This window comes from Vicugna pacos, unplaced genomic scaffold (genome assembly GCF_048564905.1).
Source record: "Vicugna pacos unplaced genomic scaffold, VicPac4 scaffold_123, whole genome shotgun sequence".
Taxonomy (NCBI): domain Eukaryota; kingdom Metazoa; phylum Chordata; class Mammalia; order Artiodactyla; family Camelidae; genus Vicugna; species Vicugna pacos.
Window position 1 is genome coordinate 187658 of NW_027328803.1, and position 72089 is coordinate 259746.

The 72089-nt window shown below is 41.5% G+C and overlaps 1 long non-coding RNA gene across 1 annotated transcript; it reads right to left on the minus strand.

Moving 5' to 3' along the window:
* Positions 1-31110: 31110 nt before the first annotated feature.
* LOC140695024 (uncharacterized) lies at positions 31111-59520 on the minus strand. The gene is made up of 5 exons (XR_012070714.1): positions 59362-59520; positions 51155-51230; positions 44634-44731; positions 37929-38052; positions 31111-31341 (listed from the first exon to the last, which is right to left on the minus strand). It is a non-coding gene; the product is annotated as an uncharacterized lncRNA (long non-coding RNA).
* Positions 59521-72089: the final 12569 nt, after the last annotated feature.

A 72089-nucleotide genomic window follows, 5' to 3' on the forward strand; every position in this document is an offset into this window, starting at 1 on the left:
TTTCAGTTGCCAACTCCAATCCATACATATATATGGGGAGGTACAAGCTCCAACTCGGTTTTACAGTGACAACGGCAGGCACTTCAAACCGGCACTAGGAAACAGACTGAGAAACCAGAGTAAGGGTTTCTCCTGCAACCAGTTCCCTTTGTGCTGGATGAACGAACGTCTCTCCACATGCTCAGTTCTGAGAGATAAGTGTGTGTGAAAGCCGTCCTTCACCTTACTTGAAGGAACACATAGTTTCTTTTCAGTTGCCAACTCCACTCCATACATATATATGGGGAGGTACAAGCTCCAACTCGGTTTTACAGTGAAAACGGCAGGCACTTCAAACCGGCACTAGGAAACAGACTGAGAAACCAGAGTAAAGGTTTCTCCTGCAACCCGTTCCCTTTGTGCTGGATGAACGAACGTCTCTCCACATGCTCAGTTCTGAGAGATAAGTGTGTGTGAAAGCCGTCCTTCACCTAGGTTGAAGGGAACACAAAGTTTCTTTTCAGTTGCCAACTCCACTCCATACATATATATGGGGAGGTACAAGCTCCAACTCGGTTTTACAGTGAAAACGGCAGGCACTTCAAACCGGCACTAGGAAACAGACTGAGAAACCAGAGTAAGGGTTTCTCCTGCAACCCCTTCCCTTTGTGCTGGATGAACGAACGTCTCTCCACATGCTCAGTTCTGAGAGATAGGTGTGTTTGAAAGCCGTCCTTCACCTAGCTTGAAGGGAACACAAAGTTTCTTTTCAGTTGCCAATTCCATTCCATACATATATTAGGGAGATACAAGCTCCAACTTGGTTTTACAGTGAAAACGGCAGGCACTTAAAATCGGCACTAGGAAACAGACTGAGAAACCAGAGTAAGTGTTACTCCTGCAACCAGTTCCCTTTGTGCTGGATGAACGAACGTCTCTCCACATGCTCAGTTCTGAGAGATAAGTGTGTGTGAAAGCCGTCCTTCACCTAGCTTGAAGGGAACACAAAGTTTCTTTTCAGTTGCCATCTCCACTCCATACATATATATGGGGAGGTACAAGCTCCAACTCGGCTTTACAGTGAAAACGGCAGGCACTTCAAACCGGCACTAGGAAACAGACTGAGAAACCAGAGTAACGGTTTCTCCTGCAACCCGTTCCCTTTGTGCTGGATGAACGAACGTCTCTACACATGCTCAGTTCTGAGAGATAGTTGTGTGTGAAAGCCGTCCTTCACCTAGCCTGAAGGGAACACAAAGTTTCTTTTCAGTTGTCAACTCCACTCCATACATATATATGGGGAGGTACAAGCTCCAATTCGGTTTTACAGTGAAAACGGCAGGCACTTCAAACCGGTACTAGGAAACAGACTGAGAAACCAGAGTAAGGGTTTCTCCTGCAACCCGTTCCCTTTGTGCTGGATGAACGAACGTCTCTTCACATGCTCAGTTCTCACAGATAAGTGTGTGTGAAAGCCGTCCTTCACCTAGCTTGAAGGGAACACAAAGTTTCTTTTCAGTTGCCAACTCCACTCCATACATATATATGGGGAGGTACAAGCTCCAACTCGGTTTTACAGTGAAAACGACAGGCACTTCAAACAGGCACTAGGAAACAGACTGAGAAACCAGAGTAAGGGTTTCTCCTGCAACCCGTTCCCTTTGTGCTGGATGAACGAACGTCTCTCCACATGCTCAGTTCTGAGAGATAAGTGTGTGTGAAAGTCGTCCTTCACCTTACTTGAAGGAACACATAGTTTCTTTTCAGTTGCCAACTCCACTCCATACATATATATGGGGAGGTACAAGCTCCAACTCGGTTTTACAGTGAAAACGGCAGGCACTTCAAACCGGCACTAGGAAACAGACTGAGAAACCAGAATAAAGGTTTCTCCTGCAACCCGTTCCCTTTGTGCTGGATGAACGAACGTCTCTCCACATGCTCAGTTCTGAGAGATAAGTGTGTGTGAAAGCCGTCCTTCACCTAGGTTGAAGGGAACACAAAGTTTCTTTTCAGTTGCCAACTCCACTCCATACATATATATGGGGAGGTACAAGCTCCAACTCGGTTTTACAGTGAAAACGGCAGGCACTTCAAACCGGCACTAGGAAACAGACTGAGAAACCAGAGTAAGGGTTTCTCCTGCAACCCCTTCCCTTTGTGCTGGATGAACGAACGTCTCTCCACATGCTCAGTTCTGAGAGATAAGTGTGTTTGAAAGCCGTCCTTCACCTAGCTTGAAGGGAACACAAAGTTTCTTTTCAGTTGCCAATTCCATTCCATACATTTATTAGGGAGATACAAGCTCCAACTTGGTTTTACAGTGAAAACGGCAGGCACTTAAAATCGGCACTAGGAAACAGACTGAGAAACCAGAGTAAGTGTTTCTCCTGCAAACCGTTCCCTTTGTGCTGGATGAACGAACGTCTCTCCACATGCTCAGTTCTGAGACATAATTGTGTGTGAAAACCGTCCTTCACCTAGCTTGAAGGGAACACAAAGTTTCTTTTCAGTTGCCAACTCCACTCCATACATATATATGGGGAGGTACAAGCTCCAACTCGGCTTTACAGTGAAAACGGCAGGCACTTCAAACCGGCACTAGGAAACAGACTGAGAAACCAGAGTAAGGGTTTCTCCTGCAACCCGTTCCCTTTGTGCTGGATGAACGAACGTCTCTACACATGCTCAGTTCTGAGAGATAGTTGTGTGTGAAAGCCGTCCTTCACCTAGCCTGAAGGGAACACAAAGTTTCTTTTCAGTTGTCAACTCCACTCCATACATATATATGGGGAGGTACAAGCTCCAATTCGGTTTTACAGTGAAAACGGCAGGCACTTCAAAACGGTACTAGGAAACAGACTGAGAAACCAGAGTAAGGGTTTCTCCTGCAACCCGTTCCCTTTGTGCTGGATGAACGAACGTCTCTCCACTTGCTCAGTTCTCACAGATAAGTGTGTGTGAAAGCCGTCCTTCACCTAGCTTGAAGGGAACACAAAGTTTCTTTTCAGTTGCCAACTCCATTCCATACATATATTAGGGAGATACAAGCTCCAACTTGGTTTTACAGTGAAAACGGCAGGTACTTCAAACCGGCACCAGGAAACAGACTGAGAAACCAGAGTAAGTGTTTCTCCTGCAACCCGTTCCCTTTGTGCTGGATGAAAGAACGTCTCTCCACATGCTCAGTTCTCACACATAAGTGTGTGTGAAAACCGTCCTTCACCTAGCTTGAAGAGAACACAAAGTTTATTTTCAGTTGCCAACACCACTCCACACATATATATGGGGAGGAACAAGCTCCAACTCGGCTTTACAGTAAAAACGGCAGGCACTTCAAACCGGCACTAGGAAACAGATTGAGAAACCAGAGTAAGGGTTTCCCCTGCAAACCGTTCCCTTTGTGCTGGATGAACGAACGTCTCTCCACATGCTCAGTTCTGAGAGATAGTTGTGTGTGAAAGCCGTCCTTCACCTAGCCTGAAGGAAACACAAAGTTTCTTTTCAGTTGTCAACTCCACTCCATACATATATATAGGGAGGTACAAGCTCCAACTCGGTTTTACAGTGAAAACGGCAGGAACTTTAAACCGGCACTAGGAAACAGACTGAGAAACCAGAGTAAGGGTTTCACCTGCAACCCGTTCCCTTTGTGCTGGATGAACGAACGTCTCTCCACATGCTCAGTTCTGAGAGATAAGTGTGTGTGAAAGCCGTCCTTAACCTAGCTTGAAGGGAACACAAAGTTTCTTTTCAGTTGCCAACTCCACTCCATAAATATATATGGGGAGGTACAAACTCCAAACCGGTTTTACAGTGAAAACGGCAGGCACTTCAAACCGGCACTAGGAATCAGACTGAGAAACCAGAGTAAGGGTTTCTCCTGCAACCAGTTCCCTTTGTGCTGGATGAACGAACGTCTCTCCACATACTCAGTTCTGAGAGATAAGTGTGTGTGAAAGCCGCACTTCACCTAGCTTGAAGGGAACACAAAGTTTCTTTTCAGTTGCCAACTCCACTCCATACATATATATGGGGAGGTACAAGCTCCAACTCGGTTTTACAGTGAAAACGGCAGGCACTTCAAACCGGCACTAGGAAACAGACTGAGAAACCAGAGTAAGGTTTTCTCCTGCAAACCGTTCCCTTTGTGCTGGATGAACGAACGTCTCTCCACACGCTCAGTTCTGAGAGATAAGTGTGTGTGAAAGCCGTCCTTCACCTTACTTGAAAGAACACATAGTTTCTTTTCAGTTGCCAACTCCACTCCATACATATATATGGGGAGGTACAAGCTCCAACTCGGTTTTACAGTGAAAACGGCAGGCACTTCAAACCGGCACTAGGAAACAGACTGAGAAACCAGAGTAAAGGTTTCTCCTGCAAACCGTTCCCTTTGTGCTGGATGAACGAAAGTCTCTCCACATGCTCAGTTCTGAGAGATAAGTGTGTGTGAAAGCCGTCCATCATCTAGGTTGAAGGGAACACAAAGTTTCTTTTCAGTTGCCAACTACACTCCATACATATATATGGGGAGGTACAAGCTCCAACTCGGTTTTACAGTGAAAACGGCAGGCACTTCAAACCGGCACTAGGAAACAGACTGAGAAACCAGAGTAAGGGTTTCTCCTGCAACCCCTTCCCTTTGTGCTGGATGAACGAACGTCTCTCCACATGCTCAGTTCTGAGTGATAAGTGTGTTTGAAAGCCGTCCTTCACCTAGCTTGAAGGGAACACAAAGTTTCTTTTCAGTTGCCAATTCCATTCCATACATTTATTAGGGAGATACAAGCTCCAACTTGGTTTTACAGTGAAAACGGCAGGCACTTCAAATCGGCACTAGGAAACAGACTGAGAAACCAGAGTAAGTGTTTCTCCTGCAACCCGTTCCCTTTGTGCTGGATGAACGAACGTCTCTCCACATGCTCAGTTCTGAGAGATAATTGTGTGTGAAAACCGTCCTTCACCTAGCTTGAAGGGAACACAAAGTTTCTTTTCAGTTGCCAACTCCACTCCATACATATATATGGGGAGGTACAAGCTCCAACTCGGTTTTACAGTGAAAACGGCTGGCACTTCAAACCGGCACTAGGAAACAGACTGAGAAACCAGAGTAAGGGTTTCTCCTGCAACCCGTTCCCTTTGTGCTGGATGAACAAACGCCTCTCCACATGCTCAGTTCTGAGAGATAAGTGTGTGTGAAAGCCGTCCTTCACCTAGCTTGAAGGGAAAACAAAGTTTCTTTTCAGTTGCCAACTCCACTCCATACATATATATGGGGAGGTACAAACTCCAACTCGGCTTTACAGTGAAAACGGCAGGCACTTCAAACCGGCACTAGGAAACAGACTGAGAAACCAGAGTATGGGTTTCTCCTGCAACCCCTTCCCTTTGTGCTGGATGAACGAACGTCTCTCCACATGCTCAGTTCTGAGAGATAAGTGTGTGTGAATGCCGTCCTTCACCTAGCTTGAAGGGAACACAAAGTTTCTTTTCAGTTGCCAACTCCACTCCATACATATATATGGGGAGGTACAAGCTCCAACTCGGCTTTACAGTGAAAACGGCAGGCACTTCAAACCGGCACTAGGAAACAGACTGAGAAACCAGAGTAAGGGTTTCTCCTGCAACCCGTTCCCTTTGTGCTGGATGAACGAACGTCTCTCCACATGCTCAGTTCTGAGAGATACGTGTGTGTGAAAACCGTCCTTCACCTAGCTTGAAGGGAACACAAAGTTTCTTTTCAGTTGCCAAATCCACTCCATACATATATATGGGGAGGTACAAGCTCCAACTCGGTTTTACAGTGAAAACGCCAGGCACTTCAAACCGGCACTAGGAAACAGACTGAGAAACCAGAGTAAGGGTTTCTCCTGCAACCCGTTCCCTTTGTGCTGGATGAACGAACGTCTCTCCACATGCTCAGTTCTGAGAGATAAGTTTGTGTGAAAGCCGTCCTTCACCTAGCTTGAAGGGAACACAAAGTTTCTTTTCAGTTGCCAACTCCACTCCATACATATATATGGGGAGGTACAAGCTCCAACTCGGTTTTACAGTGAAAACGGCAGGCACTTCAAACCGGCACTAGGAATCAGACTGAGGAACCAGAGTAAGGGTTTCTCCTGCAACCCGTTCCCTTTGTGCTGGATGAACGAACGTCTCTCCACATGCTCAGTTCTCACAGATAAGTGTGTGTGAAAGCTGTCCTTCACCTAGCTTGAAGGGAACACAAAGTTTCTTTTCAGTTGCCAACTCCACTCCATACATATATATGGGGAGGTACAAGCTCCAACTCGGTTTTTCAGTGAAAACGGCAGGCACTTCACACCGGCACTAGGAAACAGACTGAGAAACCAGAGTAAGGGTTTCTCCTGCAACCCGTTCCCTTTGTGCTGGATGAACGAACGTCTCTCCACATGCTCAGTTCTGAGAGATAAGTGTGTGTGAAATCCGTCCTTCACCTAGCCTGAAGGGAACACAAAGTTTCTTTTCAGTTGCAAACTCCACTCCATACATATATATGGGGTGGTACAAACTCCAACTCGATTTTACAGTGAAAACTGCAGGCACTTCAAACCGGCACTAGGAAACAGACTGAGAAACCACAGTAAGGGTTACTCCTTCAACCCATTCCCTTTGTGCTGGATGAACGAACGTCTCTCCACATGCTCAGTTCTGAGAGATAAGTGTGTGTGAAAGCAGTCCTTCACCAAGCTTGAAGGGAAAACAAAGTTTCTTTTCAGTTGCCAACTCCAATCCATACATATATATGGGGAGTTACAAGCTCCAACACGGTTTTACACTGAAAACGGCAGGCACTTCAAACCGGCACTAGGAAACAGACTGAGAAACCAGAGTAAGGGTTTCTCCTGCAACCCGTTCCATTTGTGCTGGATGAACGAACGTCTCTCCACATGCTCAGTTCTGAGAGATAAGTGTGTGTGAAAACCGTCCTTCAACTAGCTTGAAGGGAACACATAGTTTCTTTTCAGTTGCCAACTCCACTCCATACATATATATGGGGAGGTACAAGCTCCAACTCGGTTTTACAGTGAAAGCGGCAGGCACTTCAAACCGGCACTAGGAAAGAAACTGAGAAACCAGAGTAAGGGTTTCTCCTGCAAACCTTTCCCTTTGTGATGGATGAACGAACGTCTCTCCACATGCTCAGTTCTGAGAGATAAGTGTGTGTGAAAGCCGTCCTTCACCTAGCTTGAAGGGAACACAAAGTTTCTTTTCAGTTGCCAACTCCACTCCATACATATATATGGGGAGGTACAAGCTCCAACTCGGTTTTACAGTGACAACGGCAGGCACTTCAAACCGGCACTAGGAAACAGACTGAGAAACCAGAGTAAGGGTTTCTCCTGCAACCCGTTCCCTTTGTGCTGGATGAACGAACGTCTCTCCACATGCTCAGTTCTGAGAGATAAGTGTGTGTGAAAGCCGTCCTTCACCTTACTTGAAGGAACACATAGTTTCTTTTCAGTTGCCAACTCCACTCCATACATATATATGGGGAGGTACAAGCTCCAACTCGGTTTTACAGTGAAAACGGCAGGCACTTCAAACCGGCACTAGGAAACAGACTGAGAAACCAGAGTAAAGGTTTCTCCTGCAACCCGTTCCCGTTGTGCTGGATGAACGAACGTCTCTCCACATGCTCAGTTCTGAGAGATAAGTGTGTGTGAAAGCCGTCCTTCACCTAGCTTGAAGGGAACACAAAGTTTCTTTTCAGTTGCCAACTCCACTCCATACATATATATGGGGAGGTACAAGCTCCAACTCGGTTTTACAGTGAAAACGGCAGGCACTTCAAACCGGCACTAGGAAACAGACTGAGAAACCAGAGTAAGGGTTTCTCCTGCAACCCCTTCCCTTTGTGCTGGATGAACGAACGTCTCTCCACATGCTCAGTTCTGAGAGATAAGTGTGTTTGAAAGCCGTCCTTCACCTAGCTTGAAGGGAACACAAAGTTTCTTTTCAGTTGCCAATTCCATTCCATACATATATTAGGGAGATACAAGCTCCAACTTGGTTTTACAGTGAAAACGGCAGGCACTTCAAATCGGCACTAGGAAACAGACTGAGAAACCAGAGTAAGTGTTTCTCCTGCAACCCGTTCCCTTTGTGCTGGATGAACGAACGTCTCTCCACATGCTCAGTTCTGAGAGATAATTGTGTGTGAAAACCGTCCTTCACCTAGCTTGAAGGGAACACAAAGTTTCTTTTCAGTTGCCAACTCCACTCCATACATATATATGGGGAGGTACAAGCTCCAACTCGGTTTTACAGTGAAAACGACAGGCACTTCAAACAGGCACTAGGAAACAGACTGAGAAACCAGAGTAAGGGTTTCTCCTGCAACCCGTTCCCTTTGTGCTGGATGAACGAACGTCTCTCCACATGCTCAGTTCTGAGAGATAAGTGTGTGTGAAAGTCGTCCTTCACCTTACTTGAAGGAACACATAGTTTCTTTTCAGTTGCCAACTCCACTCCATACATATATATGGGGAGGTACAAGCTCCAACTCGGTTTTACAGTGAAAACGGCAGGCACTTCAAACCGGCACTAGGAAACAGACTGAGAAACCAGAGTAAAGGTTTCTCCTGCAACCCGTTCCCTTTGTGCTGGATGAACGAACGTCTCTCCACATGCTCAGTTCTGAGAGATAAGTGTGTGTGAAAGCCGTCCTTCACCTAGGTTGAAGGGAACACAAAGTTTCTTTTCAGTTGCCAACTCCACTCCATACATATATATGGGGAGGTACAAGCTCCAACTCGGTTTTACAGTGAAAACGGCAGGCACTTCAAACCGGCACTAGGAAACAGACTGAGAAACCAGAGTAAGGGTTTCTCCTGCAACCCCTTCCCTTTGTGCTGGATGAACGAACGTCTCTCCACATGCTCAGTTCTGAGAGATAAGTGTGTTTGAAAGCCGTCCTTCACCTAGCTTGAAGGGAACACAAAGTTTCTTTTCAGTTGCCAATTCCATTCCATACATTTATTAGGGAGATACAAGCTCCAACTTGGTTTTACAGTGAAAACGGCAGGCACTTCAAATCGGCACTAGGAAACAGACTGAGAAACCAGAGTAAGTGTTTCTCCTGCAACCCGTTCCCTTTGTGCTGGATGAACGAACGTCTCTCCACATGCTCAGTTCTGAGACATAATTGTGTGTGAAAACCGTCCTTCACCTAGCTTGAAGGGAACACAAAGTTTCTTTTCAGTTGCCAACTCCACTCCATACATATATATGGGGAGGTACAAGCTCCAACTCGGCTTTACAGTGAAAACGGCAGGCACTTCAAACCGGCACTAGGAAACAGACTGAGAAACCAGAGTAAGGGTTTCTCCTGCAACCCGTTCCCTTTGTGCTGGATGAACGAACGTCTCTACACATGCTCAGTTCTGAGAGATAGTTGTGTGTGAAAGCCGTCCTTCACCTAGCCTGAAGGGAACACAAAGTTTCTTTTCAGTTGTCAACTCCACTCCATACATATATATGGGGAGGTACAAGCTCCAATTCGGTTTTACAGTGAAAACGGCAGGCACTTCAAACCGGTACTAGGAAACAGACTGAGAAAGCAGAGTAAGGGTTTCTCCTGCAACCCGTTCCCTTTGTGCTGGATGAACGAACGTCTCTCCACTTGCTCAGTTCTCACAGATAAGTGTGTGTGAAAGCCGTCCTTCACCTAGCTTGAAGGGAACACAAAGTTTCTTTTCAGTTGCCAACTCCATTCCATACATATATTAGGGAGATACAAGCTCCAACTTGGTTTTACAGTGAAAACGGCAGGTACTTCAAACCGGCACCAGGAAACAGACTGAGAAACCAGAGTAAGTGTTTCTCCTGCAACCCGTTCCCTTTGTGCTGGATGAAAGAACGTCTCTCCACATGCTCAGTTCTCACACATAAGTGTGTGTGAAAACCGTCCTTCACCTAGCTTGAAGAGAACACAAAGTTTATTTTCAGTTGCCAACACCACTCCACACATATATATGGGGAGGAACAAGCTCCAACTCGGCTTTACAGTAAAAACGGCAGGCACTTCAAACCGGCACTAGGAAACAGACTGAGAAACCAGAGTAAGGGTTTCTCCTGCAACCCGTTCCCTTTGTGCTGGATGAACGAACGTCTCTCCACATGCTCAGTTCTGAGAGATAGTTGTGTGTGAAAGCCGTCCTTCACCTAGCCTGAAGGAAACACAAAGTTTCTTTTCAGTTGTCAACTCCACTCCATACATATATATAGGGAGGTACAAGCTCCAACTCGGTTTTACAGTGAAAACGGCAGGAACTTTAAACCGGCACTAGGAAACAGACTGAGAAACCAGAGTAATGGTTTCACCTGCAACCCGTTCCCTTTGTGCTGGATGAACGAACGTCTCTCCACATGCTCAGTTCTGAGAGATATGTGTGTGTGAAAGCCGTCCTTAACCTAGCTTGAAGGGAACACAAAGTTTCTTTTCAGTTGCCAACTACACTCCATACATATATATGGGGAGGTACAAGCTCCAACCCGGTTTTACAGTGAAAACTGCAGGCACTTCAAACCGGCACTAGGAATCAGACTGAGAAACCAGAGTAAGGGTTTCTCCTGCAACCCGTTCCCTTTGTGCTGGATGAACGAACTTCTCTCCACATACTCAGTTCTGAGAGATAAGTGTGTGTGAAAGCCGCACTTCACCTAGCTTGAAGGGAACACAAAGTTTCTTTTCAGTTGCAAAATCCACTCCATATATATATATGGGGAGGTACAAGCTCCAACTCGGTTTTACAGTGAAAACGGCAGGCACTTCAAACCGGCACTAGGAAACAGACTGAGAAACCAGAGTAAGGGTTTCTCCTGCAAACCGTTCCCTTTGTGCTGGATGAACGAACGTCTCTCCACACGCTCAGTTCTGAGAGATAAGTGTGTGTGAATGCCGTCCTTCACCTTACTTGAAGGAACACATAGTTTCTTTTCAGTTGCCAACTCCACTCCATACATATATATGGGGAGGTACAAGCTCCAACTCGGTTTTACAGTGAAAACGGCTGGCACTTCAAACCGGCACTAGGAAACAGACTGAGAAACCAGAGTAAGGGTTTCTCCTGCAACCCGTTCCCTTTGTGCTGGATGAACAAACGCCTCTCCACATGCTCAGTTCTGAGAGATAAGTGTGTGTGAAAGCCGTCCTTCACCTAGCTTGAAGGGAAAACAAAGTTTCTTTTCAGTTGCCAACTCCACTCCATACATATATATGGGGAGGTACAAACTCCAACTCGGCTTTACAGTGAAAACGGCAGGCACTTCAAACCGGCACTAGGAAACAGACTGAGAAACCAGAGTAAGGGTTTCTCCTGCAACCCGTTCCCTTTGTGCTGGATGAACGAACGTCTCTCCACATGCTCAGTTCTGAGAGATAAGTGTGTGTGAAAGCCGTCCTTCACCTAGCTTGAAGGGAACACAAAGTTTCTTTTCAGTTGCCAACTCCACTCCATACATATATATGGGGAGGTACAAGCTCCAACTCGGTTTTACAGTGAAAACGGCAGGCACTTCAAACCGGCACTAGGAAACAGACTGAGAAACCAGAGTAAGGGTTTCTCCTGCAACCCCTTCCCTTTGTGCTGGATGAACGAACGTCTCTCCACATGCTCAGTTCTGAGTGATAAGTGTGTTTGAAAGCCGTCCTTCACCTAGCTTGAAGGGAACACAAAGTTTCTTTTCAGTTGCCAATTCCATTCCATACATTTATTAGGGAGATACAAGCTCCAACTTGGTTTTACAGTGAAAACGGCAGGCACTTCAAATCGGCACTAGGAAACAGACTGAGAAACCAGAGTAAGTGTTTCTCCTGCAACCCGTTCCCTTTGTGCTGGATGAACGAACGTCTCTCCACATGCTCAGTTCTGAGAGATAATTGTGTGTGAAAACCGTCCTTCACCTAGCTTGAAGGGAACACAAAGTTTCTTTTCAGTTGCCAACTCCACTCCATACATATATATGGGGAGGTACAAGCTCCAACTCGGTTTTACAGTGAAAACGGCTGGCACTTCAAACCGGCACTAGGAAACAGACTGAGAAACCAGAGTAAGGGTTTCTCCTGCAACCCGTTCCCTTTGTGCTGGATGAACAAACGCCTCTCCACATGCTCAGTTCTGAGAGATAAGTGTGTGTGAAAGCCTTCCTTCACCTAGCTTGAAGGGAAAACAAAGTTTCTTTTCAGTTGCCAACTCCACTCCATACATATATATGGGGAGGTACAAACTCCAACTCGGCTTTACAGTGAAAACGGCAGGCACTTCAAACCGGCACTAGGAAACAGACTGAGAAACCAGAGTAAGGGTTTCTCCTGCAACCCGTTCCCTTTGTGCTGGATGAACGAACGTCTCTCCACATGCTCAGTTCTGAGAGATAAGTGTGTGTGAATGCCGTCCTTCACCTAGCTTGAAGGGAACACAAAGTTTCTTTTCAGTTGCCAACTCCACTCCATACATATATATGGGGAGGTACAAGCTCCAACTCGGCTTTACAGTGAAAACGGCAGGCACTTCAAACCGGCACTAGGAAACAGACTGAGAAACCAGAGTAAGGGTTTCTCCTGCAACCCGTTCCCTTTGTGCTGGATGAACGAACGTCTTTCCACATGCTCAGTTCTGAGAGATAAGTGTGTGTGAAAGCCGTCCTTCACCTAGCTTGAAGGGAACACAAAGTTTCTTTTCAGTTGCCAACTCCACTCCATACATATATATGGGGAGGTACAAGCTCCAACTCGGTTTTACAGTGAAAACGGCAGGCACTTCAAACCGGCACTAGGAAACAGACTGAGAAACCAGAGTATGGGTTTCTCCTGCAACCCGTTCCCTTTGTGCTGGATGAACGAACGTCTCTCCACATGCTCAGTTCTGAGAGATACGTGTGTGTGAAAACCGTCCTTCACCTAGCTTGAAGGGAACACAAAGTTTCTTTTCAGTTGCCAAATCCACTCCATACATATATATGGGGAGGTACAAGCTCCAACTCGGTTTTACAGTGAAAACGCCAGGCACTTCAAACCGGCACTAGGAAACAGACTGAGAAACCAGAGTAAGGGTTTCTCCTGCAACCCGTTCCCTTTGTGCTGGATGAACGAACGTCTCTCCACATGCTCAGTTCTGAGAGATAAGTTTGTGTGAAAGCCGTCCTTCACCTAGCTTGAAGGGAACACAAAGTTTCTTTTCAGTTGCCAACTCCACTCCATACATATATATGGGGAGGTACAAGCTCCAACTCGGTTTTACAGTGAAAACGGCAGGCACTTCAAACCGGCACTAGGAATCAGACTGAGGAACCAGAGTAAGGGTTTCTCCTGCAACCCGTTCCCTTTGTGCTGGATGAACGAACGTCTCTCCTCATGCTCAGTTCTCACAGATAAGTGTGTGTGAAAGCTGTCCTTCACCTAGCTTGAAGGGAACACAAAGTTTCTTTTCAGTTGCCAACTCCACTCCATACATATATATGGGGAGGTTAAAGCTCCAACTCGGTTTTTCAGTGAAAACGGCAGGCACTTCAAACCGGCACTAGGAAACAGACTGAGAAACCAGAGTAAGGGTTTCTCCTGCAACCCGTTCCCTTTGTGCTGGATGAACGAACGCCTCTCCACATGCTCAGTTCTGAGAGATAAGTGTGTGTGAAAGCCGTACTTCACCTTGCTTGAAGGGAACACAAAGTTTCTTTTCAGTTGCCGACTCCACTCCATACATATATATGGGGAGGTACAAGCTCCAACTCGGTTTTACAGTGAAAACGGCAGGCACTTCAAACCGGCACTAGGAAACAGACTGAGAAACCAGAGTAAGGGTTTCTGCTGCATCCCGTTCCTTTTGTGCTGGATGAACGAACGTCTCCCCACATGCTCAGTTCTGAGAGATAAGTGTGTGTGAAAGCCGTCCTTCACCTAGCTTGAAGGGAACACAAAGTTTCTTTTCAGTTGCCAACTCCACTCCATACATATATATGGGGAGGTACAAGCTCCAACTCGTTTTTACAGTGAAAACGGCAGGCACTTCAAACCGGCACTAGGAAACAGACTGAGAAACCAGAGTAAGGGTTTCTCCTACAACCCGTTCCCTTTGTGCTGTATGAACGAACGTCTCTCCACATGCTCAGTTCTGAGAGATAAGTGTGTGTGAAAGCCGTCCTTCACCTAGCTTGAAGGGAACACAAAGTTTCTTTTCAGTTGCCAACTCCAATCCATACATATATATGGGGAGGTACAAGCTCCAACTCGGTTTTACAGTGAAAACGGCAGGCACCTCAAACCGGCACTAGGAAACAGACTGAAAAACCAGAGTAAGGGTTTCTCCTGCAACCCGTTCCCTTTGTGCTGGATGAACGAACGCCTCTCCACATGCTCAGTTCTGAGAGATAAGTGTGTGTGAAAGCCGTCCTTCACCTAGCTTGAAGGGAACACAAAGTTTCTTTTCAGTTGCAAACCCCAATCCATACATATATATGGGGAGGTACAAGCTCCAACTCGGTTTTACAGTGAAAACGGCAGGCACTTCAAACCGGCACTAGGAAACAGACTGAGAAACCAGAGTAAGGGTTTCTCCTGCAAACCGTTCCCTTTGTGCTGGATGAAAGAACGTCTCTCCACATGCTCAGTTCTGAGAGATAAGTGTGTGTGAAAGCCGTCCTTAACGTAGCTTGACGGGAACACAAAGTTTCTTTTCAGTTGCCAACTCCACTCCATATATATATATATGGGGTGGTACAAGCTCCAACTCGGTTTTACAGTGAAAACGGCATGCACTTCATACCGGCACTACGAAACAGACTGAGAAACCAGAGTAAGGGTTTCTCCTGCAACCCGTTCCCTTTGTGCTGGATGAACGAACGTCTCTCCTCATGCTCAGTTCTGAGAGATAATTGTGTGTGAAAGCCGTCCTTCAACTAGCTTGAAGGGAATACAAAGTTTCTTTTCAGTTGCCAACTCCACTCCATACATATATATGGGGAGGTACAAGCTCAAACTCGGTTTTACAGTGAAAACGGCAGGCACTTCAAACCGGCACTAGGAAACAGACTGAGGAACCAGAGTAAGGGTTTCTCCTGCAACCCGTTCCCTTTGTGCTGGATGAACGAACGTCTCTCCACATGCTCAATTTTGAGAGATAAGTGAGTGTGAAAGCCGTCCTTCACCTAGCTTGAAGGGAACACAAAGTTTCTTTTCAGTTGCCAACTCCACTCCATACATATATATGGGGAGGTACAAGCTCCAACTCGGTTTTACAGTGAAAACGGCAGGCACTTCAAACCGGCACTAGGAAACAGACTGAGAAACCAGCGTAAGGGTTTCTCCTGCCACCCGTTCCCTTTGTGCTGGATGAACGAACGTCTCTCCACATGCTCAGTTCTGAGAGATAAGTGTGTGTGAAAGCCGTCCTTCACCTAGCTTGAAGGGAACACAAAGTTTCTTTTCAGTTGCAAACTGCACTCCAAACATATATATGGGGAAGTACAGGATCCAACACGGTTTTACAGTGAAAACGGCAGGCACTTCAAACCGGCACTAGGAAACAGACTGAGAAACCAGAGTCAGTGTTTCTCCTGCAACCCGTTCCCTTTGTGCTGGATGAACGAACGTCTCTCCACATGCTCAGTTCTGAGAGATATGTGTGTGTGAAAGCCGTCCTTCACCTAGCTTGAAGGGAACACAAAGTTTCTTTTCAGTTGCAAACTCCACTCCATACATATATATGGGGAGGTACAAGCTCCAACTCGGTTTTACAGTGAAAACGGCAGGCACTTCAGAACGGCACTAGGAAACAGACTGAGAAACCAGAGTAAGTGTTTCCTCTGCAACCCGTTTTCTTTGTGCTGGATGAACGAACTTCTCTCCACATGTTCAGTTCTGAGAGATAAGTGTGTGTGAAAGCCGTCCTTCACCTAGCTTAAAGGGAACAAAAAAGTTTCTTTACAATTGCAAACTCCACTCCATACATATATATGGGGAGGTACAAGCTCCAACTCTGTTTTACAGTGAAAACGGCAGGCACTTCAAAGCGGCACTAGGAAACAGACTGAGAAACCAGACTAAGGGTTTCTCCTGCAAACCGTTCCCTTTGTGCTGGATGAACGAACGTCTCTCCACATGCTCAGTTCTGAGAGATAAGTGTGTGTGAAAGCCGTCCTTCAACTAGCTTGAAGGGAACACAAAGTTTCTTTTCAGTTGCAAACTCCACTCCATACATATATATGGGGAGGTACAAGCTCCAACTCGGTTTTACAGTGAAATCGGCAGGCACTTCAAACCGGCACTACGAAAAAGACTGAGAAACCAGAGTAAGGGTTTCTCCTGCAACCCGTTCCCTTTGTGCTGGATGAACCAACGTCTCTCCACAAGCTCAGTTCTGAGAGATAAGTGTGTGTGAAAGCCGTCCTTTACGTAGCTTGACGGGAACACAAAGTTTCTTTTCAGTTGCCAACTCCACTCCATACATATATATGGGGTGGTACAAGCTCCAACTCGGTTTTACAGTTAAAACGGCAGGCACTTCAAACCGGCACTAAGAAACAGACTGAGAAACCAGAGTAAGGGTTTCTCCTGCAACCCGTTCCCTTTGTGCTGGATGAACGAACGTCTCTCCACATGCTCAGTTCTGAGAGATAAGTGTGTGTGAAAGCCGTCCTTCACTTAGCTTGAAGGGAACACAAAGTTTCTTTTCAGTTGCAAACTGCACTCCAAACATATATATGGGGAAGTACAGGCTCCAACTCGGTTTTACAGTGAAAACGGCAGGCACTTCAAACCGGCATTAGGAAATAGACTGAGAAACCAGAGTCAGTGTTTCTCCTGCAACCCGTTCCCTTTGTGCTGGATGAACGAACGTCTCTCCACATGCTCAGTTCTGAGAGATATGTGTGTGTGAAAGCCGTCCTTCACCTAGCTTGAAGGGAACACAAAGTTTCTTTTCAGTTGCAAACTCCACTCCATACATATATATGGGGAGGTACAAGCTCCAACTCGGTTTTACAGTGAAAACGGCAGGCACTTCAAACCGGCACTATGAAACAGACTGAGAAACCAGAGTAAGTGTTTCCTGTGCAACCCGTTTTCTTTGTGCTGGATGAACGAACTTCTCTCCACATGTTCAGTTCTGAGAGATAAGTGTGTGTGAAAGCCGTCCTTCACCTAGCTTAATGGGAACCAAAAATTTTCTTTTCAATTGCAAACTCCACTCCATACATATATATGGGGAGGTACAAGCTCCAACTCTGTTTTACAGTGAAAACGGCAGGCACTTCAAAGCGGCACTAGGAAACAGACTGAGAAACCAGACTAAGGGTTTCTCCTGCAAACCGTTCCCTTTGTGCTGGATGAACGAACGTCTCTCCACATGCTCAGTTCTGAGAGATTAGTGTGTGTGAAAGCCGTCCTTCAACTAGCTTGAAGGGAACACAAAGTTTCATTTCAGTTGCAAACTCCACTCCATACATATATATGGGTAGGTACAAGCTCCAACTCGGTTTTACAGTGAAAACGGCAGGCACTTCAAACCGGCACTACGAAAAAGACTGAGAAACCAGAGTTAGGGTTTCTCCTGCAACCCGTTCCCTTTGTGCTGGATGAACGAACGTCTCTCCACATGCTCAGTTCTGAGAGATAAGTGTGTGTGAAAGCCGTCCTTCACGTAGCTTGACGGGAACACAAAGTTTCTTTTCAGTTGCCAACTCCACTCCATACATATATATGGGGTGGTACAAGCTCCAACTCGGTTTTACAGTTAAAACGGCAGGCACTTCAAACCGGCACTAGGAAACAGACTGAGAAACCAGAGTAAGGGTTTCTCCTGCAACCCGTTCCCTTTGTGCTGGATGAACGAACGTCTCTCCACATGCTCAGTTCTGAGAGATAAGTGTGTGTGAAAGCCGTCCTTCACCTAGCTTGAAGGGAACACAAAGTTTCTTTTCAGTTGCCAACTCCACTCCATACATATATATGGGGAGGTACAAGCTCCAACTCGGTTTTACAGTGAAAACGGCAGGCACTTCAAACCGGCACTAGGAAACAGACTGAGAAACCAGAGTAAGGGTTTCTCCTGCAACCCGTTCCCTTTGTGCTGTATGAACGAACGTCTCTCCACATGCTCAGTTCTGAGAGATAAGTGTGTGTGAAAGCCGTCCTTCACCTAGCTTGAAGGGAACACAAAGTTTCTTTTCAGTTGCCAACTCCAATCCATACATATATATGGGGAGGTACAAGCTCCAACTCGGTTTTACAGTGAAAACGGCAGGCACCTCAAACCGGCACTAGGAAACAGACTGAAAAACCAGAGTAAGGGTTTCTCCTGCAACCCGTTCCCTTTGTGCTGGATGAACGAACGCCTCTCCACATGCTCAGTTCTGAGAGATAAGTGTGTGTGAAAGCCGTCCTTCACCTAGCTTGAAGGGAACACAAAGTTTCTTTTCAGTTGCAAACTCCACTCCATACATATATATGGGGAGGTACAAGCTCCAACTCGGTTTTACAGTGAAAACGGCAGGCACTTCAAACCGGCACTACGAAAAAGACTGAGAAACCAGAGTTAGGGTTTCTCCTGCAACCCGTTCCCTTTGTGCTGGATGAACGAACGTCTCTCCACATGCTCAGTTCTGAGAGATAAGTGTGTGTGAAAGCCGTCCTTCACGTAGCTTGACGGGAACACAAAGTTTCTTTTCAGTTGTCAACTCCACTCCATACATATATATGGGGTGGTACAAGCTCCAACTCGGTTTTACAGTTAAAACGGCAGGCACTTCAAACCGGCACTAGGAAACAGACTGAGAAACCAGAGTAAGGGTTTCTCCTGCAACCCGTTCCCTTTGTGCTGGATGAACGAACGTCTCTCCACATGCTCAGTTCTGAGAGATAAGTGTGTGTGAAAGCCGTCCTTCACCTAGCTTGAAGGGAACACAAAGTTTCTTTTCAGTTGCCAACTCCACTCCATACATATATATGGGGAGGTACAAGCTCCAACTCGGTTTTACAGTGAAAACGGCAGGCACTTCAAACCGGCACTAGGAAACAGACTGAGAAACCAGAGTAAGGGTTTCTCCTGCAACCCGTTCCCTTTGTGCTGTATGAACGAACGTCTCTCCACATGCTCAGTTCTGAGAGATAAGTGTGTGTGAAAGCCGTCCTTCACCTAGCTTGAAGGGAACACAAAGTTTCTTTTCAGTTGCCAACTCCAATCCATACATATATATGGGGAGGTACAAGCTCCAACTCGGTTTTACAGTGAAAACGGCAGGCACCTCAAACCGGCACTAGGAAACAGACTGAAAAACCAGAGTAAGGGTTTCTCCTGCAACCCGTTCCCTTTGTGCTGGATGAACGAACGCCTCTCCACATGCTCAGTTCTGAGAGATAAGTGTGTGTGAAAGCCTTCCTTCACCTAGCTTGAAGGGAACACAAAGTTTCTTTTCAGTTGCAAACTCCACTCCATACATATATATGGGGAGGTACAAGCTCCAACTCGGTTTTACAGTGAAAACGGCAGGCACTTCAAACCGGCACTACGAAAAAGACTGAGAAACCAGAGTTAGGGTTTCTCCTGCAACCCGTTCCCTTTGTGCTGGATGAACGAACGTCTCTCCACATGCTCAGTTCTGAGAGATAAGTGTGTGTGAAAGCCGTCCTTCACCTAGCTTGACGGGAACACAAAGTTTCTTTTCAGTTGCCAACTCCAATCCATACATATATATGGGGAGGTACAAGCTCCAACTCGGTTTTACAGTGAAAACGGCAGGCACCTCAAACCGGCACTAGGAAACAGACTGAAAAACCAGAGTAAGGGTTTCTCCTGCAACCCGTTCCCTTTGTGCTGGATGAACGAACGCCTCTCCACATGCTCAGTTCTGAGAGATAAGTGTGTGTGAAAGCCGTCCTTCACCTAGCTTGAAGGGAACACAAAGTTTCTTTTCAGTTGCAAACCCCACTCCATACATATATATGGGGAGGTACAAGCTCCAACTCGGTTTTACAGTGAAAACGGCAGGCACTTCAAACCGGCACTAGGAAACAGACTGAGAAACCAGAGTAAGGGTTTCTCCTGCAACCCGTTCCCTTTGTGCTGGATGAACGAACGTCTCTCCACATGCTCAGTTCTGAGAGATAAGTGTGTGTGAAAGCCGTCCTTCACGTAGCTTGACGGGAACACAAAGTTTCTTTTCAGTTGCCAACTCCACTCCATACATATATATGGGGAGGTACAAGCTCCAACTCGGTTTTACAGTTAAAACGGCATGCACTTCAAACCGGCACTAGGAAACAGACTGAGAAACCAGAGTAAGGGTTTCTCCTGCAACCCGTTCCATTTGTGCTGGATGAACGAACGTCTCTCCTCATGCTCAGTTCTGAGAGATAATTGTGTGTGAAAGCCGTCCTTCAACTAGCTTGAAGGGAATACAAAGTTTCTTTTCAGTTGCCAACTCCACTCCATACATATATATGGGGAGGTACAAGCTCCAACTCGGTTTTACAGTGAAAACGGCAGGCACTTCAAACCGGCACTAGGAAACAGACTGAGGAACCAGAGTAAGGGTTTCTCCTGCAACCCGTTCCCTTTGTGCTGGATGAACCAACGTCTCTCCACATGCTCTGTTTTGAGAGATAAGTGAGTGTGAAAGCCGTCCTTCACCTAGCTTGAAGGGAACACACAGTTTCTTTTCAGTTGCCAACTCCACTCCATACATATATATGGGGAGGTACAAGCTCCAACTCGGTTTTACTGTGAAAACGGCAGGCACTTCAAACCGGCACTAGGAAACAGACTGAGATACCAGAGAAAGGGTTTCTCCTGCCACCCGTTCCCTTTGTGCTGGATGAACGAACGTCTCTCCACATGCTCAGTTCTGAGAGATAAGTGTGTGTGAAAGCCGTCCTTCACCTAGCTTGAAGGGAACACAAAGTTTCTTTTCAGTTGCCAACTCCACTCCATACATATATATGGGGAGGTACAAGCTCCAACTCGGTTTTACAGTGAAAAAGGCAGGCACTTCAAACCGGCACTAGGAAACAGACTGAGAAACCAGAGTAAGGGTTTCTCCTGCAACCCGTTCCCTTTGTGCTGGATGAACGAACGTCTCTCCACATGCTCAGCTCTGAGAGATTAGTGTGTGTGAATGCCGTCCTTCACCTAGCTTGAAGGGAACACAAGGTTTCTTGTCAGTTACAAACTCCTCTCCATTCGTATATATGGGGAGGAACAAGCTCCAACCCGGTTTTACAGTGAAAACGGCAGGCACTTCAAACCGGCACTAGGAAACAGACTGAGAAACCAGAGTAAGGTTTTCTCCTGCAACCCGTTCCGTTTGTGCTGGATGAACGAACGTCTCTCCACATACTTAGTTCTGAAATTTAAGTATTTATGAAACCCGTCCTTCAACTTGCTTTTTGGGAACACAAACTTTCTTTTCAGTTTAAAGCTACACATTTGGAGTGACTTTCGTACATCTAGCACAGTTGAAACTTGTTTCTGGTGGAACCCTCACCCTGCTTTCTCAGACTTTTTCTTAGTGCCGATTTTAAATTCCTGCGATTTTCAATATTAAACAGAGTTGGAGCTTTTACCTCCCCTTATATATGTTTGTAGTCTAGTTTCCATATGAAAAGCATCTTTTTTCCCACAAAGCTTGGTGTTTTTTTTTTTTTTCACACACACTTCTCTGTAATAATTTAGCATGTTTATTTTCATTCGTCTATCTAGCATTAAGTGAATTTTTGTCAATTTTAACACTTTCTCTTTTTCTGATTATGTTTCCAAAACTGCTTAGACGTTCATGCAATTTTCACTGTTAAATCGATTTCGAGTTATTACCTCCCAATACATATCTATATAGTTTTTTTCAGTAGAAAAAACTATGTGTTCACAACATGCTTTGTGATTCACCGATTTCACACAAACTTTATTCTCAGAGTTCAGCATTTGAGCAGACGTCCTTTCATCTAACCTAAAGTGACTGGGTTGCAGTTGATTCACTTACTCTGATTTCTCAGTATGTTTTTTGTGTCAATTTGAAGTTCATGCAATTTTCACTGTAAAACAGGGTTGAGCTATTTCCCCCATATATATGTATGTAGATTGTTTTCCCAGTGAATTAAACTCTGTGTTCCCTTCAAGCTAGTTTATTGATGGCTTCCACACAGTCTGAACTCTCAGTACTGAGCAAATTGAGTTACGTTTGTTCATATAGGATAAAAAGAATAGGTACCACTAGAAACTCATACTCTGTTGTCGCAGTATATTTAATATTTTTGGTTTGAATTTCATGATGTTTTCACTGTATAACCTAGTTGAAAACTGTACCTGCCAATGTATATTTATGTAGTGTGTTCCTCACTGTAAACAAACTATTTGATCCCGAGAAGATTTGTGATTTTCGGCTTTCACACACATTCAATTTTTGAAACTGAGTATATGAGGTGGGATTCGTTCATCTAAACTAAACAGAATGGATTCCTGTAAATACACTTACTGTGGGGTCTGAATATGTTTCCTAATTCTGGTTTGAAATTGATGCATTTTTCACTTTAAAACCAATTTGGAGCTAGTACCATCCCGTATATATATATATACAGTGTAGTTTCCTGCTGAATAAAACTTTGTTTTCCCAAAAAACTAGCTAATTGATGACTTTTACACTGACCTAAATCTCAGAATTAACATGTGGAGAGATATTCGTTCATCTAACCTTAAGGGAATGTCTTGCAGTAGAAACGCTAACTTGGTTTCTCAGTATGTTTCCTAGTGCCGGTTTTAATTTCATGCAGTTTTCACTGTAAAACCGAGTTGGAAATATTACCTTCCCATATGTATTTATATAGTGTAGTTTTCCAGTGTAAAGAAAGTGTGTGTTCCAAACAAGCTAGTTGGTTGACGGCTTTCACACACACTTAACTCTCAGAATTGAGCATGAGGTGTGAATTTTTTCATCTAACATGAAGGGAATGTGTTGCAGTTGAAACATTTACTCTGGTTTCTCAGTATGTTTCCTATTGCCGTTTTGAAGTTCATACACTTTTCACTTTAGACACGAGTTGGAGCTTGTATCTCCCTATATATTTAGAGAGAGAGATTAGTTTCCCACTGGATAGAATCTGAGTATTCCCAAGTTGCTTGATGATTGACGGCTTTCACACACAATTAATTCTCAGAATTGAGCATGTAGAGAGACGTTCATTCTTTTAGCAAAAAATAATGGTTTGCAGTAGAAAGAATTACCCTGGTTTCTCAGGATGTTTCCTAGTGTCCTTTTAAAGTTCATATATTTTTCAGTGTAAACCCGAGTTGGAGGTAGTACGCCAATATATATGTATATATGTAGTGTCGTTCTTCACTCTTTAGAAACTATGTTTTCCCTTCAAGCTAAGTGATGTTTTACATTTGCACACATTCATCCCTCATAACTGAGCATGTGTAGACGCTTTCGTTCAATTACGATAAAGGGAATTCTTTGCAATTGAAACACTTACACGGGTTTCTCAGTCTGTTTCCTCATGCCGGTTTGAAGTTCATGCAGTTTTCACTGTAAAACCGTGTTGGGGCTAGTACCTCCCCATATAAAATCATGTCATGTATTTTCCCCATGAAAAAGATTGTGTTTCCCCAACAAGCTAGGTGTTTGACGGCTTTCACACTCACTTACTCTCAGAATTGAGCATGTTAAGATACGTTCTTTCATCTTGCATAAAGAGAAGAGGTAGCACTTGAAATATTTACTCTGTTTTCTCAGTATGTTTCCTAGTGGCGGTTTGAAATTCATGCAGTTTTCAGTGTAAAAACGACTTGGAGCTATTACCTTCCAATATAGATATATGTAGTGTATTTCCCCACTCAAAGGAAACTATGTTTTCCCTACAAGCTAAGTTATAGTTTACATTCACCCTTATTCAACACTCAGAACTGAGCATGTGGAGAGGTATTCTTTCAACTAGCTTAAAGGGAATGATTTGCAGTAGAAACACTTACTTTGTTTTCTCAGTATGTTTCCTAATTCGAGTTTACAGTTCATGCAGTTTTAACTGTAAAACCATTTTGGAACTAGTACCTCCCCATATATAGGTATTTAGTGTTGTTTCCCACTGAAAAGAATTTGTGTATTCCCAAAAGTTAGCTTCCTAACGGGTCTCACACTCATTTAACTCTCAGAATTGAGCATGTGTAGAGACGTTCATTCATATAGCATAAAGGGGATAGTTAGTAATAGAAACACTTACTCTGGTTTCTTAGTATATTAACTAGTGCTGGTCTGAACTTCATGCATTTTGCACTTTTGAACCGACTTGGAACTAGTACCTCCTCATTTATATGTATGTAGTGTATTTCCCCAATCAAAAGTAACTGTGTGTTCCCTACAAGCTAAGTGATAGATGGCTTTCGCACAGAGTCTGCTCTCAGAACTGAGCATGGGGTGAAGCGTTAGTTCATCTAGGATGAAGGGAATGGGTTGCAGTTGAACCACTTATCTGGATTCTCAGTTGTTTCCTAGTGCCAGTTTGAAGTTCATTCAGTTTTCATTGTAAAATCGACTTCGGGCTAGTACCTCCCCGTATATATGTATGTAGTTAGTTCGGCACTCAAAAGACACTGTGTTCCCTACAAGCTAAGTGATAGATGGTATTCGCTAGCATTAAACTCAAAACAGAGCATGTGGACAGGCTATCGTTCATCTAGTATAAAGGGAATGGGTTGCACTAGAAATAATTACTCTTGTTTCTTAGTATGTTTCCTAGTGTCGGTAAATTTGCTGCAGGTTTCACGGTGAAACACTTGGACCTAGTACCTCTCCATATATATGAATATATTGTAGTTTTCCACTCAAAAGAATATGTTTGTTTCCAACAAGCTAGGTGACTGTCGGCTTTCACACACACTTAACTCTCAGAATTGAGCATGTGGAGTCTGGTTCGTTCATCTAGCATAAAGGGAATGGGTAGCATAAGAAACACTTACTCTGATTTCTCAGTATGTTTCCTATTGCCGGTTTGAAGTTCATGCAGTTTTCACTGTAAAATCGACTTGGAGCTAGTACCTCCCCATATATATATGTAGTGTAGTTCCCCAGTCAAAAGAAACTGTGTGTTCCCTACAAGACTAGTGATAGATGATTTTGCACACATTCAACCCTCAGAACTGAGCCTGTGGAGAGACGTTCGTTCATCTATGATGAAGGGAATGATTTGCTGTAGAAGCACTTACTGTGGTTTCTCAGTATATTTCCTCGTGCCGGTTTGAATTTCATGCATTTTTAACTGTAAAACAGAGTTGGAGCTAGTACCTCCCCATATATATTTATATAGTGTCATTCCCAACTCAAAAGAAACTGTGTGTTCCCAAAAAGTTAGGTGATTGACGGCATTCACGCACACTTAAGTCTCAGAATAGAGCATTTTAAGATACGTTCATTCATCTACCATAAAGGGAATGGGTTGCATTAGAAAGACTTACTCTGGTTTCTCAGTTTCGTTCCTAGTGCTGGTTTGAATTTCATGCAGTTTTCACTGTAAAGTTGACTTGGAAATATTACCTCCCATATATATGTGTATATTGTTTTTCTCCACTCAAAAGGATCTGTGTGTTCCCTACAAGCTAACCGATAGATGGCTTTTGAACACATTCATCTCTCAGAACTGAGCATGGAGAGAGGCGTTCATTCATCTAGGATGAGGGCAATGGGTTGCAGTAGAATCACTTAGTCTGGTTTCTCATTATTTTTCCTAGGTCCGGTTTGAATTTCATGCAATTTCCACTGTAAAACCAAGTTGGTGCTAGTATCTCACCATATAGATATTGTGTAGTTTCCAATAGAAAAGAAACTGTGTTTTCCCAACAAGCTAGTTGTTTGATGGCTTTCACACATATTCAACTCTCAGAATTGAACATGTGTAGAGGCATTCGTTCATGTAGCATAAATGGATTTTGTAACTTTAGAAACACTGCGATTTGTACGTATGTTTTCTAGTGCTGGTTTGAAGTTCATGCAGTTTTCAGTGTAAAATCGTGTTGGAGCTACTAGCTATCCATATATATATATATATATATATATATATATATATATATATATTTAGTTTAGTTCCACACTCTAAAGAAACTGTGTGTTCACAACAAGATAGGTCATTGACCGATTACACGCACATTCAACTCTCAGAATTGAGCATGTGGAGACGCGTTCGTTAATGTCGCATAAAGGGATTGAGGAGCCATAGAAACACTTAATGTGATTTCTCAGTATGCTTCTTAGTGTGAGTTTCAAGTTCATGCACTTTTCTCTGTTAAACCGAGTTGGAGCTAGTACCTCCCCATATATATTTATGTCGTGTATTTTCCCACTGAAAAGAAACTGTGTGTTCCCAACTAGCTAGGTGATTGACGGCTTTCACACACACTCAGCTGTCAGAATTGAGCATGTGGAGAGGCGTTCGTTCATCTAGCATAAATGGAATTTGAAAGCGATTATAATGACCTATGTTGGTATTAAAACAGTAAAGGGAGGATTAATTTAGAGCCTGTATAGTTATGATCAGCATACATGACAGAATTTCATTTTCAGCATAAATTTCTTTTTTTAACGTTCAGAAAACTTAATTCTTTCCTGTAACTGGATATAGATAGTGAATGTTTTAAAGTCTTTGAGCAACTGCTTTAAACTAGAATTGTTATTTTGCTTCTGGTCTTTAACCTAAGGGAATATCCAGAATTCCAGTGGCAGTTCAAAGCAAGGGCCTGAAACTTGCCTATTACTTGTTTTAAGTACAGTAAGAATAACTGTATACTAGGGTAATGTGGATAACTGAAGGGCTGCTTGGATATGTTATATGTAAGTTATATTTTCAAAAATTATTAATATCATGAAAATCAATCAACCTTGGTGATCTATTTGGTATAATTTAATCTTTAATAATGTAAATTTTGATAGCCCTTTTATTTATGTAACTTATGAAAAATAAGTTGGCTTTATATAACTACTTTTTAAATAAATGATTAAATTTTGGGTTTTTTATCATTTGCTTATTAAAAATAGGATATTAATTACACAATATGTATTTTCCTTCAAGTTCATACACTTTTCCCAAAACTATCTTGACTTGTTTAGATAAGTTAACCCATAGTCTGATTTATTTTAAACACTCAGAATGTTCTTATGTATGTTGCTTTATTAGAGAGCAAGAATTCCTTATTATTTTTAATAAAATATACTTGCAGGAAACTATACTGGGATTCTTTCATTCACAGAGTCAAGCAATGATTCCTGTTTTGTTAGATCAGGTGTCTAGGTCTCTCAACTTCCAAAAGATTACATGGACAAAGTTAAAAACGCCATTAATGATCTACTAAGAAAGTTTATTGTGTTCCTTGATTAAAAGTATAAATATGGGTCAGCCTTAAATTCGGATGTAAAACTGTTATGAATTACATGAGTCTTCTCCAAAATTCTTTTTTTAAACATTTTTTATTGATTTATAATCATTTTACAATGTTGCGTCTAATTCCAGTGTTCAGCACAATTTTTCAGTCATTCATGGACAATAACACACTCATTATCACATTTTTTCTCTGTGAGTTATCATAACATTTTGTGTATATTTCCCTGAAAAATTCTTTAATTTGGGCTTTAAACCCTCCAGTAAAATACTGGTTTGAAGGAAGAAGAAAGTTGAGAAATGATTCAATCCAAATTCTATGGGAATAAACAAAGCTAAATGTTTCAGTCATTATTTGAAGCAGAACAGATATGTTTTCTGCACCATATGATTTTAATATTATTCATCTGAACATACGGTATAGACACCATGAGACCACAAGCCAACAAACAAGATGTCAGGTAAAGCAAGAAAAACAACTGAGGGGATTTTCTACTGCAAAATTTCCCCTAACTCGAACTGTAATAGAGAACAAATCTGACGCCACATTGGATCTGTTCCTTTAGTTTGAAGCACTGTGCCCTGTTTTCCAGGCTTAATCTTGCTGGCTCTGCACCTTTTGTAAAACAACGTTGCCTTTAGCCTAATACCTACAGGAAAGCCTATTCTTGGGGCTCTGACCTTTAATGATGTTAGCACTTCTGCACTTATGCAGGGATGACAAGTTTCAAAATAGAGAATAACCTTTGTTTTGTTGGAGATTTACAGGGACACCACAGCCTGACACACATGGATGACTGCAAGAACAAAGAATGCCTGCAGCAAGAAGTTTGCACAGCCAACCACACTCCCTCCCCTTTTTAGCTTAAAAGGGGCCTGAATTCTGACTTGGGCAAGATGATTCTCCAGGACATTAGTCCCCCATCTTCTTGGTCTGCAAGCTTTCTGAATAAAGTTACTATACCTTGCTCCAAAACCTTGTCTCCTGATTTATTTTTTTATCGCTGTTGTGTAGCGAGCAGAACAAGTTTGGCCTCGGTAACAGAACCAGCTTTGTCATTTCGTCTGATGTGAAATCTCTCTGGGTGTACACGTGCTTGCCTGGTGGTGGTGGTGGTAGTAGGCAAAAATATTTCACTTCTCCTGATTTCAATAGGCTAAAATTTCCTGCTATTTAAGTCAACTCTAGACTTTTACAGAATCACCTGCAGATGTGCTTCTGGAAGCTAGAAAAATTCCAACAATGAAAATAATTGTATTGTCTCCAGACAAGATACTTTTCCTCAAAACTGAGTAGCTGTGAGACACAATTCAGGAGTACAGATAGATGCAGTGTGCTTCATTTCCCATGTTGTTCCAACACAATTTTCCAGTTATATCAAAGTAAATTAAAATCAGTCTTCAATAGCAGATGCTCTGGCATGATACAACAATGTCAATTCCACATATTGAGCCAGAGCAGCTTTAGAGTAAATAATTTTATACCAAATCCTGCTTGATGTCCTGTCTTCTCCCTGGTGGCTAATTCCTTCTTCTGTCTTCCTAAAAGTTCTCCTGTTATGGGAAGTTAGCCTTTACTGTGCACATTCAATTGAGAAGACACAAATTAAATATAGGAGGGGATGACATGCATATTTAATTCTTACTTATACATAAATACAAACACACAGGACCTGTGTCTTGGAAGACGTCACTTCCTAATATGGGCAAGAGGATGGTCTATAGTTCAATCAATGATCTAAAAGCAGTTTTCTAGGATATAATAAAGCAATGCCTGAGTTATAAGACAGAACAACCCCTGGATATGAAACAGTGGCACCAATCAGTGGGGGCACATGTGTGCACACACACGCCCATGCACACAGAGCAGCCTTGGAGACACTCCATCTGTGCTGATGGAGCAAAGTCATGCTGGGGAGATGAGGAAAAAGTGCCTAATACAATCAAACCAGGACACCTGAGGAATGGGTCATAGGAGTCAATTAAATTTTCTGGTTAGCTGTAGGTCAAACAAAAACACTTTTAGTTTCAAACGTCATTATTAAAAATTTTGTTAAAGCACAGGAGCCTGTTTTCCTGCCTTGCTTAGTGTCATATGCCATATTAAACATGACAGATTCATGCTTCTCTGACTGTGGAATGGGAAAGGCCTTGCTGTCCTATTCTGAATATTAGTCTATGTTTTGCAGCACAGTGGATACTGAAAATGGGGCAATTTGAGTGAATGGGAATGGACATAACCTAGCAGTCATTGACTGTGTGTGATCTGCCAACTTTCTCCAAAAAGAAGGGGTAGCAAGCAAATCAGATTAATTCAGGGATCTTGGGGTGGGGAGTCGGGTGGGCTGACAGCTGGGTGGTCTCATGTAGCTGTTTTACTGTGTAAAATAGTGACTATGAGCCACAGTGACACATTGTCAAATTCTTGTGCCTGTAGCTGTGATACCTGGCCAAGTCTGTGCAGCCAATTTTATCGATGGTGCATAATGAAAATAACTAACCTTCCCTGAGGACCATCTTGTGTGAAATCCATTCATTGTCTCACTGAATTCCCTAAGCACACTTTTTGGTACATAACAGTCTTAAAATATGAAGCAGGGATAAAATGAAGCTCTGAAGTGTTGAAGCCTTGCCCGAAATCATGCAGTTGGGAAGACGCGGTGCTGGGAGCTAAGCTCGAGCCAGACTACAGAACCTGAAGGGCCCAGCAAGTCCCCTCACCCAGGAACCTGGCCCACAGCCACTGCCAGGTCCTGTTCTGTTTCTATGAGTGCTCATGGGAAAGTGCCAGGGACTTAGCGTAAATATGACTTGATTAAGAAATTCAAACTGGGATAGCCTTTTGTTTGGGACTGCAACCTGGGAGTGAAACTGGCAGTGAAGTAAGGGAGGAAACAGCCCTGGTTGTAAGAACATTTCTAGGGAAGAAGGCTCCCTGATGGGCTGGCATGGGAATCGCTGTGGTTGTGAGTCCCCTGTTGCCCTGTGGGGGTGTGGGCAGGGAAGGAGAGAGACTGTTCAAACTGGTCATAGTCACTACAGTTTGTAAACAGCTGAGTTCTGTTCCCTCACAGCTCAGACACATGCAGGACATGAGGCTGCTTAGCTAATGACCAACAGTGGGTAGCAAAGGCCAAGAGTGGGGTGGGGAGGAGAGATGGGACCACCTTCTAGAAGAACCTCTGCCCCAGGGGTCCAGGAATGTAATGAATGATTGGGGATTCACAAAGGGTTTATATGACCTCATCAGGTAGTTCCTACTTTAAACTGAGAGTCTGGAATATATGGTAAAATACGGTGGAATGACTGCTCTTATTTTAGGTTCTGCAAAAACTTAAACAGATGGATTTCTATCTCCATTATACAAGCACTGCTGGGTAACCTTTAGAGCCATGTGAGGATCAAACGAGTGAGTACTTATTAATACTATTACCATGCTTCTACTGAATTAACATTTCTGCAACAGTATAATGGCCACGCTTCTTAACAACTGCCTCTGTAAGAGCTCTTGTAAGTCATAAATAATATTTATAAAGAAAATATATTAAAATAATAACAATTACAGTTACAACAAATATGTTGTTTATAGCGATGTCAGTGTTAGCATCTGCCTCTCATATTAAACAATGCCCAACACTGGATTCCTTAGGAAGTAATGCCAATGCATGTTTGGACTTTTCAAAGTCTTCAGCCCATGAAGACTTTTTACTCACATTGGTCCACCACAGCCAGAATTGCTGTTCCTTGCATGGTGGGCTGCCATGCTGCGATGTCCTGGGCTTTTTCTGGTACCATGCGTCTATACAGGGTAGTCAAGTTTCCACATACCCACTCTGATTTGCAATATATTGTTCTCCAGAGCCAACAGATTGGCCACTGGAAAGAGGCCACAGATAAGGTGGTGAACCCAAACTGAATACCTGTTGAAGGAATGGACACACAACATGGAGTGGTGGATGGATGGAAGGACAGCATCAATTCCTTTACTCCTGTAAAGAGAGAGGGGCAAATGGTGAACTAAATCCCAAAGAGAAAAGACATTCATGGTAATAATAATGTTCAACAGTGAAAGAATCCAAACTAAAGGCAAATATAAAATCTCTCGGAAGAAGACACATTACAACCTGTTTCTTTCACGTATATACCCTTAGTAGGAATAACATACTTAAAAATCTTCAACCAATCATAGTTATTTTCTGGTAACAAACTTGGGAATCTTGAAGCATATTATTCACTCTCAGTGTTGAAAAAATACAATCTTGGAAGATGATTTGTCATTGAGGATTAAGAAAAAGAATATTGTGGTTGTATATAAGAATTTAAAAAGGAATAAGGAATGTACTTTTGGGAAAGCTCTGCATAGAGAATGTTGGAGGAAATGCACTGAAAATAGGCAAGTGAGCAAGCTCCCTTGAGTCTGGGAAGGTGAGTGCAGCACATTCAGAGAGTCTATGAAGTTATTACAAGTCACAGAAAGGTATGCAATTAAAGTGTCTTCCTAAGCAAAATATCCTTCTTCAGGAATTTTTATCTTGATATTTCTATGGTCTGTGTGGTCACAGGAAGTCAAAGTTATGGTGGTGGCTTAGAAGTTCTTTTCTCTCTGTCTGTAATTTACAGGGCATTGCTACAGATGGGGCAGCAGAGATCTGCGGTAAGCTGTTCCATGGGGTGGGGGAGCAGTTAGAAATGATAAGGCCAGAGATCTAAAAGACTTTTAGAGCCTAACTGGCAGACTTTTAAGTAAACTACCACAGGTATGTAACTAAGACAGTGGATGAAAGGCAAGTTTGTAGTCCCTTTAGTGTTACTGCTCAGTCAAAGGATAGGGACCACTCTGGCCAGGAACGGCAAGACCGTGGATTGGGTGGATGAGTAGGAGGAGCTGACATTTGCTTCTGACATGAGAGGCAGGGGTGTGTTGCCGAAAAACCGACAGTGCTGGAAAGAAGCCTCATGTCCCCAGCCTAAAAGGAGATGTCATATTCAGGGAAGTCACAGAGAAAGAACCAGAGTTAGTGATGCCACAGGGTCAGCAGCGTGGCAGCAGTGATGTCAGTATCTGTTTCCATAACCCACCTAACCCTACATGAACAAGTCTGCCTACAGGGGGCGGGTAAGTATCAGAAAAATGTGGAGTAGGTGCAGCCACTGACAAATTGGCAAGTGGACATCTTAATGAAATGCACTGCTCACAGTCACCATATTGGAAAGAGGGCCCCACACTGTCAGATCCCTTTCTAATTCAAGAGAAACTAGAAATTAAGACTTCATTAGCAATCATCCCTGTTCAAACCCAGAAAAGATCTCATTTATAATGACAACCAAGGCACAGACTATTCAGAAATAAATTAATGAAAAATGTTAAAATGATTCTGATAAATGACTTAAAAAAGAAAAAAAATGATGATTGAATGAACAATAGAATGCACCATCCTCTTCAGTTGGCAGACTCAAATTTGGGGGACATAGAACATTTTTTCTCCAAAATAAATTTAGTATCTGAATGCAAATTTACTTAATAAACCCGAATGGATTTAAGAAAAATTTCTGAAAGGTGATCCTAAATTACTTCCAGAAATATACACAAATATACAAATAAAATAATGAGGAGAGATGTTTGAATTTGTAATATTAGGCACACTCTGGAAAAGGATAAAATAGGACCAACTGTAGGAGATATTAATCTATGGTCATGGAAACAGTATAGAAATAGTGCACTGAGAGTATGAATGAAATAGAATACATTTCAAGAATAGATGTGGATATTTAAGAGATTTTAGTAATATTATAAAACTGACACTTAAAATCAGTGGATTCAGGTACTGGTGTAATTAACTAAATCATTAGAAGGCCTGGTACATTGTCCGCACTTTTGACATTAAAATAAATTCCAGAAAATTTTTTAATTAAAAATAAAACACTAGAAATAACCCAACATGATTTAATCTGTTCAGATAGTCAAGCGAGAAGAACTTTCTAAAAAGCTTTTGGAACAAATACCAACAAGAGCAAAGGCCTAGCAACACAGCAAGGCCAGAAACGCCCCCTGTAAAACAAAACTGACCCTTGCCCAACCCTCTCTCACTGCCCTGTATTGCTCTCTGATACTTTCTATACTTTCTTCTTCCCTTTAAAGTCCAGTATCTTGGAGAAGTGCCTGCGCTGATGACTCCTCCAGGGCTCAGAGCCCTGCATCCCCCACGGCCCTCACCGCGGCACTGAGAAAGGAGTTGCACTGCCTGTGGCTGCGTGTTTCAAACCAGTGGGCATTTTCAGCTCCTGTTTATTTGATTACCAGGTAGCTTTTGCCGTGGACAAATATTTTCCTCTCAGTGGAATGTTTTCCCCCCTTAATTTTTGTTTTAATTAAATAAATATTAAAAGCCCAGGCAGAAAAGTGTGTGTGCACATATGCACACACACAGATACACACAGATCTGTTTTTTAAAAGCTACCTAAGTGTAGTCCTCCTCCGCCTTTTCCTCAGTTTAGACAATTAGAGGTGGGCTTTAGCCCTTGCTTTTATGCCCCATACAACCCCCTTTCTCACTACGCTCCTTTTATTCAGTGTTCAAATCCCTCTTAAGCCAGGTTACAGCCTTCTCTGTGTTGCCTCAACTCGTTTTCTCTCAACTGCACTGCTATTCTTCTTTCTCTTGGTGGACCTCTCTTCTCCCATTTGCCATGTACATGGCCCTTTTCCCCAAGGCCTCGTCTTCAGTCCTCCACCTGGCAGGACTGAATCGCCCCCACAGCCTCACCCACAGCTCCTCTGAGCTCCTGACTGGTGAAACCAGCTTAACAATGGACATCACCCCTTAGATGTCCCATAGACACTTCACACTCCAAATGTCACACACAGAACCATCTCCTCGAAACCAGCTCCTCCCCTTACACTCCCCCTGCAGATCTGCTCTCTGGATGGGTCACTGAAAGTCAACTCAGCAGCTCTGCGGCCCGCCGCCCCGGTCCTGCAGTCCCCACTGCAGCAGTCACCACTTATGCCGCCCATGTCTCTCTCCTTCTGCCCACGGCCTCTCTGCAGGCATGTGCCAATTGTTGTCTGGGTTACCTGGGTTGGTCCCCGAAATATCCTTTCCCCCAAAATATGGGCCTCCCCCCAAAAATAGTATCTTCCATTCTGCTGCCAGAATAACCAGATATTCTGCAACATAAACATTATGCAATTCTCTTACAAATATTCCAATATATCCCTGCTTCCTTAAGGATATATTGAAGTCTAAGCACACAAGGCCCATCGTGACAGAGGCCTTGTGCACCTGATATTCCCACCTATGGAGCCTTTGTTCTAGCTCTACTTGTTGTTCTTCAGTCTGGCCAAGCCACTTCATGCTGTGTACACATATATGTCTCTACCTCTCTGCATGAAGTGTCCACTCCCTCTACCACAAAATTGAGAGCTAACTTCCTTTCACCTTTCAAGATTCAGTTCAAATATTTCCAGCTCTAGGAAGTCCAATTTGTGTTCACCTGCTTAGCAATCCATTAACTACTTGCCATGCCTCGCCTGGCCTGGGAAGTGCAGACACCAAGTCTTACCTGTCTTGGTCTCCCCAGCAGTTGATGCAGTGTTTGGCATAGCAGTACTCAATGTTTGTTGGTTGGATAAATGAATGAATCAGTAAAGAGATGAGAGGTCTAAAATCGCCCCCAGTTACTCAGCTGCCATTTTGGAAAGTTTATTCTGCGGAGTTAAGGAAATGTCAGTGCAGGTGGTGGGCAGTCAGAACAGAGGTGAGGGCGTGGGGGAGACAGGCCTGTTCCTGGAGAGCGCAGGAGAGGAGTGGGTGGGAGAGCACTGGAGAGATAGGGAAAGGAGGGGGCGGGTGCAAGGAGATGTTGAAGAACAACTGATATTAAATGCAGTAAATTAAATGGAGAACATAATATATGAAGGGAAGATCAAGTTAACACAGCAAGGGTGGAAAAGGCAGTACCAGAGATGCAGAGCTCTCACTTCATCCCTCACAGCATTCCACTTATGGCACCCGCCCTCTGGGAAGGCAGCGTCAAATTCTTGAGAGACTGGTGTTTGTGCTGTGGGTGCTCTAAGTACAAAACGGTATCTTATGGCTTCCAGATTTTAAGACTGATAGATTATTTCTCTTATGTCCCATGTCTGAGTTCTCAGGCAGCAGGATCATTCACTGGTGGGGGGAGAGATATTGTGGTTAACAACTCAGGGTTACTCTAATAATCTCAAAGGACAGTGGGGAATTCATGAAAACAAATAGAAGAGAAATTTCACTCAGAAAAAACCATTTGCCATATAGAACCTTGTGGGGGCATTGGGGGCAATGTTACCGCCACCTCATCTAATAGTTGTATGTGAGTGTGTTGAAACTCCAAGCTCAAGTCACTTAAACACGTAGGAGAACCAGGGTCCAGGCTGTGGTGCTCCAGACATGGACGGGAAGATGAAAAGTCTGACTACTGCCTCCGACAGGATCACTACAGTCGGGGAGCACAATGGATATGGACACGATCATGCACCATCAAGACAAGAATCAAGTACAATTCATGCCTAGACAGGAGAGCAGATAATCTCTAAAAAGTGGAGGGGTCCCTGTCAAGGCTTGGCAAGAGTCCTTCCAGGCAGAAAAGCAGAGAAAGGTAATTCAGGCGAAGGAGACTAGGGTTGGTGGCTGCGTGCAAGGCCTAACGAAGCACGGGTGGAGGGCTCCAGGGTCATCTATCAGTAGCTGTTCCCCTTCAGCAGCTAAGAGGCATAACTAAAAGGCAGGTGGGGTGTCATTAATGATCATGGGGAAAACTGGGAGGAGGAAACTGAGGTCAGGAGATCACCACCAAAGGCAATTTATTTTAGAGGAACAAAAATAATTCAAAAAGCACTTGGAAATTCTATCTCCCATGAATGAAAAGAACACAAAATAAGTTTCACTCCAGCATTGAATACAGAATAACAGACTTCCTACTCTCAGAAATGGATTGAATTTTCTAATTCGTCAGGGATTATTTAGATAATAGGAAAACGAATAAACCTGAAAAATCTCTCTAGAATAGCTGTTACTCCATCCTGTTATGTAGGGTAGAGTTAGGCTGAATTATTTAATTGGTATTTTAATGAGACTATAAAGTTCTAAAAGCCCTATCAATTTCTCCCAAAAGCGTACAATTTTTCCTTTCATGACATTTATTTGACTTAATTAGAACAATAACTTTTTTCCAAGGCTTTTTTTGTGTGTGTTAAAATACCTAATGATATGCTGCCCCCAGAATGTTGTTGTTATTATTAATGCTGATAATACCCCCAATAAGACATATTTACCATTATGACTCATTTTGGAATAACAGGTCATTGGCTTAAAGTCCTTTTGAAAATAAGAAGAATAAACGAACATAATTTCTACACCAGGGACAGCAGCTGCACCCTTCATGGAACCTGGTCACTAAACACAGCAAAATCAAAGATGAAACTCAAATCAGACACCAGGCCACAAAGCATAGCTGACTGAAGATGCCACAATATGACCTTTCATTCACCGAGGGAACCAGATGCATTTCTATGTATAATGTATATTTTTAAAAGCAATTATTTTATATATAGAATGTAATTTAGGAAAAAGAAAACTCCATCTGTAGACTTATAAACAGGAAGAACAAAGGGTGCCTTTGCAGACAAGAACCTGCATGCATAAATGCAAAGCCTATTGACAAAAATCCTTTCCTGTCTCCTAAGTTTAAAAAAAAAAAACTACTTCAAGGCAGTGGTGAGCTGAAAGGTTTCAGATACAAAACGTGCACATCAACAGCCTTCTAGTAGATAAAAGTGCACCATGCATAATAGAAAAGATAACGTTTCCTATGGAAATCTATTTTGAGATGCAACAATTTAAAGGCAACTGAGAGCTCAAAACCAAGTTCAACCAAGAGGAACAGAGCCCAAGCAAATGTACGGAAATGGACAAAGACATTGGAGAAGGAGGGGATCTGTGTTCTACCGATACTCCAGATCAGCAAATTCATCCTGAATTCAAGCCAGTGATGTGTCATGAGGTCACTCAAGGAACCAGGCAGAAACCATCAGCCAGAAGAAATAGGAACAATATCAAAGGCAGGTGTGAGATGTGGAAGGGGTGACCCGGTGCACCTTGCTGCAATGAGGCAGGATGCGCTTGCGGGCTTTCTGTACAGGCTGACTGGCTCACATGACTCTGTTTAGAAGGATATCAGCCAACAGCTGTGCCACACGGGCTACAGCCTGAGCTGAGTCACATCTAGTAACGGTTCTGAGTTCATCCTTAGACGACATGACCAGAAGGATCTGAGAATCAATGGTGGAGACATATCTGAATAAGTATTCCATTTCATTCCTTGGCAGTAAATCTTCAGCTTTGTACAACATAAATATTGACAAAGATATACACAGGCACCCTATTTGAAAGCCTGACTGCATAATTGCATCTAATGGAAAAAAGCGGGCTCCGTTTCGGTATGCTAGGACATTGTTTGGCTTGGTAACCGATGCTTCTGAGACCCAAAGCATACTCTAGTATAACCGACAGCACAGAAATCTCCACTGATGACTTACTCATTTCAGGGTATTCATAAAATAACCCCAGTTTGCTCATGGGATACAGATGGTTTTCCCGTTCCCATCGTGGGTTGGTCTGTTCTGCTCCCGAAATTGTGGCATCATTAGATTCATGATCCAGCTGTCAAACAGATCAAATTATAAGGCAGGATATTATCAGACCAAGGTCATAAAAGTATTGCTGATATCTCAAGCTGAACACATCATCTTCCCAAGAATTTAATTTCTTGTTTTCAGGATAAATTTCTTTTTATTGCTGCCTCCCTACCCTCAAATATTGTGAAAACTAGTCCTGACTACGTGCCTTGGGTTTACCAAAATTGTAACGACTACTACTACTTTATCTCCTACCTCCTTTTCAGGTGGGCATTTTAGCTTTTAGAAGATGCCTTCCCTCATTTGTCTTTTTTACCCCCACTTTTCTGCTATTATCCACCATGGCCTTTCCAGTCTGAAAATCGTCAGAGAAAATAAGTAAAAGAAAGAAATACAGGTTCTGTGAGCTGGTGATAAGTGCTGTGGAGGAAAATAAAGGAGAGTGAAGAATGTGTGCTAGGGAGGAGTGGGGATGGGGCAGTGACCTTTGAATAAGGCAAAGACGGGAGCAAAGGGGTTTGCAGAGAATGGGCAGAGGAAACAGTGATCACAGGCCTGGAGGTCCCTCACGCTGGACAGACAGCATGGAGACTGGTGTGGGCCACAGTGAATAGGAAATAAGTGGTGGTTTTGGGGGTGGAGCCTTAGAGGCTGCCGTGAGGATGTGGGCATTTTTCCCTTTGAAGGAATTGCGGAGCCCTGGAGGGTCACCGAGCAAAAAAGTGATACTCTAATTTGGATAGAACAGGTCCAAGACCCTAATATAAGCTGAACAAATCAAGGGCCAAAGAAGTGACATGCCACCTCAAATTCAGTGCAGAGCTTGAAAGAAACACAGCCTCGACTCGCAGCCCAATGCTCTGCCCCCTTCTGGATGCTGTCCCACAGAGCTGTCTCTAACGTTATGTTTTTTCCTCACTCAGAGGCTTGTGGGCCAACTGAATGCTTCCCCCTTTTTCAAATGGCAATTTGTCCTGAAAGGAAATCAGAGTTGGCAGTGAAACAAGGCATGGACCTGTAGCCTACAGAGCTGTTGTCTCTGAAAGCAACAGGTGGCACGTGGTTTACTCGTGGAGTTCAGCAGAAGAGACAGAGCAACAACAGACAACTTAGCATCTGGCTGAGCTTCGGCTGACAGCACTGCACGTTTGGATGGATTTCAAATTTGGACAGTGAGGCGGCTTCACACGAAAGGCAGGTGTATACATCATACATGCCCACACGTCTGTATGCATACACACGTAGACACACACAGAGCATATGATGTGACTTGTAAAGAGCTGCCTCTGCTTGGTTTCCCACGGCCTCTAATTTCAGCATTAACCTTTCATTGGCCATGCTCCCAGGTCTGCTACGAGATTTCTTTGCAATGGAACATGCCCTTCGCTTCACAATCTTTCCCCACTTCTTTCAATGACATTAGGGGAAGAGCAGGGAGCCCTGGGAAATGCTGGGGATATGGACTCGAGATACCGCTGAATCTGAATCCACACTTCATGGCTTATTTGTTATTTAACTTTATTTACATTCAAAATGCAATTGTTGCAGATCTCAGAAGATGATTTACACTCACTGCTATGGCAGAATGTTGCGGTTAGTAGACTCACCACTGGATCCTCTTATTCAACACGTTCTTCCAATATTTCAGATATTACTGTATCACAAATGCCCATTTCTATATTTTGATATCTGCTTTTCAGTATAATTATCTTCCTTCTTTATTCTCTAAATCTTATGGTTTTAAAACATTTTTCTGAGAAGTGTTCCACAGGCACTTTACATATGATAATTTGATAAAGAGATCCTGGAGGTCAAAACCACATTTAAATCCTGAGATAAACTCAACTGTGTCATATACATGGCTAGGTTTAGTCTGCTTACTTTGTTACTTTGTTTAGTAATTTTTGTTTCAAACAACAAGATCCTTCTGTATAGCACAGGGATCTACACTCAATAACTTTTAATAGCCTTTAGTGGAAAAGTATATGACAAGGAATATATATATATAGTCCAAGAATTAAACAAGAATTAACACAATATTGTAAACCAACTATAGTTTCAACAAAAAAAGTTGAAATAAAATTGAGAGATGAAACTTCCACTGCCCAGGCTGCTATGAGGATGAAAAAATTCAAAGCAGGCCAGGTATTAGCAACCCCCCTGACACAGCAAAACCCCATTTGGGGTCTTCCTTTTGAGCAGCACAGGCTAACCGGCTGTGGTCACCTGTAAATAAGGTTGAAGTCACTTAGACCCTTGGCTTGGGATCACCGTGGCCACAGGGGTGGGGGTCACTGTAACACCTACGAAAGTGACGGGGCCAGCCTGCTGCTGAAGCCACTCCCCAGGCTGCAGCCCAGAGCGCTGCAGGCAGGTCTGTGGTCCGGCCGGGGGCGCACAGCTCCACAGCCCCTCGGAGCCCTGCAGTGCGGGTGGCGCTGGGACCGCACTCGTCCATTACCCTCCCTGGCACCCAGACTCGGGATTCTCCTGGGGGAATTTTTCTCTGCCTCATACTTCCTGTCTCAGCCACTTGTGGAATCCGGTCCATGCCCCAGGGAAGAAGGGCTTTTACCCTCTGGGACCCAAATCCATCACGGTTTGGATCCAGAATGAAACTTCCATGTTAACTCACCTGGCGCTCCCTTCTTGTGCTGAACTGCCCTCCCCCGTCGATGGCATTAGGTCATATTAGAAGTCCCGACTTGCTTGTCCTTAGCTAAGACTCTGAGCCTCTTGCTCAGTGTTCCTGAGTGGAATCACTCATCTGTGGCAGAAAAGCTTGGGCTGTCGTCTACCCATCATTGTCCACGGTCTTTTGGGCTTTCTGTTGGTTTAAGGTTCTTGTGCAGGGATATCAATTTGCACATGAGAAGCAACTGTAGACATTTTAAAAAATACAGACACTGGATCCTCCCCCCTCTCCTGCCAAGGCTGGAAGCTTTCTCCCTCTAGCAGGGGTTACACAATCATTTGCTTGGGAATTGACCACACATATTGGCATAATCATAGTATATTGCCCTTTACTCTGTGCTTGCCACGTGGCATTTTCTACTTCATGTTGTCTTTGTACCTTCATTATCACATTTAATCCCTGCATTATAGATTATCACCATTTCTGTTGAGGACACTCCTACTTGCTAATCTTGAATACAAGTATCTTTGATTCTCTTAAACTATTTCATTCCTGAGTTTCCTGTTCCTGAATTTAAAGAGTGAATTATGGACGCATGTATTTAAGATTCTCTTATTATATGTATCTGACTCATCCTCTAACCAAATCATATCTGGAGAAGAGAGATTTTCTCTTTTAAACATTTGCTTTTTCTTATTATATAGTAGTGCATACACACAGTGGAAAATGTAGAAACATATAAAGTAAGAAAATTACAGCCATACATTATCTAAACACCAAAGGACTATGCTATGTCATTTTGGGCATTTAACTATTTTTCTTTATATTTTATCATAAAATTTCCCTAGGAAAGTTGCTTAACCCTGGAATTGTACTAGCCTTTTGTCCAGTACAGAATAACATTCCCAGAAATGACCCCAACATCAAAATAGTATGTGAGGCTGGGAAGGTCACAGGGCACTCAGCTTATTGTCTGAGTCCTACAAAGAATGCTGTTAATTCACTGATGTTACGCATTCGATGCCTGTGAGTCATTCACTCACTCAGCTGGCTCGGACTGAGACCTACTTTATACCAGGTGCCGATCCAAGTGCTGGGGAGACCCCAGAGGGAGCCTGGATCACGGCATCACTGTCCTTAATTTGCTCCCAGAATCCTACTCAAGAACCCTACATGGGATAGGGGGGGCGGAGGCAGGTGAGATATGGTGAAATTCATTTCATTATGTTCCTTTAGACATATTTAAAAAGTATGAAAATAGTCGCTAATTTTGGTAAGTTTTCTTTTCCTTTCCTATGTATTTTTGAGGATGGGTATAGTTTTGGTGCAGCAAGAGTAATTGATAGATCTTTGGTATGTTAGGATTTTATATGAAAAATTAAGAAGGAAACTGCACTTATACAAAGAGAAGAGGCAGTGAGGAAAAAACAAGCCACCCTCGAACTTGGCTACAATTCAGAATTCCTGGTTTTCAAAAAAGGGAAACATAATTCAAAATAAATTCCCTAAATATTTTAGCCCATAGTAGAAATACATGGAGGCAAAGTTCAGCTCACTGGAACCTAGAACAATGTGCTTACTTAAGCGAAGGTATAAACAGACCACAGATACTATAATGCATCCTTTATTTTAAACTAGTTCATGTGAGCAAGTTTCATTTCACATAAATTGCTAAGTAACAGTTTTGGAAATATATCCTTCTTGATTGGTAAAAATAGCTCACGGATTACCAGATTCAACAAAATTTAGTATTAAATAATTTACTTATTTCCTTCAGGAAATTATTTTGAGTAATCTGAGTTAAGTGTTTCCTCTATCTGATCTATTACTTTTCACAGAGAAAAGTAGTATTATTTGCACATGACCTACTTTTACTCCTCTGGAAATATCTGACTGTGAGCTCAGGTTAAGGGTTGTCTACTGCACAGTAGGGAAAAAAAAGTTTCATTTCACAGCGGAGATCAGAATCATTTTTTTGAGGGGCGTGGTGAGCTGGGGGACAAGGGAAATGCCTTTGTTTCGAGACAGACCCCAGGAATCCACACTGAAGCTGAAAGATGAAGCCCTTGTGAAGAAATGTGGAAGGACACACTGACACGAAAATGTGTTCACTCTGCAAAAACAGAAAGAAAGAAAGAAAAAATAATTTAACTGCCCTATAAAGAGAATGGACAGAAACTTGGTAATAAGGGAGAGAGAAGGAAGGTTAAGAAAGGGAGGAGAAACAATGAAAGGAAACTTGGATGCGGTGGGCAGAATACCAGGTTTCTGGAGCCTACAATGAAGGATGATAAGAAAAAAAGTACAGTTTAAAAAAAGTTACAAAGTTTAAAATAGTTTAAAAATTAAAAAACAAAGTTAAAAAAATAAAATTTTATAGTGGCATGGAAGATTTTAAAATGATGGAAGTTTTTTATTTCAAAATTCAAGTTGTTTGAGTTTCTCCCCCATGCTACAAACAACAATAACACCTGCTTGTGTAAGTGGTTTTGGGGGACACCACAGAGAGGGACGAGCTCTGCAGTTAGGTTGGCCAGGAGCATAATGCTGGTGTGGAAGGCAAGACAGAAGAGAGATCAACAGTTTCATGAAAACAGATACTCAAAGCCAGAAATTATCTTAAAAAGGTTAGTGTGGTAGGCAGAAAAATGTTCCCCGCCAATATGTCTATGTCCTCATCCACAGAACATAGGAAGAGGTCAGATTCCCTGGCAAAGGGGCCTATGGTTGCAGATGTGGTTAAGGTTGCTAACCAGTCGACTCTAAGAGAGACCAGCTGGATTATAGATTTGGCCTCAGTGTAATCACCAGGGTCGTTAAAGGAGGAAGAAGGAGGCAGAAGAGGGGAGAGAGGAGAGGAGATCTGACCACAGGTTCAGAGTCAGAGGCACACAACCATGCTGACCTTGAGACAGAGAAAAGAGGTCACAGGCCAAGAGACGCAGGTGGCCTCTGGAAGACAGAAAAGTCAAAGATACAGTTTCCCCTGAGGCCTTCAGAAACAGCCGTGTCAACACTTTGACTTCATCAGGCTTCTGCGTTCAAGAACCCTACAAGGTTAAATTTGTGTTGTTTAGTGGAGACTTTTTCTTTTTCTTCCTACTACCATGATGTTTGGGGATACTAGTTACAACAGCAACAGAAAGCGAATACAGTAAGCTCCTTGAAATGTTCAGAAATTGCAGATAACACTGGACTGTCCACTTTGATGTGGGATTGGGCTTATGTGAAAATCAAAAGGACAGTGTGACCTTTGCTAACATCTGCTTTTCTCATTTTTAGGAAGAGAACAGTAAGTCAAAACCTCTGTTGTTATTATTTTAGACAGTGTCTCTTAAAACATTATGTAACCCTGTGCCTTAGGACCCTAAGAGAGTCTCTGTTCTTAGAAGAACCTGGATTCAGAGAGATAGGGTCTTACATCTGAGTCCCACAGTGGTCTCTTATTGGCAATGAGAGCTTGGGCAAATCAGTTACCCTCTTTAAGCCACAGGATCTTCATTTGCAAAAGGAAGATAAGAATAAGGATTGTTTGGGTGATTAAATTGTACACACACACACATGCACACATACATATATGTACAACATTTAATACAGTGACTAGCACATACTAGGCACTCAACAAATTCCTGTTATGGATTTTTAAATGCATATATAAAAGGAGGAGAAATTTGCAGGAAGTTGTAGGAAAACTTAGTTCATGGCCCCAAAAAGGGCTCTGATCAGTCAGTCCCCAGTGCTGTGCTAATAAGCAGAGACTATAGCACTTGAGGATTTATGTTAAACATAAAAAGGAAGGTATTTAAACATAATTATTAAACAGCAGGTACATTTATAATGTTGGCTGGATCATCTTATCTGGAGAGCTTTAATAAGCAGAGAGTCTCCCCTGTTCTAGAGATGGCCACGCAGGAAAATGACGTGGGTGGGTGGGCCGTTCTCACCCCAAGATCACATGACTGAGTACTCACGGAAGTAACACCTCTTGTATGTTATTCCAGATGGACTGTCCTCCCATGATTATTGTCAGCTGTGTCATCAGTTCAAGGAGACAGCCACTTGAGTCACACTGGAATATTAGAAAGAAAATCTCATTTAAATTTTGGATAGCTCTAACATGAAATAAAGTCATTATTTTATGCCTAAAATATCTAAGGAACAGAGAGTAAAGACACTCTTCATTGGGCAACTAAGAGAAAACCTGAAACAGGTTAGACTGTCAGAACACAAAGCTGTATTCACACCTCTTCATTTCTGTATTTTTACAGCCAATACACCAGATCTCACAGATAAGTCACAAATCTGCCCTTAAAGAATGTGTTGTAGAAACACGAGGAGTAGTAGTTGACAAAGTGGAACAAGAACACCTTCATGGCTGGGTTGTTCTCATAGTCAGTCTGGTCCTTGGGAGCTCTGCAGCTAGAATAAAGAAAAGTTAAGTCTGCAAAATTGTGAACGGCTTTGAGACCCTAATCAAAGCCACGGACACATGAGTTAACACGCTAAATATGTATATATATATATATATATATATATATATATATATATATATATACACACACAATTCACACTGTTTTCATATCAGCTCTTTTGAATTTCTTAACATATTCACTATGTTAATTCCAACTGTACACACTGTTGTAAGAGTTTCTCCCACTAAGAACGAAATATCCCACAAGGCAAAAAAAAAAGTCACCCGTTCTTTAAAATTTATAAGCACAAAAGTATCTAATGGGCAAGAAATTTCCTTTGTCAGGTGTAATTTGAAAGAAAGCTACTTCTAAACATCCTGCTAAATAATATTCTCTTGTCTCCCTGAACGGCAGTAAGGTAGGACTATTGAAGAAGACAAACAAAACACGGGGCAACTTGCTAGAAGCATTTGGGGAACATAAAACGGGTCATCCTTCTAGTTCAGAATTTGAATTGGTCTTAGTATTTTCAGAAGATGACAACTGAGCAGACCACTGGGAGAACCACCCAGCCACATGCAACGTGTGGGAAGCACCTAACTTAGGCCGCTAAGCCGCTGGGTGGGATACAAGCCAGAGAGAAGAAACATTTATTATAGAAGTCGCAGCTGATGAGAATAGAGCTACACTAACGGGAACAGCATGGGGGGAAGACATATAACAGTGTGATTACTTGTCCTCTCCGTAACGCACAAGCAAATCTGCCACTGGAACCACGACCCTCTTCCACTTATTTGCAATACAGAGACTATTTACTTTCAACAATAGGGTACATTATCTAATGTAATTGAAATTATTATTAAGCACTGACATATTTACACAGAGTTTGGACATTCTAAAGCTTCCTTTGTCCCTTTTACTAATGCAAAAATGGAGCTAATTCACTTCTCACATAGGCTAGAGAAAATACGTTTACACTTGAAGTTAACTAAAGACTGTAATGTACTGCAATTGAAGTGCTTAAAAGATAGTCTCTGTTTTGACCTGGTTCTAAAACTAGTGTAGAAATTATCTCAGCTGCAGGAGGACCTTACCAGAGTCAGTCATCATGATTGCCACTTTCTCATATATGGCGTTCAGGGTCACCATGATGATAAAACTGATGAGGGAAGCAGTGATGGGTGTGGCCCACCTGCACAGTCAGGTACTTTTGGATTGGGTCTGTTCCATTCAGGTTCTTGGGAAGTTTTGCAGAAAATACAATGAACACTGAAAGTCCTTAGACAATGATCCCAATAACTGAAGCAATGGTCAACAGGACCTGACAACCCAAAAACCCAGCAGCATAAGACTCACTAATGATCGTATTTTTACACAGAAAACTTGCCCCCAACCCAGCTTAAACAGAAAACATGCATGTGTTGTAAACCTCACATAAACGTGAGAAGTGATGTAAATCGCACGTAAATGCCATGAGACGTGAATATCAGGCATGTTAAATTTTAGGGGAGGAGGAATGAAAGATGTCAAAAAGAATGAGTGCATCCAGTAATGTAACATGCTGACAGCAGGAGCAGCTGTGTGCAGGGCATAGGGAATATATGGGAACTCCACTTTCTGTGAATTTTTCTGTAAACCTAAAACTGCACTAAAGAAGGAAGCCTGTTAAGTATATTTTAATGGGTGAAAATGGGGTAACTGGTGGCATGATATTTTGGAGGGAAGTCTGTGATAGCAGAACCAATGAAAGTATCCCTTCTACATCTGTAGAATTACTTAGGTTATGAACTAGTTGTAACCCATGAAGGGGATATGCTTCCTTTCAAGGGAGAACCTATCACTGATTCAGGGGTCAGCAGGTGCTAGCTATCGTCTTCATTCTGAATAAAACCAGTGAAGCTGTGGACATGCCCTGAGGGAAACAGTGGAAGTGACAGCAGGTCTCTGCTGATGAAAGCTTCACATGCTTTTCATACTCCTTGAGATCTTAAAATGGCAGGTATTCCTACTCCCTGCATTTACATAAGTTTCATGTCCCTGATCCCCTGTAGTTCTGACTGTGTGGACCCAAGGGCAGCGGGGGTGTCTGAAGCATAATTTGCACGTGGCTGATAGGGTTTCAGTTCCTCACTTGACAGGTTTTTTCCTGCCCATTGAAGAATGCACATTAAAGATCCCATTTTTAAACTGTTTTCCTTCCATCTACCTTCTTGGTCATAGTCCAGAAGCATGTACTCAGTGTCCCTGGCTGCTCCTGATGACTGCCCCAGACAGAAAGCTACAAAGAATGTGAATTTCAGGACTAAGTGAACCACATCATGTTATTTACAGTAACAGCGGGTGGCTGGCTTGCACCTGCAGGGGAGAGCAGAGGGAGTGTTTACAAGCCCCACCTGGAGCCACACTCCTGCATCTGGATCCCAGCTCCGATGCTAGCTGTGAGGACTTGTGGAAATTTCTTAACCTCTAGGGGCTTCAATCTCCTCACCCATATAATGGGAGGATAATAATAGCAATTTATAGGACCATTGTGATGAGTCAATTAGTTACTAATTGTGAAAACAATTGGAACATTAACCGCAGGCATGTGAAAAACTCTACCTAAGTATTAGCTATGAATATGGTGACCAAAGTCTTTTTTTAATTATTATTATTATTTTTTTACATTTTTTATTGATTCATAATCATTTTACAGTGTTGTGTCAAATTCCAGTTTTCAGCACAATTTTTCAGTCATTCATGGACATATACACACTCATTGTCACATTTTTTTCTCTGTGATTTATCATAACATTTTGTGTATATTTCCCTGTGCTATACAATGTTATCTTGTTTATCTATTCTACAATTTTGAAATCCCAGTCTATCCCTTCCCACCCTCTACCCCCCCCGTAACCACATGTCTGTATTCTCTGTCCATGAGTCTATTTCTGTCCTGTATTTATGCTTTGTTTTTGTTTGTTTTTGTTTTTTAGATTCCACATATGAGCGATCTCATATGGTATTTTTCTTTCTCTTTCTGGCTTACTTCACTTAGAATGACATTCTCTAGGATCATCCATGTTGCTGCAAATGGCATTATGTTGTCGGTTTTTATGGCTGAGTAGTATTCCATTGTATAAATATACCACATCTTCTTTATCCAGTCACCAGTTGATGGACCAAAGTCTTAAAAAGGCGTTTTTCTTAGTTTTTAAGCCATCAGTTTGTAGAGAAAGCATTTTATTTTCTCCTCTACTCTCTTTCATCATCCTTTCCTTCACAGTTAAGTCTTCATGCTTGTGAAAGGAATAACTTTTTGGTGTGTGTGTGATTAAATGTGAAAATTAGTTAAGGCTGAGAAAAATGTATTATAGAAGGTATATTAAGCCTTCCTCTCTTGTACAGCACATATAGGCCATTTAAATAGTATGCATTTTTTAAAAGTCTGCATAATAATTTTTTAATTATGTATTAAGTAAACATAAAAGTTAAGAATCCTTAAATGCTTACTATTGCCTCAGCACACATCTATTTTTCAAAATCCTCACAATTACCCTGTGGGGAAAGTAATATTATATCTCTTTTACAGATGAGGAAATAGAGCCATGTGGAAATGATGCAATTTGCCCCAAATGAAGCAACTTTTATGTGAAAGTACTGAAATACTCAAAGAGCCCAAAGACACACTAACTGTATAGCACTGTCTCCTACATGGTCTGTAAAATCAATTCTAATTCATTTCAGAACTTTTACAAACTTGAAACATTTCCATTTTTCTTCCAAGCACTTAATGGGTTCAATATTTCTTAAGAAACAGGAAAGCTTTCCATTCTCCTTCCTTAAGTTTCTTATTTATCATCTTTTCTGATCATAAATTTAACATTTGCTCATTAAAGAAAATTTGAAAGCACTCAGTAATGGACAGAACTTCTGTCCTGTATCTGTCCCCAGTCTTAGAAGAGGACCCAGAACTTGCTTTAGGATAAGTAACCTCCCTTTCGTTTTTAGTCCTGTGATTTAACCTCGATTGACCCACTCTTTCTGAAGCACCAGAAGTAGATCTCAGTTGGTTTAAGACAAATAATACCCCTCATTGTATTGGCCTCGCACATGATTGGAGAATTGGCAAATAACCCAGGAAGAGCCACTATTATGTGAGGAGATATGTGCTGGTGCCCATGTGAATCATAAGCTTCCTCTATCAAGAGAGAAAGGGGCCAAAAGGGACCTGTCTTGGTTTGGATGGATGATCTGGGATGCTGCGTGCCTAGAAGCATCATGCTGAGACATCTTTGGACACAGAATGAAGACAGGACAAAAGCAGCCCTTGACATCATCTGGGCTAGAGTATCTCTCCTTGACTGAAGCCAGACCTCAGACTGGAGGTTTTCATTTACAGGAACCAATAAATCCCATGCATCCCCATTTTTTGGTTGTTATTTAAACACATTGGAGATTGATTTTGTCACCTGCAATCAAAAGACCCCAACTCTGAAAATGAATAAAAAATAAAATAAGAATAATTGCTTCGAACATTAGACATAATTCCTTCAGAACGGTGCATTGTTTGTATATTACAAATCATTTTATATATTAATTTTATCCTCAAATCTATCATAACACTTTGACATGTCATAAAATATTTTCATGGACACACTTTTTCATGACTGCATACTATTCTACTTTGTGAAGGGTTGGAAGAATATTTTGGCTGAGATTTTATATATATATTTATACACATACATATAAAAGTATGTCTGTGACTTGCATCCATACTGACTTTTCCCTGCCATTTTGAAATAATTCCTGATTAAAAGTTTTTCAAAGCTGAATTAGTGGATTAAAACATATGAGTATTTTTGACTCTTGATATCAACTGCTAGACTGCTTTCTAAGAAAGCTTGAGGAGTACACCAGAATTTAACACAGCATTGTAAATCAACCATACTTCACAAAAATTATCCAGTAACTAGGCATGGTATTGGTGATCACTGGCATTTCATCCTCATAAACAGAGCTGTGTCACTTGAGAGGTGGAAAACTATTTCATTTTGATGTGCACTGAGTGAATTACCATTGAAGTGTGACATCTATTTTTTCCTTTGTGAATGTGTGTTCATCTTTTCGGCCTTCTGCGCTCCTGAGATTTTTTGATGTTACCTTTGAAGTGATCTGAACTCTCTATGTATTGAAGGAATTAGCCCCTGGTCGGATTTGTAAACAAATAACATCCTCTGGTGTTTTGTTTAAAATTAGGATGCTTCTGATGCATGGAAATCTTTGTATACTTTCCTCTGAAACTTACTGTTCATCTAGAGGCTGTATACTCATCCATATTTATTTCTAGTTTTTTTTTTCTAATTGTGTTACTTTTTAAGTGTTTCTGGAATTTATCACAATATATGGTTCACTGTATGATTTCAATCTTTTCTTTTCCCCCCAAGTAGCTAACAAGTGTTCTATTCACTGAATAACCTTTATTTATCTCCCTGATTTGTAATGCCTTCCATCTCTTATATTAAATTATTATTGATATCAGAGCCCATATCTGGACTTCCTGCCCTATTTTCTAATCTGGCTATTCTTGAACAAGTAAAACTCTCATTATCTTATTAATTATTATATTACTAATATTATTTTATTCACAATAAACCCAAAAGAATTTTATAATTTCTGATACTTTGGAGATATGATCTTTTAATCTAGAATCATGTGATTAAAGCACATTTTATACCTGTCAGTAGTTTTTACTTTTATTTTTTGATAGTTCCTACTATCCTTTTGTTAGGCTATTTTTGGATATTTTACCTTGGCTGTTACACTTGGAAAATTTTAGAAATCTTAATGCCTCCAACTGGTCTCTTAATCAGACCCTGGAGAATCCTAAACCACTGATCTGATTTGAACAAATGAGGTGAAAAGAATTGGGTGAAGCACTGTGAGCAGAAGAGACTGTGGAACCTCCAGAGTGGCACCCTGCATTGGCTCAGATGTTCTCTGGAAAAAGTTTTCTCTATGAGACTACATAGTTCCCAGCTTGACTTTCAGTTTTCTCAGCATTTCACATTAGATTTTAAAAGTCTGTGGCAGGTTCTTACCCAGAAATAGAGCACTTGCACAAAGGGTTATATGTATACACTTTCCCCAGGTGGTAAAGGGAACACGCTCTTCTTCCTAATTAAAAAAACAAGTTTAGTCAATCAAGGGATTACACCAATGAAATGATATTTTTCCTAACTGGTCACTAAATCCTAAACATAATATAAAAAATTAATAATTTTCAGACATAGCCTCATTGTTTGTAAATGCATGGGTTTTTTTCTGTTTTTTTTTCTTTTTCTTTTCTGTTAACGATGTCAAACGCACAGCAAAATATGTACAGTGTTCGTTTTAATACTATTTTTTGAAAATTCACATGTGAACAGTAAACTGTTTCCCTGCCATGGTCTGAACACCTGACCAGGCCAAGCTTTAAAGCTCTGTTCCTTAGCTTGCCTTTGATTTCAGAAGTGACGGTAGTTACAGCTTAGAGTCTGTGCAGGACAGAAAATATCACAGCTGTCTGCAGCTAACTGGTCTCTACTGTGTGTTTCTTGGTTGAACTTTATGTGTTAATTAGCTACAACTATGAAGTTTAAGAATTTCCATTTTAGAGTTTATATTTAGAATTTTTTAAGAGATGAAATCAGTAAGACTCAAGATTTACCTGGATTATAAAACCAGATATAGTATAATAATAGCTGTAACTAAGTACATGGCCCTTCCTCTCTGCCAGGAGGCCTTCCAAGTAGATTCTGTATATTACTTCGACCCGTCTTTACCACTGTCATGAAGAAGCAACTCTCTTATTCTTATTTTATAGGAAACAATGGCACAGAGAAGTTAAGTTGTCCAAGATCACTCAGGAAGTAAGCTGCTGTGTTCAAATATGAATTTAGGCAACTTCATTCGCAAGATCTCACTACCACGACGCTGGCCTCTCTAAACAATGGAGCATGCTTTCGCAAGTAAAGTAAAATACTTCAAATAAAAAACTAAAAAAAAAATAAGGCAATTTTTTAAATAAGGAAGAATGATAAAGTTAAATGAGTCTTCATCTTCAATTTTTCAACAAGCATGTTTCAATGAAAATTTAAACTTATTAGTTGGCAATTTTAAATTTAAACTTGGCAGTTTAAATGACCAAAAAACTTTTCTTCAGTATTTTTTGTATGCTGCCAATATGATAAGTTTTTGTTTTTCAGGACTCAAAAGCATTATGAACATCTAATTTTGTCTTAGTTTCAGCTTTCATCTCTGAATGTACAGTCTTTCACCAACATACGCTTTTACCCACATCTTCAGTTGTAAACAATGGGAACTATTCATAATGGGGATTATTAGAAGCTTATTACATTGTAAAAGACCAATGTCACTTTCTATTGGTAGCTGAACCTCATTTTTGTTCATTTATAAAAAGAGGAGTTTGACCTACTCCCTCCATATCTTTTCAGTGCCAACATTCTGTAGATCTGTGATTCAATTTATTAAATCAATATTTGGAGACATTTTCAGATGATCCTAGTAAAAGCATTTTTTTCCCAAGAGTTATTCATGCTCACAACCTACTGTCCTGTTGCTGCTGACCGCAAGCACCATCAGCTCTAAATTATCTCAGCTGATGGAAAGAAGCAATAATACAGATGACTCAAAAATCATCTTTTCATAGCTCTGGAATGTTGATACAAAGATATATAGTTTTATTTTTTTTAATTTTGCAGCAGGAGTAGCAGCAATAAATTTACATTTCCAATTATGTAAAATGCCTAGCTCAAACACTGCTCAAATACTGATGGCACCTCAACAAATGTTTCCCTGCTTCTTCTACCCTTTCTCTGACTTTAGGATGAGAGTCATGCTTCTTTGTGCACATCCCAATAGGAAGGGGGAGCAGTGACCGGGACTTAGTTCAAGACAAAGGGGCACCTAGTCTACGATGAAAAGGAGGCCGCAATAATGAAGGTGCATGTGAAAAAATGGGAGTCAACTATAAAAACCAATTTGTCTTTCCTTCTACATCTGTGTCATTGCAGCTAATTTATATTTTGCATTTTTTTATTGGTGTTATGAAAGGATACAGATCAATGCCTCTTTTCATATACACTTATACCAGTCTTTTTCTTTTCCCCTTTTTTATGTTATTATGAAGGAAGGACCTCACTTCCCTTCTGTGTCCACCATTCCAGGCAGTGCTCCTTCAACTTGGCTGCACATTAGAATAACCAGAGGAGCTTTAAAAACTTCCCTATGCCAGAATGCACCCCAGGCCACTGAGTACCATCAGAGTTTGCAGTGATGGAATCCAGGCACCAACAGTTTTTAAGGTCCCCTGGTGATTCCAACATGCAGCCAAGGCTGACAAGTCCAGAAGTAAACACACTAAAGTGCATCTAAACAGCACCCGCTTTTCCTGGGTAATCTCATCTATCTCCACGTGGGGACAACGTGCCTCCTATTCTGGCCAGACTTGTTCTTCCTGCTCAACCGTGTCCCATTTGTACTCAAGCACTGCCTGGCGCCGATTCCAGAACTCCAGAAGTAAGGTGACTAACAGAGAGACAGAACAGCAGAATGTGGATCTTCAGTGATGACTGATGCTTCAGAAATCTGTACTTAATATTTATTACACTTAACACTTTGGTAAATGGTTAATAAAATCACATTTTATTTATAGGCGATACTAAAGAGAAAAATGAGTTAATACCTTTTTTTTAAGAAAAAAGAAAATGAAGATAATTTATTGAACTTTTGGAAACAGACAAGCTCTCTAGCTCAAGGGAAAGGTATTAACGTGATGGTCAGAGGCAGGTGACTGTCTGATGCTAAAGTACCTGCTTCCAGCATATTATGCCCACTAAAAACACAAATATCGGGGGGAAGGGTGGGTATATCTCAGTGGTAAAGCACGTTCTAAGCATGCACAAGGTCCTGGGTTCAAGTCCCATTACCTCCATTAAAAAAATTAAAAAAAAGCACAAGTAACTGTCACAATTTAAAAGCAATGCACGGTGCACCCTCCAAGCCTTCTCCTCACATCACTCTGTCTCTTCTGTCCAAAGGATCTGAGGGTGGGGAAGGGGATGAGAATACTTTAGTAGCCCCTGCATTTCTATTTTCCACCACCCCAGTCACACAAACTTAAAATAATATTCTTAAATATGGAAAACTGCCATTTTCCTCAATCATCGGTAATTTTTAGAAATCATCATTCTGTTTTAAGACTCGTAATTTTAAATAGTAGACAAAAACAACATGAAATGTTAATTGAAAATGTGGCTTCAGGGTGAATCCCCTAAGCCCTTCTTCCCACCAGACTGTTACCCCTAGGCCCCAACTCGAGAGAAATTGCAGAATAACCACTGTGTCCTCCACCATTGTACCTGAGTCTCTACAATGCTCTGAGAATAAAGAGGAAAAAGACACAGTCCCTGCTTCCGGGAGCTCCTAGGTGCACAGGACTCATTGTGAAATGATGGCTGAGGAGGCGTGTTAAGAGGGCTTGGATAACAGTCAGCAGAGGGTGCTCGGGGCAGGGAGCCGGAACTGTAGCCAAGGCTCTCCCAGAGGAGAGAACCACTGTGGTGAGCTCTGAGATGCCCTAGAATTGATCAGGTGAACTTATAATGTTAAGGCCATTTCTCCCTGGGGAGCTGCACATGCAAAGGAGGGAGGCCAAAGAGAGCCAGGTCCCTTCCAGGAACTGCAAATAGTCTAGAAGCGAGCACAGGGTGTGGGAGGCAGGTGAGGCAACCAGGTGGAGAGATCACAGGGGCACATCACAAAGGGCTCTGTGTGCCTCCAAGGTAGAGGAGACATGCAAAGTGATCTAGAAAGAGACAAGATAGAGGCAGGGAGGACTATTGGCAGGTTCATGTGAAGGCCTGCTGAGGCCCTGCCAGGAGGAGAGAGAAGAAAACATTTCAGCAGGTGGACGGATTGGCCACAGGTGTGATGGAAGGGCAGGAAGGGGACAAAGATGCCGACCAGCTTTCTGGCTTTGGCAGTGTCTAATTTATAATGCCATTCCCTGAAATAAGAAAGGCAGGAACCTCCTAGAGGAAAACATAGGCAAAACATTATCTGACATACATTTCAAAAATTTTCTCCTAGAAGAAATAAAAGCAAGAAAAAACAAATGGGACCTAATGAAACTTACAAGCTTCTGCAGAGCAAAGGAAACCAGAAATAAAACAAGAAGAAAACCTACGGAATGGGAGAAAATTTTTGCAAGTGAAACCGACAAAGGCTTGATCTCCAAAATATATAAGCAGCTCATACGACTCAATAAGAAAAAAATAAACAACCCAATCCAAAAATGAGCAGAAGACCTAAACAAGCAACTCTCCAAGGAAGACATACAAATGATCAAAAAGCACATGAAAAAATGCTCAATATCACTATTATCAGAGAAATGCAAATCAAAACTACAATGAGGTATCACCTCACACCAGTCAGAATGGCCGTCATTCAAAAATCCAAAAATGACAAATGCTGGAGAGACTGTGGAGAAAGGGGAACCCTCCTACACTGCTGGTGGGAATGCAGTTTGGTGCAGCCACTATGGAAAACAGTGCGGAGATTCCTCAAAAGACTAGGAATAGACTTACCATATGACCCAGGAATCCCACTCCTGGGCTTGTACCCAGAAGGAAATCTACTTCAGGATGACACCTGCACCCCAATGTTCATAGCAGCACTGTTAACAATAGCCAAAACATGGAAACAGCCTAAATGTCCATCAACAGGTGACTGGATAAAGAAGACGTGGTATATTTATACAATGGAATACTGCTCAGCCATAAAAACTAACAACATAATGCCATTTGCAGCAACATGGATGCTCCTGGAGAATGTCATTCTAAGTGAAGTAAGCCAGAAAGAGAAAGAAAAATACCATACGAGATCACTCATATGTGGAATCTAAAAAACAAAAACAAAGCATAAATACAGGACAGAAATAGACTCATGGACAGAGAATACAAACTTGTGGTTACCAGGGGGGTAGAGGGTGGGAAGGGATAGACTGGGATTTCAAAATTGTAGAATAGATAAACAAGATTACACTGTATAGCACAGGGAAATATACACAAAATGTTATGATAAATCACAGAGAAATAAATGTGACAATGAGTGTGTATATGTCCATGAATTACTAAAAAATTGTGCTGAACACTGGAATTTGACACAACCTTGTAAAATGATTATAAATGAATAAAAAATTTAAAAAAAAAAAGAAGGGCAAGAAGAGGGGCAAGTCATGAGAGGAGACAACTGATTCAGTTCTGGCTGGGTGCCTGTGGGCTCCAGGAGAGATGTGCAGTAGGCAAATAAAAGTCTAGAAATCGGGAGAAAGTTCTAGGCTGAGCCAAGTAGTTTTCCTGTTTCAAGAGGCTAATTGGTGTGAGTGGACAAGCTCACAAGAGGTGTATAGGGATAGCTCTCACCCTCCTGCATATGGGATGCATTTGGGAGCCTTTAAAAAATAGTGCAACACAGCCTGGAGTGGGGCCTTTGTACTGTTTATTATTTTTTAAATACTTCTTTTATTTTTGTGGGGAGTATTGAGCTTTATTTATTTTAATGGAGGTACTGGGAATTGAACCCAGGACCTCTTGCATGCTAAGCACGTGCTCTACCACTAAGCCATACCCTCCCCACATTTTTTTGTTTTTAGACGTTAGCTCTACCCAGCAGTCAGGGTTGAGAATCAACCTGCAGAGAGCAGAGAGCCTTGGGGTTAGAGAACAAGGAGAAGCTGCCCAGAGCCCTGTAGACCCCACCAGGGGCAGCCGGAGACGCAGGGAGCCTCGGAAGGGCTATGAGGAATGTGAACTCAACACTCCCCAATGGCAAAGACGTCAAACATGTTTCAAGCACCCACTTCCCAGCAGTGTTTGTTCTGACTTTACTAGTATTCCAGTAATACTGAGTGAGAATAGAAATTATCTGGACACAGGGATCAAATTCAAATGCTGATTATGACCATTCTTAGTTGCATGATTACTGATTAAAAATTACTCGTCTGCCACGTGTAAAACGGGGGACCTAGCACAGTGCTCGTGGGCTGCTGTGAGCGTAATGAAATGACATCTATAAAGGCGCTCCTGACTCTCAGAGGTAATTGCTACTATTGTCCCCATTTGGGACACCAAGAAACAGAGGCACAGAAAGCTTCAAACATTTGCCCAAGATGAGGGTTGAGGTCAGGAATCAAGCCAATGACTTCTTGGATCCAGAGCCCAGGATCTTCTTACGAACAACACGGCACTGCCCAGGCTTCCTGCTTCAAAACCAGCCTCCCTTTGGCTCAGTTCCATGGCACCTGCACTGCACAGATGTCCTCACTGCCTGCCTGCCCTCCCGGTGTCTGACCCCAGCACTCCTCCCTCTGTCCCACACAGCGCTTCCTTGGGTACACCATCGCTCACGAGGCCATTGCTGTGGCTACTCGGATGTTTACACGGAAACGCAGGTGGCAGCCCAGCTTTTTGCTATACATGCTGCTGTCAGTGGAGGCAAAGAGCTCACAGTTGGTGGGGGAGGCCACTTGTGGTCTCCTCCTTGGCTGGAGAGCTGGATGAAATCCAGTTTTCCTTTGCAACTTAGACATCCAGCATGAGAGATATGTAAGGCCATCTGGCCTCTCAACATAGAAATGATGCCCCCGCAGTTGTTCTTAACATTGTAATCTCCAGGCTCCACCAGGGAGCAGAGGCCATGGCCTGTTGTCCACCAAGTTTTGTTTCCTTGCACAACAGCTACAATGGGGTGAGTTAACACCGGACCAGAAAATCTACAAAGCCCTCGTGTACTATTTCCTGACACTTGCAGGTCACCAAAATACCCCAGATCCTCCAAGTAAACAACTAGTAAGAGGAACTGAGCTGGCTCGTCTGTCAGACCCCTGATGGCAGGACTGATTTGGCCTCTCCTGCTCTCGGGATGATCCGTTCTCCTTCTATGTGCCCTTCCCCGAGTGAAAGGGACTGTTCTTTGTTTATGGGCTAGGGAGTATTTGTGGCTGTCTGACCAGAACCTTCAAAAGTAGAGCTCTTGGTGAGAGTGGAAGCATGGCACCCACGTCTCATGAGCTCAGCTACTCAACAGCCTCATCTAGCCAAGACTGTGGCCAACACCAGGGGTCCATGCTGTTGAGTGTTGGGTCTGGAGAGCAATGCCTTCGCCACTGAGAAGCTGCCCCACCACTTGTGACCTTGTCCCCATCGAGGGGGAGGTGACGCATCCATGGGATGAAAGCCGCGAGGGCACTAGGTGACTGTGGACCAAGCTGTGACTGGCTGGTCCTGCCCACCATGTGACCCATGTTATCCTCAAGTGCAGAAAATCCCCAAAAAGACCCCTGCTTGAGTGAATGGGTCACCTATAAGCCAACTGTTCTTGAGCCGCCTAAGAAGCAACACAGTATATACAGTGAGCCACCCACTCACTGAAGTCCCCAAGGCTCACAGCTCCCTAATGTGACACCAGGTAATCCCAGCAAACAGAAGACCCTTACTTTATAATTGACTTGAGATTTCTACTACCAACACTGCCTTCCACCTTCCACTTATGAAGTTCTTTCCACTCTATCCCCTGCTCTGCAATTGTGCAATCAGTCCAGAGCTCCTTCATGAGACAGGAGGGAAGGGGGCAGGGCACAGCCATTAAAAGAATGGCACAGCCATTAGCACCGAGACGGTGGAAAAGTCAACTCCCAGTAGATCTTGAGCTTCAATACACACTCACTGAAATACAGCAGGATGCTATATGGCACTCCCACAGGTGCCAGGACAGGTTCAAGGCTGACCATGAAAGGTCAAAGGGTGAGTGGTGGCCCAATTTCTGGTAATCGCAACACCTTCCCCAAAGCGGTTGGAATATTCCTCCCACTTATTAGCATATGAAGATACTGACGGCATAAAAACTAACAACCACACCTCGTGGCTGCTCTCTCTGCTGAGGGAGACAGCCCACACTCTGTCTGTGGAGTGTGTATCTACTTTTCCTTTAAACTGGAGCACCCAACCCTCACGCCTCATGGCCTTTCTGTTGCCTTCTGAAACAGCCCACTCTGTCTGTGGAGTATATATCTCTCTGAATAAATCTACATTTACTGAATTGTGGCTCTCTCTTGGATTCGTTCCTGTGCAAACCAAGGACCCACACATCACGAGGTGCATCTCAGGGACCCAAATAAGACCTGGGATACGGCCATCCTCTCCCCCACATTTTCCTGTATCATACATTCCTTCCCAAAGGATCTCACCTTGTGCACTCCAAAGTAGACGGCACTCATGTGTCCTGACGTGGATCTGCTTCTGCGTTTATCATTTCTTATGTCCACTAGAACGTCATCTTCATGAGGACAGGGATTTGGTTCTGTTCACAATGGAAGCACCAGCACATGACAGGTGCAGAAGAAGTATTAGCTGAATGAATGAGCTGTGGGAAGTCCTGGGAATTCAACCTGGAACTCCTAGCCACTTGGGTCCCAGCTCACTCCAGTTGCTCCCTCCTACTCATGGCTGACCTCTTGCCACCACTCTCTGCTCTGCCATCACCTGAGCCTGGATGAGCTGAGATGAGCACACACCACGGAGAGCATGGTGAATGGTTCACGTCGTTGCAACACACTCGCCCTCTGACTGCCAGGGGTTACTTAGGATGGACAAACTGAAGGGAGCACCATGTGCACCGCCCTAACCTACAACTCACTTGAAGCACCAGGAATGCACACATGGGAAGCGCAGGCCCTTTCCAACCTAAGGAGAGGGACTATGGGTGAGAAGAGGGTCTCTGTCAACTAACAGTCTCTTTACAAGCCCAGTCTTAGAAAAGCTCTTTAAAGACACTTTTGGTATCTTCCTTGTGTTTCGGTAATCCCTCTAGATTTTGTCATTTTAATCTATGCATCAGAAATACAGATGCTCTTGAAATCTCTATTGATTTTCAATGAAGAAAATCCTCAATTTCCTTCTCTGCTAGGAAAATTACTGCACTTTATATAAAAAAAGGCAGCTTCCTTTCATGAGTTTCTATCTTCAAACACCTAATTTCACAAGAATCAGTGAAGCAGGACATGAAAATCTCGCTGTGCTTTATCACCTACTGGTGGGCAGGAATGAAATGAATGAGTACTGATCTCATGAGATGGGAAGGCTGGGGCTGTCTTATTCCTGCTACAGATGGAAGGGTCCATATCTGTGAAGGGGAGGAAGGACCAAGGATGAGAAACCAACATTTTCTAACCCATTTCTCTTTTTCAGAGTCTCAGACAAAACGCTGTGATTTTATAAACAAAACAAGAACATCTGAACCCTTTTAAAAGCACGCTACAACTTTACTACTACACACGGCACTCTGTCATTGACCTAAAGGCGAATGACAGCCAAGAAATTTGCGGGGATCTTATTCTGTGCTCATCCCTTTTGGTCTTTGGAACCTCAGGAAGTTTGCCTCCTCTCCCTGAGTGTCGTTTTTCTCATCCTTCAAATGGGAGTGTAACAGTCATTCATTTGCTCAGTGTCCATTCGACAACAGGAGACGGCTTATGAAAACAATAATAAAAAAAGCAAAACAGCATTTCTGATCTGTGCTTCTTCCTCCTCCTCCCTGAACATGAACTTACAGGCTAAAATGGCATCTTTCACTAAATCCCGAACGTAAGGAGCAGTTCTGATAAGGAAGTCACAGGACTGCAGGTGTAACCGAGAAATGACCCAGTGAAAAAGAATGAGTTGCCAGCAAATCCTCAAAACCCGTAAGGGTGCAAACCCTGGGAGTTACAGCCATGGGTGGGAGTTCCTTAGTTCCCCATTTCACAAAGCCAAGAACTTTGCAGGGCCCATGAAAGACACAGATAACCCAGTAAAACCACACCATGTTTTGGAGTACACCGGGGCCACATTGCTGCTGACCTGCACTGCTGTGTGTCCCAGAGCAAGAGCCCTCGGCGGGGGTGACTGTGTTTGAGGCTGGACAAGAACTTCCTGTTCTGTCTCTTTTGCTCTCTCTCTTCCTGCAATAAAACAACTGGTAGGACTCTGGTGGGGAGCACTGCACCCACATTCTCTGGGAAACCACACACCAGGCAGCTCTAGCTGATCTGAGAGAGGACACGTCAATGAACATATATACACCAAAGTCAGGCAGAAGGCTGCCTGTGGCCTTGGGAATCCAAACTAGCTTGTCCTGTTAATCAGGATATTACACATCTAAAGAAAGTGTGCACCAGATGAAGACGATGCCTTAGACAGCGTCGGTGGTTATGTCCAGCAGTGTCTAAGGACAAGTCATGCTCTGGTAGATGGGAGCATTTTGGTTGCTTTAAGAGTTTGCTACTGAAGGGCTGGGACATTTCATTGGGACTTGAAACTCCAGACCTCTTTACTCACAAAGGCAGACAAGTTAGGTGAGCCAGGTCAGCCTTTATTCCAACTTCCTAACCAAAAGGCTATGAGGTCGAAAATATATTTCTCAGACTCTTCCGCAACAAGGATTCCAGATGTGGCTTTAAAAATTCCCATCAGAGACTGAGATTTGCAAATATTAAATACTATATATAAAAATAGCTAAAAAAACTAAATTTCTTCTGTATAGCACAGGGAACAATATTTAATATCTTATAATAAACTTTAGTAAAAAAATATGAAAAGGAATTCATACATATATATGTGAATATGAAAGACTGGAACATTGTGCTGTACATCAGAATTTGACACATTGTAACTGACTATACTTCAATTAAAATATATATATATATATATATATATAATGCCCATCAGCAGCATCTGAGTGTCACTGAAAGAAGAAACCCAGATGAATGGACGCTGAGGTGGTTGGATGAGCTACGTTATTTTGCTGGGGTGGATGCAGCCTGCATGGCAGAGATCTAGAAGGAATGCTCACAACAGCCACTCACTGATCTGAAAGTGAGTTAGGTTAACAGCTTTCTGAAATCCTCACTGCCCCTCCTGATGAGCCAAGTGTCTGGCGTTTCTCTGGAAATCACTAGGCGCAATCTGGAACTCAAAGGTAAAAATTAAAAACTGCAGTCAGGTAGCAAAGAGACTGGCAGGACGCGTTGGACAAAAGTAGGTCAGAATCAACAAGGAATGGGGAGGGGATAGAATGTGTGTTGAGGACCCTGAATTCAGGGGTGGATTGTCTATGTTGAGGACTCTGAGTCAGTATGAGTAGATGAATTTGTGTGGACTATGGACTAAAATGGTGGCCATTGTTCAGATAAGTGTGATTTGGAGTATATTTATTTGAGGACGGTTTTTTTTTTTCCCCCTTCAACATTGATCATTTCTAGGGAGCAGAATAATACTCTGCCACACAACATCTAAGTGCAAAAGAGATGCTATGGGATGATGGTGGTATGAAAAATTTCAGTACTGCAATTTCAAGCTTTCCTTAATGAGGTGCACAGCAGTAGGTACTTAAAATAAAATAAGGTACTTATATTAAAGACATCATCATATGTACATATCCTTTAAGATACACATATGGTGCTATAAGTGGGCCTGAAATGTGTTCTGCATTCTAAAATCCGATGAAATAAAATCAGTAGTTCAATATGCCTGTCGGCTCTATAAACATGATGTAGCTCATGATCACAGAAAGCAAGATCAGCTAGGGAATTTGAGATTTGTCGTTTCCAGTGTCAAAGTTAATATTTTTTGCTTTACTTAAAAAGCATTTTTTTAATTAGGTCTGTCAGCATCCATTGGTATACGGGGTTCAGTAGATGTGTTCAGATATTCCAGACAGTGAATCAGAGCAAAGACTGAGGTTTAGACAGTAGTTAAATGCCTCACCCGTGTGATCAGCATCCACAAACTGCTTTACTGAAAATCCTTAAAAGTGAGAACTTCATTAAAGCAACGATAAGTGAGGGGAAAAAATAGCTACAGACTAGTGGAAGTTTTATAACGTGTAAAAATGACAAAAGGCTATTCATGAGCATATTTTTAAAAATCCCTACACTTTAATAAGAAAAACAACAATCTGACAACAGGTTGTACACTGCTGTAGGAGAATCCATGCAGATGGACTCTTATGTGAATGGGGCTGGAGCTGTAGAATTAGTTAGTCTTGCAAGTAACTCAGTTAAACACAAATGCAAATGGGATACACTTCTAGAATATCTGAGGAAATATCTTGGAAAACTTACTCCTCTATGAAGCAATGACAATGGCAAAATTTGTCAAAATTAACCTCTGTAGAACTCTGGAAATTAAACCAAGACTTCCAGCAATCCGGGGAGTCTTTATTTGAGAAAGAAAAACAGCTAAATCTCCATAAAGATAGTGAGTTTTGAGGCATTGTAACTTGATCTACCCCATCCCTGTATCCTCACCTAAATGGTGGCCTTTATAAGCAATAGTCTCACAATCAAGGTAGGGGCAGAAGTGATTTAAAGTTACCCAAAAAATCCGCCCCCAGAGAGCTGTCACTATGTGACCTGTCACAAACTCATGCTGTGCAAACAGCCTGTCCCCAGAGTGTGTGTGGGAAAAAATCAGCAGTGAGTATCTAACATTACAACTGCCTGAGGCAGTGGGACCAGTAGAGGCTAACTAGTTGCTGACTAGGAAACTTAGAAGGCAAAATTGAGTAATGAGAAGTTCTGGGGGTGAAGGTAGGGTTAAAAAGCTCCAAAAAATTCTGAGAATTGTAGAAGGCAATATACATGTGTGGCACATGGCAAGGAAAGATCTGAGAAAATCCTAAGCCTTCAACACTGGCTGAACTTGAGGTTCTGCATAAGCAAGAACTAAAGGCTACGGAAGAGCTGCTGACTGCATGCTGGTGCTGAGGGCATCCCTCAGCATGCGGACACACAGCCACCTGGCAACAGCTCAAACGATTGGCTCCAGGCATTGAAAGAAATCACTGTCCAATTATTACTACAGTGATGACAACTAGGCTTTCTTCACACACACTGATCTCATGGTCATGCATGATAAAGAAAACAGACTTTAAAGAATTTGTTCAGGAAAGTAACTAAATAAATAGCTGCAGCAGCAATGACAATGGAAGCAACAATAAACCCTTGAGATGAGGAAAATCTGGCTTTCAGATCTGCCACATTGTAATATTTTAAATGTCCAGTTTTCAACAGAAAATTAGAAGATGTACAAAGAAACAGAAAAGTTTGGTCATAACAGATGGGGAAAAAGTAGTCAATAGAAACTCCCTGAGGTAGCCCAGACACTGGACTTACTAGACAAAGATATAAATAAACAATTACACACATGTTCAAAATACTAACAGAAACCATGCCTAAAGGATTAAATTATGTGCACATCTCATTGTACAGAGAATATCAATAAATAAAATTTATAATAAAAACCAACTAGAAATTCTAGAGATACAAATATGACTAAAATAAAAACTTCAATAAGAGGTTTCTCTGTAGATATGAACTTGTTGGAGAAAAAGTCAGTTAAATTAAAACTACTGAAATTATCCAGTCTGTGGAACAGAAAGAAAAAGGAATAAAAAAAAATAGAACACTGTGTCAGAGATAGGTGGGACACCATCAACAATATCAATACACACATAATGGGAGCGCCAGAAGGAGGGAGAGAAAAAAAGGGGCAGAAAGAATATATAAAGAAATAATGGCTGAAAACTTCCCAAATTTGATGACAGCATTAATTTGTACATCCCAGCAGTTCAACAAACTCCAAGTGCTATAAACGTAGAGACATCTAAAATAGGCACATCAGACTCAGTGTGTCAAAAGACAAGAATAAAGTATCTTGACAGCTGAAAGAGAAAAGTGGTTCAACATATAGAAAGGCTCCTCAGTAAGACAGTTGATTTCTCATCAAAAACCATGGAGACCAGAAGGCAGTGGATGGTATCGTCAAAGAGATAAAAGGAAAAGACTGTCACCAAGTATTTTATAGCCAGCAAAATGATTCTTTAAAAAAAATTAAAGGAGAAATTAAGACACTCCTACAAAAACAAAATCTGAAAGAATTCATTGCTAGCAGGCCTGCCCTACAAGAAATACTAAGGATAGTCCAGCAGGTGTAAATGAAAGGACACTTGCCTGAAAAATAAAGAGCACTACTACATGAGTAAAAAAATAAAACAGTATAAATCGAGTATTACATGTAAATGTTTTGTTCTATTTGATGTAAAGGACAACTGCATAAAACAATACTTATGAAACTGTGTAGATGAGCTTATAAATGCATAAAGGTGCAATTTGTATGACAGTGACAGCATGAGGAGGGGGAGGGAAAAGACTGATACCAAAACAAAGTTTTTGTGTACTGTTGAAATTAAGTTGGTATTAATGTCAACTAGATTGCTTTAAAACAAGATGTAAATTATAATCTCCAGGGCAATGGAAGAGAAGGAGGAGGAGGAAGAGGAGGAGGAGAAGAAAAAGATAAAATAAACAAATTAAAATGACACACTTGAAAATGCTTACTTTGTACAAAAATGTGTAGTAATAGAGGAATGGGAAAAAAAGACATATAGAAAGTAGACAGCAGTTGTAACTTCAATCTGATAAGAAATTACATTAATGTAAATGAATTAAACATTCTAATCAAAATACTAAAGGCAGAAATAAATGGAATAGACAATAGATGAACAATAGAGAATAATCAACAAAAGGAATAGTTGGTTCTTTGAAAAGATCAATAAAATTGACAAATTTTATCTAGTACTGAAAAAAAAAAGAGAGAAGATTCAAATTACTAAAATGAGAAATGAAAGGAAGGATGTCACTACTGCCCTTACAAAAATAACAAGGAATGTAAGGGAATACCATGGATAATTATATAGCCAATACATGAGATAATGTAGATGAAATGGATAAATTCCTAGAAGGACATAAATGACTGAAGCTAATTCAAGGAGAAATAGAAAACTCAAATAATCCTACAGTAAGTAGTAACTGAAATAGCAATCCAAAACTTTCACACAAAGAAATGCTAGGCCCGTATGGCTTTGTTGGTGAATTCCATCAACTACTTAAAGAAAAAACAAAAACAAAAACAAAAACAAACAAAAAATGCTTCACAAATTCTTCTGAAAATAAAAAGGTGGGCACACTTCCCAATTCATTCAATGAGACTAGTATCACACTGATACGAAAACCAGACAAAGGGATCACAAGAAAACTAAAGACTATCTCTTATGAATATAAATGCAAAAAATCCTCAACAGAATACGAGCAAATCCAAAACAGTAACATATAAAATAGACCACCATTAAGTGGGATGTATCCAGGTATGCAAAGGCAGTACAACATACAAAATTCAATTCATGTAATACACCATATTAATAGAATAATGGATAAAAACTAGGAATAGAACTTCCTCAACTTGACAGAGAACATCTATGAAAAACCTGAAGCAAAGATCATACATAATGCAGAAGCACTGAATTATTCCCTCCCAAAATCAACATTGTACTAGAGGTTCTAGTGAAATCAATCAGACAAAGAAAATAAAGCCTCTAGATTAGAAAGAAAGAAATAAAACTGTTTTGATTCCAGATGACATGATATTATATATTGAAATCACAAGGAATCCACAAAGGAAAAATAGAAAAGAAAAAAAATTCCTCTTAGAATTAGTAACCCAGTCTGACCAAAATTGTAAGACACAGATGAATATATGAAAAGTAATTACATTTCTATTCAACAGCAGTGAATAATCTAAAAATAAAATGAAGGAAACCTTTTCATTTACAATAGCATCAAAAAGAATAAAATAATTAGTAATATTAAGAAAAAATATGTGGAATACTGAGAAAAATATCTGAACCTTGTATATTGAAAACTAAAATACTACTGATAGAAGTTAAAAATGACCTAAAATAAATGGAAAGCTCTTCTGTGTTCATGGATCAGAAGCCTTATTATTGTTAGGATGGCCATTGTCCTCAAAATGACCTATATATTCAATGCAGCTCTGGCTTTTTGGCAGAAATGAACAAGCTGATCCTAAAACTAATATGTAAATGCAAGATACCCAAAACAGTCAAAACAATCTTGAAAAATAACAAAGTTTTGAAGTTTCCAAATTCAAAACTCACTAACAAAACTGTGATCCATACAGTGTGGTACTTGCAGAAAGGACAGAAAAATAGATTGAGAGAAAAGAACTAAGAGACCATAAACAAAGTCTTACATGCAGCCATTTAATTTTTGACAAAGGTGCCATGACAATCCAATGGGGAAAAATAATCTTTACAAAAATGATGCTGGGACACCTGTACATACACCTGGAAAGAAAGAAAACTGAACTTTTATCTTAACACCATTTATGGAAATTAACTCAAAATAAATCACAGACCTGAAACTATAAAACATTTAGAAAATGAACAATGAGGAAATCTTCAGGACTTTGGATTACAAATACTTGTAATATATGACACCAAAAGCACAAACAACAAAAGAAAAAATCAAGTAAACTGGACTTCAGTGAAATTAAAAACTTCTGTGCTTCAAAGGACTTCATCAAGAAAGTAAGAAGACAATCCACAGGATGGATGAAAATATTTCCAAAATTTTCCCTGATAAGGGACTTTTATCCAGAATAGACAAAGAAGACTTAAAACATGACAATACAAAGACAAATGTAATTAAAATGGGCAAAGAATTTGAATATATGTTTCTCCAAAGAAGACATACGAATGGGAACTAAGCACATAAAAAGATGTTCAACATCAGTAGGCATTAGGGAAACAGAAATCAAAATCACAATGACATACCACTTCATACCAACTAGGATGACAAATATATATGATATATGATATATAAATATGAATCTATAAACCCAGTAATAAAAAGTGTAGATGAGGATTTGGAGAAACTGGACTCCTCATACATTACTTCTGGACATATACAATGCTTCAGTCACTTTAAAAGCTATATTAGCAATTCCTCAAAATGTTAAAAGCAGAATACATCCCAGCAATTCCATTTTTTGATATATCCTGAAGAGAAGTGAAAATATGTGTTCACACAAAAACTTGTCCATGAGCATTTACAGCAGAATTATTCATCATCAACTGATGGATGGATAAGCAATGTGGTGTATTTATAACTATGGCATATTATTTGAATACAAAAAGGAATTTGGGTATTGATATATGCTACACTATGGATGAGCCTTGACAACGTCACACTAAATGAAAGACGATAATCAAAAAAGGCAGCATACTGTATGGTTCTACTTATATGAAATGCCTAGAACAGGCAAACCTGTAGAGGCAGAAAGTAGAGTGGTGGCTGTTGAGGGCTAAGGGAAAGGAAGGTTAGGGACTGACTTACTAAAGGGTACTGGTTCCTTTTGGGGGTGATGGCTACACAACCCTGAAATGTACATAAAACCCTAATGCACACTTTCAAAGGCTGCATTTTACGGTATGTGAATTATATCTCCATAAACCTGTTATTCTTGAAGCTGAGCCCACCTATGGAGCAACTGACACAGCACTGACTGTGGCATCCGAACGGGGAGTGACCCACCCGCCCACCGCGAAGGAGAGCAGCACCTGACCCAGTGTTGGAGGGGTGCAGTCTTCTTGCCAATGGACACTGTGAGCAGCACAGATGAGGGGGCCAACAGAGCAAGCTGAGTTCATGAAACAGGGAGAAGACACAAAGACCTCTCAATAAAACCATTGAGAGCGTTCAGTCTCTAGGAGAACACATCTTTGTTTTTAAAATCTTTTTATACCTGTTTTATTTTCTATTAGCTTTTTAATCTTTACTTTTTAAACAGTTCTATATGTTTACAATTCTCATTTCATTTTTAATTCTCTTGGATTTGATCTGTTATTGATTATTCACAGGTTTTAAATATTGTGTTTTGAGTTTTTTCTTCTTTGCATTAAGGTTTTAAAAAGACATCTCAACTCGATTCCTATTCTTCTTCAACTTGCTCTTCTATTATTGATTATACACTGTTTTCAAACCTTCTTTTCCTCCATTCTTTTAAAATTCTATTTCTCTCTCTCATTTTTAAGTTTTATTCCAGCATAGGCCTTAGATAGATAAAGAAATAAACCCCTTTAAGGGCCACAATAGATAACTGATACTCCTTAAGCCACAGTGCCAGAGAGATATGAGCAGTTGAAGAAGCAGAGAAAGTATTCCCAATTAAAAGAGAAAGAGAAATCCCCTGAAAGAATGATCAATGAAATAGACATTAATGGCCTATTAGATCAAGATTTCTAAAAAGAAGTGATCGAATTACTGAAGGAACTAAAAGAGATAGTATTTAGAGACATAAAATATGTCAAAAACAAAATAGTAGCTATAAAGAAGAGCCAAGTAGAATTGGTAAATTCATTGACTGAAATGAGATCTGACCTAAAGGCAGTACAACTCAGGCTAGATAATGCAGAGGAACGAATAAGTGACCTAGAAGACAGGACAACAGAAAGCACACAATCAGAACAGTTGAGAGAAAAAAATAAAAAACAATGAAAACAATATATGGAACCTATGGGATAATATAAAGCATGCCAATCTATGCATCATAAGAGTTCCAGAAGGGGAAGAAAGAACAAAGGGGATGGAGAAGGTATTTAAAGAAATCATAACTGAAAAATTCTCAAACATAAAGAAAGAATCAGACACCCAAGTACAGGAGGCTCAGAGGTTCCCAAACAGGAAAAGCCTAAAGAGACACACACCAAGACATAACAAAATCAAGATGGCCAGACTGAAGGATAAAGAAATGATCCTAAAGGCAGCAAGAGAAAAACAAAGAGTGAGTTACAAGAGATGGCTCTCAGCTGATTTCTCTACAGAAACACTGTAGGCCAGAAGGGAGTGGAAAGATATATACAAAGTCCTGAATGAAAAAACAGATGCAGCCTAGGATACTTTCTGCAGCAAGGCTATCCTTTAGAACAGAGGGAGAGGTAATGAATTTCACAGAGAAGAAAAACTAAAAGACTTTAGCAACACTAAACCCATGCTAAAAGAAATATTGTAAGGTACACTCTAAATAAAAAAGAAGCAGGATGATACAGAAATGAGAGCTCATAACTGGAAAGGTGATAACTACCATGAATTACAAATAGAATGAACATGAAATTGTAAAAGAAGACATCTAAATCATTGAGTGGGAGAGGGAAGCAAGAAAATATAGAGTATTTTTTCTTTCTTCTTTTTTCTTAAATTTTTCGTTCTAGGTAGGATGGGTTAGAGATTGCATTACTTTCTGTTTAGTACACACAGTTACAGTAATTGCTTAACAGGCTTACAAAAAAGTGTAACCACAAGCCAAAAACTTACAAGTGAGTAACAAAAACTAAATACAATCCAAGATAACAGAAAGGAAAATTACCATACCACAAAAGGAAGAAGAAAGGAACAAAGAAGAAATATGAAATCAACTGCAAATAAAAGTTCAAATAGCAATAAACACTCATTTATCATTAATTACTCTAAATGATAATGGACTAAATGCTCCAGTCAAAAGACAGAGTGGCAGACTGGATAATAAAGCAAAAAACTTCAATAAACTGCATACAAGAGACACATTTTAGGGAGAAGGACACATATAGATTGAGAGTGAATGGACGGAAAAGGATATTCCATGCAAATGGAAACTCCAAAAAAGCAGGTATAGCAGTTCTGATTTCAGACAAAATAGACTTTAAAACAAGGGCCATAAAGATAAATAAAGGCATTTTATAATGATTAAAGGAGCAATACAAGATGAGGATATTACAATCATTAATATATATGCATCCAACATGAGCACCTAAGTACATAAAACAACTACTAACAGAGATAAACGGGGAAATTGATGGGAATACAATCATTGTCAGAAGTTTTAACACCAGTTTAACATCACTAGACAGATCTTCCACACAAAAAATAAATAAGGCAACAGAGAAATTAAATGATACAATAGAAAAATTAGATTTAGTGGATATTTTCAGAGCATTACAACCCCCCAGAATAGGATATACATTCTTTTCAAGTGTGCGTGGAACATTTTCTAGGATTCATCATGTACTTGGTCACAAAAGAAGCCTCAAAAATTTTAAGAAGATAGAAATTATCTCAAGTATCCTTACTGACCACAATGCCATTGAAACTAGAAATCTCTTCAGAGAAACAAAGCATAAAAAAAAGGAAAGCATAGAGATTAAACAACATGCTATTAAAAAAAATGGGTCAATGATGAAATCAAAGTTGAAATTAAGGAATACATTGAGACAAATGAAAATGAAAACAACCACAAAAAACTTATGGGACAAAGCAAAAGCAGTGCTAAGAGGAAAGTTTAGGGCGATACAGGCCTTCCTCAAAAATGAAGAACAATTTCAAAAAAACAATCTAACCCACCAGTTAAAAGAACTAGATACTGAAGAGTAAAAACACCCAAAAAGTCAGCAGAAGGAAGGAAATAATTAAGATCTGGGAGGAAATAAATAAAATAGAGATTAAAGAAATAGAGAAAATAATCAATCAAACCAAAAGCAATTTTTTGAAAGAGTAAATAAAATCAAGAACCTCTGGCCAAACTCACAAAGAAGAAAAAAGAGAGAGCACAAATTTGCAAAATAAGAAAGGAAAATGGAGAAATTACAACAAATAACATAGAAATATAGACTATCATATGAGAATATCATGAAAAACTACATAAAAAAAGGGATAACCTAGAGGAGATGGACACGTTTCTGGAAACATACAGTCCACTAAAACTGAATCAAGAAGAAACTGACCACTTGAACAAAATGACCACTAGGAATGAAATCGAATTAACAATAAAAAAAATCCCTACAAATAAAATCCAGAACTGGACAGCTTCACCAGGGAATTCTACCACACATACAAAGAAGTACTCATACCAGGCCTTCTCAAACTCTTCCAGAAGATTGAAAAGAAGGAATATTCCCAAACTCATTCTATGAAGCCACAATCACCCTGATACCAAAACCAGGCAAAGACACCACCAAAAAAGAGAATTACAGAACAATATCACTGAT